Source organism: Triticum urartu, chromosome 6A, assembly GCF_056163025.1.
Source record: "Triticum urartu cultivar PI428250 chromosome 6A, HENAU_Tu73, whole genome shotgun sequence".
Taxonomy (NCBI): domain Eukaryota; kingdom Viridiplantae; phylum Streptophyta; class Magnoliopsida; order Poales; family Poaceae; genus Triticum; species Triticum urartu.
Window position 1 is genome coordinate 431,981,110 of NC_141878.1, and position 71,896 is coordinate 432,053,005.

The window sequence follows — 71,896 nt, forward strand, 5'->3', positions numbered from 1 at the left end:
CGCAGTCGACTGCTGGCAGTCGGTTGGGGTCTGAGTATGTCTTCTTTTTTTCTCTCTTCACTCAGTCTGGGCAAGCCATGTCGAGTGGAAACCAGTGGGGGCACGATAAGTGCACCCACTAGCTGTAGTCCCCGAGACTACTGTATAATGTTTGATTTTGCGGTAGTCTTAGAGTTCTATTCACTCGGAAGTGAATGATCTTTAATCTTGTCCATTGATGTATCTTTTGCCGACTGTAGAAATCCTGTGAGCTTATCTCCAAGTTCACCGAATACGAGGAAAAGCAGAGGAAACTCAACCTTGATTTGGAGCTGGCCAATCAAAACTTAAAAAAGGCTCGAGACGAAGTAGCTGGTACGGAAGGTAACGACCTTTCGACTGTATATCTTGACCATCTCTCGAATTATCTCTTTGTTCCTTTCCTTGACCCGAATGCACATTCTTCAGAGAAAATGAAGCAAGCCTTGGCACAAAAGGATCTTGACCTTGTAGCTGCGCAGAAGGAGACTAAGGAAAAGACCGCACTTGCCGACAAGAAGTTGGCTTCAGTCGGAGCACTGGAGGAAGACAATGCCAAACTAAAGGCATTTCTCACCGAGGCCAACAAATAAGCGACCCATCTGAAGAAGGACAAAGTTTCTTTGAACGAGAAGATTGAAGGCATTTCTCGTAAGAGAAATGACCTGGAGGCTTATTTGGGGGCACTTTCCAAAAAGTTGTTCCTTATGCTCGAAGGTATTTCCCTTTGCTCGACTGTTTAACTGTCGTCGATTCATCAGGCATTCGTCGACTCATTATTTCTTTGAGTTTGTAGAATTCTGTCAAAACTTTGAAGAAGATACTGGACGGGTCGAGACAGGTCTGGACCCCGTCCTTTCTCCCGTCGGTGATGATGCTTCTATGAACGTGCTTCGACTGGAATCCCGTGTTGCTAGTGTTACGAGCTACCTTGCTCGCCTGAAGGTGGCGGTGTCGTGCATCGATACAGCACTCTGGTCAAGGGCGACGCTTCAAAATGACCTCGAGTCTCTGATGACTCGACTCAATGAGGTCCCTGGTCGAGTGCAAGAATGGAATAAGTCTTCTGCTCGATGCGGTGCTGACGTGGCTCTGTCGCTGGTTCGCGTCCACTGCAATGAAGACCGAGAAGTGAAGCTGGCAGAGATCAAGGTTGCCAATACCAAAAGGCATGACTTCCGATCATTCATGGAAACCTTCATTGCTGCTGCCACTCGGATAGCTGATGGGATTGATCTGGACGAGTTCGTCGAGCCTGCAAGCCCTCCTCCTGCGGAGTGAACAAACTTTATGCCTCACCTTAAATTTGCCTCGGAATGCCGAGTGATTTTGTAACCATTAAACTCCTTCGGGCCTGATGCCCGAGTACTTTAATCCGTGTTCTGGAACCTTAGGATTTTATCTGAACTTTGGTTGCTTTTGAATCTTTTGACTCTTTGCGCAGGACTTGTTTCTTGCAATTTGAGTTGCTATTGACTTTGTGATGCAGCTCAATCGAGTGAATCATGAGCAGATTGTGGTCGACCTGCACCCCGCCACCCTTACGGATAAGGATGGAGCAGACATTGTATTTGTGGCGAAGCTCCAAGGGCAGATCGTGGCCGACCTGCACCTCGCCGCCCTTACGGGTCAGGATGGAGCAGACGTTGTATTTGTGGCAAAGCTCCGAGGGCAGATCATGGTCGACCTGCACCTCGCCGTCCTTACGGGTAAGGATGGAGCGAGCCTTAAGACTTAGGCGAGTACTGGACTGCAGCTAAGCCCCCGAGTGGGAGGGTTGTTCACCACTCGGTGGAATTGTTTTAAACTTAGGCGAGTATAGAACTGCAGCTAAGCCTCCGAGTGGGAGGGTTTATCATCACTCGGTAGGATTTTTTAAACTTAGGTGAGTACTAGACTGCAGCTAAGACTCCGAGTGGGAGGGTTGCTCACCACTCGGTAGGATTTTTTAAACTTTGGCGAGTACTAAACTGCAGCTAAGCCTCCGAGTGGGAGGGTTGCTCACCACTCGGTAGGATTTTTGAACTTAGGCGAGTACTGGACTGCAGCTAAGCCTCCGAGTGGAAGGGTTTCTCACCACTCAGTAGGATTTTTAAACTTAGGCGAGTACTAGACTGCAGCTAAGCCTCCGAGTGGGAGGGTTGCTCACCACTCGGTAGGATTTTTAAACTTAGGCGAGTACTAGACTGCAGCTAAGCCTCCGAGTGGGAGGGTTGCTCACCACTCGGTAGGATTTTTTAAACTTAGGCGAGTACTGGACTGCAGCTAAGCCTCCGAGTGGGAGGGCTGCTCACCACTCGGTAGGATTTTTTAACTTAGGCGAGTATTGAACTGCAGCTAAGCCCCCGAGTGAGAGACTTGCTCATCACTCTGTAGGATTTTTTAAACTTAGGTGAAACGGATTCGCAGCTAAGCCCCCGAGTGAGAGACTTGCTCATCACTCGGTAGGATTTTTTAAACTTAGGTGAAACGAATTCGCAGCTAAGCCCCCGAGTGAGAGACTTTCTCACCACTCGGTAGGATTTTTTAAACTTAGGCGAGTATTGAACTGCAGCTAAGCCCCCGAGTGAGAGACTTGCTCATCACTCGGTAGGATTTTTTGAACTTAGGCGAAACGGATTCACAGCTAAGCCCCTATGTGAGAGACTTGCTCATCACTCGGTAGGATTTTTTAAACTTAGGCAAAACGGATTCACAGCTAAGTCCCCGAGTGAGAGACTTGCTCATCACTCGGTAGGATTTTTAAACTTAGGCAAAATGGATTCACAGCTAAGCCCTCGAGTGAGAGACTTTCTCATCACTCGGTAGGATTTTTTTTAAACTTAGGCGAAGCAGGTTCGCAGATAAGGCACCCACTGGGGGATTTAGAACACTTAAAAAAGGAACAGCAATCATCTGAGAAACTGTGTCTTTGATAATCGAACTAGAATGTATTTCTTTTTACATCACAACAATCTAAATGCTTAAGTATAAAAGGGGCGGAGCAGCTCCGCATTCCAAGCGTGTGGCTTGTCTTTATTGTGCTCCACATTGTAGAGGTGATAAGCCCCGTTGTTAAGTACTTTGGTGATGATGAAGGGACCTTCGCAGGCAGGAGCGAGCTTGTGCGGTTTCTGCTGATCTACTCGAAGAACCAGGTCCCCCTCTTGAAATGTTCAACCTCTCATGTTTCTGGCGTGGAATCGACGCAGGTCTTGCTGATAGATGGTCAACCGGGTCAGCGTCATCTCTCATTCTTCTTCCAGAAGGTCAACAGCATCCTGACAGGCTTGTGAAGTAAGTCACTCGGAAGCACAGCTTCAGCCCCATAGACTAAGAAGAATGGAGTTCGGCCAGTCGACCGATTAGGAGTTGTCCTCAATCCCCAAAGTACTGATGGAAGTTCATCGACCCAAGCACCCATGACATGCTTGAGATCACGCATCAACCGGGGTTTCAGTCCTTTGAGAATCAATCTGCTCGCTCTTTCAGCTTGTCCATTCGACTGGGGATGGGCAACTGAAGCATAGTCCACCCGAGTGCCTTGGGAAGTGCAAAAGGCTCAGAACTCATCAGAATCGAAATTCGACGCATTATCCATGATGAAGCTGACAGTAGTACTTGCTTCAAGGTTTTTAATAGGCTTGGCTTCAATCCATTTGGTGAACTTGTCGACTGCTACGAGCACATGGGTGAAGCCACTTCTGCTAGTCCTCAGAGGTCCAACCATATCTAATCCCCAGACAGCAAAGGGCCAGACGAGTGGAATGGTCTCCAGGGCTGATGCAGGCTTGTGAGACATGTTGGAGTAGAACTGGCAACCTTCACATCTGTCAACTATGTCTTTCGCCATTTCATTCGCTCGTGGCCAATAAAATCCCGCTCGGTATGCTTTGGCTACAATGGTCCGAGAGGACGCATGGTGACCACAGGTCCCCGAGTGGATGTCGTTGAGGATCACTCGACCTTCTTCTGGTGTTATGCACTTCTGAGCAACTCCGGTAGCACTTTCTATGTAAAGCTGTCCACCCACTACTGTGAAAGCTTTAGAGTGACGGACAATCTGATGAGCCTCTTCTTCACCCTCTGGAAGCTCTTTCCTGAGAATATACGCGATGTACGACACAGTCCAATCGGGTATGACGACCAAAACTTCCATGACCAAGTCGACCACGGCTGGGACTTCAACTTCAGTCGGATCAGTAGGGCTCTTAGGTTGTGGGGGCTCTTCCGTGAAGGGATCCTCTTGGACAGACAGCGTGTGGAGATGTTCCAAGAATACATTACTAGGAATGGGCTCACGCTTGGAGCCTATCTTTGCCAAATCATCAGCTGCTTGATTTTTCAGTCGAGGGATATGTTAGAGCTCTAACCCCTCAAACTTCTACTCTGACTTTCTCACTACATTACAATAACCAGTCATAGCCGGGATTCTGATGTCCCACTCCTTCATTACTTGATTAACCACCAAATCTGAGTCGCCGTAGACCATTAGCCGACGGACGCCGAGTGAAATGGCCATATGCAACCCATACAGAAGTGCTTCATATTCGGCTTCGTTGTTGGAGGAATCAAAAATGGATTTGAAGAACATCGCTGAGTCTATCTCCTCGAGGGGATACCAATACCACCCCAGCACCAGAACCGTTCAGCATCTTGGATCCATCGAAGAACATGGTCCAATGCTCCGAGTGAATTTGAGTCGGTTGTTGCTGCTCGACCCACTCAGCGAGGAAATCTGCTATTGCCTGGGACTTGATAGCTTTCTTTGCCTCGAACTTGATATCCAAGGGAAGGAGTTCAATTTCCCACTTTGCCACTCGACCAGTTGCATCTCTGCTATTCAGAATTTCTGACAAAGGTGCGTCGCTGACGACTGTAACGAAGTGATTAGAGAAATAATGTGCAACCTTCTTCGTGGTCATGTAAATCCCATAGATAAGCTTCTGATAGTGAGGATATCTTTGCTTGGATGGAGTCAAGACTTCAGAAATATAATACACTGGGCGCTGAACTTTATAGGTTTTTCCTTCTTCTTCCTGCTCGACCGTAAGTACTATACTGACGACTTGTCTAGTGGCTGCAATATAAAGCAGTAAAGGATCTTTGTTGATTGGGGCAGCGAGCACCGGCTGGATGGAAAGCAGGGTTTTGAGTTCTACAAACACTGCATTAGCTTCAGGAGTCCACTCGAACTTATCAGATTTCTTCATCAGTCGGTAAAGAGGCAAGGCCTTTTCACCGAGGCGAGAGATGAATCAACTCAAGGCGGCCAAACAACTAGTAAGCTTCTGAACGTCATGCACACGCACAGGGCGTTTCATCCGGAGTATGGCTCCAATTTTCTCTGGGTTGGCATCGATCCCTCGTTCAGAAACAAGGAAACCGAGTAACTTTCCTCTTGGAACTCTGAATGTGCATTTTGACGGATTAAGCTTGATATCTTACCTTCTTAGGTTGGCAAAGGTCTCAGCGAAGTCAGTCAGCAGGTCAGAACCTTTGCGCGACTTGACCACAATGTCGTCCATATATGCTTCCACATTCCGACTGATTTGAGTGAGCAGGCACTTCTGAATCATCCTCATAAATGTGGAACCAGCGTTCTTGAGACCGAATGGCATGGTGACATAACAAAAGCACCCGAATGGAGTGATGAAAGTTGTTTTTATCTCATCGGGTCCATACAGTCGGATCTGATGATACCAGGAATAGGCGTCTAGAAAAGACAAATGCTCACACCCCACAGTTGAGTCGACGATTTGGTCGATACGGGGGAGAGGAAAATGATCTTTCGGGTAGGCCCGATTGATATGCTTGAAGTTAATGCACATACGAAGTCAATCGTCCTTCTTGGGGACCATGACAACATTGGCAAGCCACTCGGAGTGGTCAATTTCTTGGATGAACTCAGCTGCTAGGAGCCAAGCCACTTCCTCGCCAATTGCTTTTCTCTTCTGTACGGCAGACCGTCTAAGATTTTCCTTGACTGGCTTCACTTTCGGGTCGACTCGCAAACGATGCTCAGCCAGTCCCCTGGGTACACCCGGCATGTCAGAAGGTTTCCATGCAAAGATGTCCTAGTTCTCACGGAGGAACTGGATGAGCGCTTCTTCCTATTTGCTGTCGAGTGAAGTTGAGATATGAGGGAGCAGCATTAGGATCGATCGGGTGAATATGAATCGGTTTCATTTCTCCGGACGACTGAAATGCAGAATCTGTGGCAGGCTTCTTTGCTCGCAGCAAATCACTCGGATCTGCATTTTTCTGATACTCTTGCATTTCAACTGCTGCCATTTGTGCATCGGCAATTTTGGAACCCTTCTGGAAGCATTCCTCTGCCTTCTGCCGATTGCCGGTGACCATGATCACTCCTCTGGGACCAGGCATTTTCAACTTGAGATACACGTAACATGGTCGAGCCATAAAACGTGTGTATGCATGCCTTCCCAGAATAGCATGATAAGCACTCTGGAAATCCACAACTTCAAATGTCAACTTTTCCTTACGGTAATTCTTTGAATCACCGAAAACCACATCAAGGGTTATCTGGTCGAGTGATTCAGCCTTCTTGCCAGGGATGACGCCGTGAAAGCTCATGTTGCTCTCACTAAGCTTGGACATCGGAATGCCCATCCCCTTCAAGGTTTCAGCATAAAGGATATTCAGGCCACTACCACCATCCATTAACACTTTGGTTAGTCTAGTGCCTCCAACAACTGGGTCGACCACCAACGCTTGCCTCCCAGGGGTGGCTATGCGAGCAGGATGATCAAACTGGTCGAATGTTATGGCCATTTGTGACCACTTCAGGTATGTTGTCGTTGCCGGAGCAACCATATTCACCTCTATGTTGATTACTTTCAGCCGACTTTTGCTCTCAACGTCAACAAAAATCATTAGAGTGGAATTGACATTGGGAAAACCATCATCTTCCTCTTTGTCCTCATCCTTGTCAGATTCTTTTCCCTTCTCATTAGGCTGTTTCTCTCGGAATTGCTCGATCAGAACTCGACACTGTCGAGTGGTATGCTTGGGATAAATTAGATTGCCTTCTTCGTCTTTCTTGGTGTGAATGTGACACGGCAAATCCATCACATCGTTACCAGCTGCATCTTTTACTTTCTTAGGGGTCCAGGCCCCTTAGGTTTCCCTTTAAACTTTCCTTGAATCACTATTATAGTTTCACCAGGTCCTGCAGGTTCAGCCTTACGCTTCTGTTTCCGATTGGAATTGCCTCCACTGGTGCCCTGACCGACTGGTTTGCTCTTTCCACTGCGGAGCCGATCCTCCTCTTCTCCATTAGCATATCGAGTGGCTATTTCCATCATCCGAGTCAGAGACATATCTCCTGTCCGACCGAATTTCAGGACCAGCTCACGATTTTTGACGCCTTCCTTGAAAGCGCAAACTGCTTGATGGTGGGACACATTTTCCACTGTGTGGTGTAGAGTGGTCCACCTCTGAATGTAATCTCTCAGAGTCTCGCTCAGTTTTTGCACGCAATGCTGCAATTCTGTTAATCCCGCCGGCCGCTTGCAAGTACCCTCAAAAGTTTTGACAAACACTCGAGCAAGTTCTTCCCAGCTGAATATACTACCTGGTGCTAACTGATTCAACCATGCTCTAACTGATCCTTCCAACATCAGAGGAAGATGCTTCATGGCCACTTCATCATTGCCGCCACCAATTTCTACAGCCGCTCGGTAATCCTCAAGCCAAGTGTCGACTCGCCAGTGAACTTACTGACCCCAGTCACCAATCTGAAGTTGGGAGGAATCACTGCGGCTCTGATGGCTCTGCTAAAACACTCTGGACCTGAAACATGAACTCTGCTGCCAGTCGGGTGATCTCTGTCAAGGCCCTCTCTGTGTGCTCTATTCCTGTCAACTATACCTTGGACGAGAATAGATCTCACATCAAAGCCTGGATCCCTTGGGTCAGCTGGTACTCTTCGCTCGCCACTGCGATGGCGTCTGTCATCATATTGTCGAGGCACATATGATCCACTCCTCGGAGAAGGTGTGCACACTTGACGATGGTCATCACGATCGAGTCAGTAATTGTACTGCTCGTGGTTTCTGTATTGCTCCTGTCGATGCCCACGTCCCTCACGCCGCAGGGGCGATCTTGGGCTGTGGGCCGACTGGACTGTATCTGCCATCACAGATCTGCTATGAATTCTATTCCATGACTGAGATACTGCCGTGTTCTTCTCTCCTGCTGCCCGGAGTAAGGCCTGGATCTGCATCAAACCTCTGCCAGCCTCCGACTGGGAAGGCTGAATTGACTCTGCTATACGGGCTGCGGCCGTGAGATTTTGAATCGGAGTGTGGTATACCTGAGGTTGAGGCGGAAAAAGCTGCCATCGACTGGACTCAGGGATCTGTTGTCGTGCACGCTCGTCGAGTGCACGCTGAAGGTTCTCCAGTCGAGTGCGCTCAGCCAAATTGGCCAGGCGCGCCTCCTCCAAGGCCCGGGCCTCGGAGGTTTCCCCAACGATGGGCGTGTGCAATGCATCCATGTTGCGGCGGCGAAGCTCTTCTCTCTGCTGTAAAGAAAGAGGCTCGGGGCGGTATTCCTCGTGAGCGCGCGATGGATCGCCGCCACCATCGCCGCCGTCATCGCAGCGTAAGCCAGGAGGACTATGTGGTCCGTCGACCATCAAGACTTCAGCCGCAGGATCGCTCCTGTCGCATTTGAATGCAGTCTCGACGGAGCCAGTCGAACAGGCCGAAGAGAGTTTCATCGGGCTCGATTGCCGCGACTTGTGGGGTGGACGACTGATGGGCCACCGCGTATTTCACCCATCACTGAATCCGTGACCGACCGGATTGCTTGCGCCGGCGAACAACGGGGAGCTAAGAGACCACAGGAGCCGACCGATACTGGGTCGATGGCTGCCGGAGAAGGACGTCGCGAGCGCACGCGCGAAAGTGCATCGCCCCGTGGACGGGGAGTGCCTCGACGTCAAGGGGAGCTTCTTGAAGCTAGGCGGAGTCGTCGGCAACGGAGACGAGCGCGCCGAGATGGATGTCGCGGCCCTCAGCCAATCCACCGCCGGAAACCATGATGATATGGATCGAAAAAATCACAACTTCACCAAAAAATCGCTAAGACACCTGCCCCACGGTGGGCGTCAACTGTCGTGGTTCTAAGACTGGCAGTAGAATGGGGGTAGGTATGAGGAGGCAAGATCCCAGCTATGGTGAAGTTGTACACACAAGATTTACGAGTTCAGGCGCTTCACGGTGGAAGTAAAAGCCCTACGTCTGGGTGCCCGGAGGCGGTCGACTGGATTATGTGAGTGTGGTATTATAGGGGTGCGAACCCTTGTCCCTGAGGAGGGGTGGCTTATATAGAGTTCGCCAGACCCCTCCCGCCCTCAATTACACAGGGTTTAAGGTACATAAAGACGAGGCGTTTCTGGTAACGGCAGCAATAAAGTGACATAAATGACCATTAAGTCTATAGAGTAAACGTTCGACCGTTGCTATACAGAGTGGCTTTAGGTCTTCTGATCATCGAGTGATCATTGTCATGGTCGAGTGACACTGAGTCTTCTGAGTGGAACGTTTCTGGTCGAGTGGATGATGGTATCCCTTGAATACTTCTGGATTTAGGGTGATGTCCTAGTGGAGGGTGTCTAGGTCAGGCCTATGACCCTACCCTAGGTACATAGCTTCATCAAGCACCCCATAGACACACAAGTTGATCATTGATCTTTAGCCATGTGCGGTGCCCCCCTCCACCATAATCCACCTCGGTAATATTGTAGCGCTGCTTAGGTGAAGCCCTGTTTCGATAGCAACATCATCACCGTCATCACGTCGTCGTGTTGACGAAGCTCTCCCTCGAAGCTCTACTGGATCGTCAGTTCACGGGACGTCACTAAGCCGAACGTGTGCAGATCGCCGAGGTGTCGTATCTTCGGTACTAGATCGGTCGATCATGAAGACGTACGACTACATCAACCGCGTTGTCATAATGCTTCCGCTTACGGTCTACGAGGGTACGTAGACGATACTCTCCCCTCTTGTTGTTATGCATCACCATGATCTTGCGTGTGCGTAGCAGTTTTTTTGAAATTACTGCGTTCCCCAACAGTGATATCAGAGCCAGGTTTATGAGTAGATGTTATATGCACGAGTAGAACACAAAGCAGTTGTGGGTGTGGGTATATACATATTGCTTGCCGTCACTAGTTGATTCTTGATTCAGCGGCATTGTTGGATGAAGCGGCCCAGACCGACATTACATGTACGCTTATGCGAGACTGGTTATACCGACGTGCTTCCCACACAGGTGGCCAGTGGGTGTCTGTTTCTCCAGCTTTAGTTGAATCGGATTCAATGAACAGGGTTCTTTCTGAAGATCAAAAAGCAATCACTATACCGCGTTGTGGTTTTTGATGCGTAGGTAAGAACGGTTCTTGCTCAGCCCGTAGCAGCCACGTAAAACTTGCAATGACAAAGTAGAGGATGTCTAACTTGTTTTTGCAGTGCATGTTGTGATGTGATATGGTCAAGACATGATGCTAAATTTTATTGTACGAGATGATCATGTTTTGTAACACAGTTATCGACAACTGGCAGGAGCCATATGGTTGTCACTTTATTGTATGAAATGCAATCGCCATGTAATTGCTTTACTTTATCACTAAGCGGTAGTGATAGTCATAGAAGGAATAGTTGGCGAGATGACAACGATGCTTCGATGGAGATCAAGGTGTCAAGCCGATGACGATGGTGATCATGACGGTGCTTTGGAGATGGAGATCAAAGGCACAAGATGATGATGGCCATATCATATCACTTATATTGATTGCATGTGATGTTTATCCTTTATGCATCTTATTTTGCTTAGTTCAGCGGTAGCATTATAAGATGATCTCTCACTAAATCTCAAGGTACAAGTGTTCTCCCTGAATATGTACCGTTGCTACAGTTCGTCGTGCCAAGACACCACGTGATGATCGGGTGTGATAAGCTCTACGTTCACATACAACGGGTGCAAGCTAGTTTTGCACACGCGGAATACTCGGGTTAAACTTGACGAGCCTAGCATATGCAGATATGGCCTCGGAACACTGGAGACCGAAAGGTCGAGCGTGAATCATATAGTAGATATGATCAACATAGTGATGTTCACCATTGAAAACTACTCCATCTCACATGATGATCGAACATGGTTTAGTTGATATGGATCACGTGATCGCTTAGATGACTAGAGAGATGTCTATCTAAGTGGGAGTTCTTAAGTAATTTGATTAATTGAACTTTAATTTATCATGAACTTAGTACCTAATAGTATTTTGCATGTCTATGTTGTTGTAGATAGATGGCCCGTCCTGTTCTTCCGTTGAATTTTAATGCATTCCTAGAGAAAGCTAAGTTGAAAGATGATGGTAGCAACTACACGGACTGGGTCCGTAACTTGAGGATTATCCTCATTTCTGCACAGAAGAATTACGTCCTGGAAGCACCGCTAGGTGACAAACCCACTGCAGGAGCAACGCCAGATGTTATGAACACCTGGCAAAGAAAAGATGATGACTACTCGATAGTTCAATGTGCCATGCTTTACGGCTTAGAACCGGGACTTCAATGAAGTTTTGAACGTCATGGAGCATATGAGATGTTCCAGGAGTTGAAGTTAATATTTAAAGCAAATGCCTGGATTGAGAGATATGAAGTCTCCAATAAATTCTAGAGCTGCAAGATGGAGGAGAATAGTTCTGTCAGTGAACATATACTCAGAATGTCTGGGTACCACAACCACTTGACTCAACTGGGAGTTAATCTTCGTGATGATAGTGTCATTGACAAAGTTCTTCAATCACTGCCACCAAGCTACAGAGCTTCGTGAGGAACTATAATATGCAAGGGATGGATAAGACGATTCCTGAGCTCTTCGTAATGCTAAAGGTTGCAGAGGTAGAAATCAAGAAGGAGCATCAAGTGTTGATGGTCAACAAGACCACCAGTTTCAAGAAAAACGGTAAAGGGAAGAAAGGGAATACCAAAAAGAACAGCAAGCCAGTTGCTGCTCAAGTGAAGAAACCCAAGTCTGGACCTAAGCCTGAGACTGAGTGCTTCTACTGCAAAGGAACTGGTCACTAGAAGCGGAACTGCCCCAAGTATTTGGTGGAGAAGAAGGATGGCAAAGTGAAAGGTATATTTTGTATACATGTTATTGATGTGTACCTTACTAATGCTCGCAGTAGTGCCTGGGTATTTGATACTGGTTCAGTTGCTAACATCTGCAACTCGGAACGGGGGCTAGGAATTAAGCGAAGATTGGCTAAGGACAAGGTGACGATGCGCGTGGGAAATGGTTCCAAAGTCGATGTGATCACCGTCGGCACACTACCTCTACATCTACCTTCGGGATTAGTTTTAGACCTGAATAATTGTTATTTGGTGCCACCGTTGAGCATGAACATTATATCTAGATCTTGTTTAATGCGAGACGGTTATTCATTTAAATCAGAGAATAATGGTTGTTCTATTTATATGAGTAATATCTTTTATGGTCATGCACCCTTGATGAGTGGTCTATTTTTACTAAATCTTGATAGTAGTGATACACATGTTCATAGTATTGAAGCCAAAAGATGCTGAGTTGATAATGATAGTGCAACTTATTTGTGGCACTGCCGTTTAGGTCATATTGGTGTAAAGCGCATGAAGAAACTCCATTCTGATGGAATTCTGGAATCACTTGATTATGAATCACTTGGTACTTGCGAAACATGCCTCATGGGTAAGATGACTAAAACTCGGTTCTCCGAAACAATGGAATGAGCAACAGAGTTATTGGAAATCATACATATTGATGTATGTGGTCCAATGAACATTGAAGCTCGCGGCGGATATCGTTATTTTCTCACCTTCACAGATGATTTGAGAAGATATGGGTATATCTACTTGATGAAACAAAAGTCTGAAACATTTGAAAAGTTCAAAGAATTTTAGAGTGAAGTGGAAAATCATCGTAACAAGAAAATCAAGTTTCTACGATGAGATCGTGGAGGTGAGTATTTGAGTTATGAGTTTGGACTTCATTTGAAACAACGCAGAATAGTTTCGCAACTGACGCCACCTAGAACACCACAGCGTAAAGGTGTGTTCGAATGTCATAATCGTACTTTACTAGATATGGTGCGATCTATGATGTCTCTCACTGATTTACCGCTATTGTTTTGGGGTTACGCTTTAGAGACAATTGCATTCACGTTAAATAGGGCACCATCTAAATCCATCGAGACGACTCCTTATGAACTGTGGTTTGGCAAGAAACCCAAGTTGTCGTGTCTTAAAGTTTGGGGCTGCGATGCTTATGTGAAAAAGCTTCAACCTGATAAGCTCGAACCCAAATCGGAGAAATGTGTCTTCATAGGATACCCAAAGGTGACTATTGGGTACACCTTCTATCACATATCCGAAGGCAAGACATTCGTTGCTAAGAACGGATCCTTTCTAGAGAAGGAGTTTCTCTCGAAAGAAGTGAGTGGGAGGAAAGTAGAACTTGATGAGGTAATTGTACTTGCTCCCTTATTGGAAAGTAGTTCATCACAGAAATCAGTTCCAGTGATTCCTACACCAATTAGTGAGGAAGCTAATGATGATGATCATGAAACTTCTGATCAAGTTACTACCGAACCTCGTAGGTCAACCACAGTAAGATCCGCACCAGAGTGGTACGGTAATCCTGTTCTGGAAGTCATGTTACTTGACCATGACGAACCAACGGACTATGAGAAAGCGATGATGAGCCCAGATTCCGCAAAATGGCTTGAGGCCATGAAATCTGAGATGGAATCCATGTATGAGAACTAAGTGTGGACTTTGGTTGACTTGCCCGATGATCGGCAAGCCATAGAGAATAAATGGATCTTCAAGAAGAAGACTGACGCTGACAGTAATATTACTGTCTATAAAGCTCGACTTGTTGCGAAAGGTTTTCGACAAGTTCAAGGAGTTGACTACGAAGAGACCTTCTCACCTGTAGCGATGCTTAAGTCCGTACGAATCATGTTAGCAATTGCCGCATTTTATGATTATGAAATTTCGCAAATGGATGTCAAAACTGCATTCCTTAATGGATATCTTAAAGAAGAGTTGTATATGATGCAACCTGAAGGTTTTGTCGATCCAAAAGGTGCTAACAAAGTGTGCAAGCTCCAGCGATCCATTTATGGACCGGTGCAAGCCTCTCGGAGTTGGAATATACGCTTTGATAGTGTGATCAAAGCATATGGTTTTATCCAGAGTTTTGGAGAAGCCTATATTTACAAGAAAGTGAGTGGGAGCTCCGTAGCATTTCTGATATTATATGTAGATGAAATATTGTTGATCAGAAATGATACTGAATTTTTGAATAGCATAAAAGCATACTTGAATAAGAATTTTTCAATGAAAGACCTCGGTGAAGCTGCTCATATATTGGGCATCAAGATCTATAGAGATAGAACAAGACGCTTAATTGGACTTTCACAAAGCACATACCTTGATAAAGTTTTGAAGAAGTTCAAAATGGATCAGGCAAAGAAAGGGTTCTTGCCTGTATTACAAGGTGTGAAGTTGAGTCAGACTCAATGCCCGCCCACTGCAGAAGATAGAGAGAAAATGAAAGGTGTTCCCTATGCTTCAACCATAGGCTCTATCATGTATGCAATGCTGCGTACCAGACCTGATGTGTGCCTTACTATAAGTTTACCAGGGAGGAACAAAGTAATCCAGGAGTGGATAACTAGATAGCGGTCAAGAACATCCTGAAATACCTGAAAAGGACTAAGGATCTGTTTTTCGTATATAGAGGTGACAAAGAGCTCATCGTAAATGGTTACGTCGATGCAAGATTTGACACTGATTCGGATGACTCTAAGTCACAAACCGGATACGTGTTTTTATTAAATGGTGGAGCTGTCAGTTGGTGCAGTTCCAAGCAGAGCGTCGTGGCGGGATCTACGTGTGAAGTGGAATACATAGCTGCTTCAGAAGCAGCAAATGAAGGAGTCTGGATGAAAGAGTTCATATCTGATCTAGGTGTCATACCTAGTGCATCGGGTCCAATGAAAATCTTTTGTCACAGTACTGGTGCAATTGCCTTGGCAAAGGAATCTAGATTTACAAAGAGAAGCAAGCACATCAAGAGATGCTTCAATTCCATCCGCGATCAAGTCAAGGAGGGAGACATAGAGATTTGCAAGATACATACGGATCTGAATGTTGCAGACCCGTTAACTAGGCCTCTCTCACGAGACAAACATGATCAGCACCAAGACTCCATGGGTGTTAGAATCATTACAATGTAATCTAGATTATTGACTCTAGTGCAAGTGGGAGACTGAAGGAAATATGCCCTAGAGGCAATAATAAAGTTGTTATTTATATTTCCTTATATCATGATAAATGTTTATTATTCATGCTAGAATTGTATTATCCGGAAACTTAGTACATGTGTGAATGCATAGACAAACAGAGTGTCACTAATTTGCCTCTACTTGACTAGCTCGTTGAATCGATGATGGTTATGTTTCCTAACCATAGACATGAGTTGTCATTTGACTAACGGTATCACATCATTAGAGAATGATGTGATTGACTTGACCCATCTGTTAGCTTATCATGATGATCGTTTTGTTTGTTGCTATTGCTTTTCCATAACTATACATGTTCCTATGACTATGAGATCATGCAACCCCCGAATACCGGGGGAACACTTTGTGTGCTACCAATAGACACAACGTAACTGGGTGATTATAAAGGTGCTCTACAGGTGTCTCCGATGGTGTTTGTTGAGTTGGCATGGATCAAGATTGGGATTTGTCACTTCGATTGTCGGAGAGGTATCTCTGGGCCCTCTCGGTAATGTACATCACTATAAGCCTTGCAAGCAATGTAGCTAATGAGTTAGTTACGGGATGTAGCATTACGGAACGAGTAAAGAGACTTGCCGGTAACGATATTGAACTAGATATTGAGATACCGATGATCAAATCTCGGGCAAGTAACATACCGATGACAAAGGGAACAACGTATATCGTTATGCGGTTTGACCGATAAAGATCTTCGTAGAATATGTAGGAACCAATATGAGCATCCAGGTTCTGCTATTGGTTATTGACCAGAAACATGTCTCGGTCATGTCTACATAGTTCTCGAACCCGTAGGGTCCGCACGCTTAACGTTCGGTGACGATTGGTATTATGAATTTATGTGTTTTGATGTACCGAAGGTAGTTCGGAGTCCCAGATTTGATCACGGACATGAAGAGGAGTCTCGAAATGGTCGAGACATAAAGATTGATATATTGCACGACTATGTTTGGACATCGGAAGGGTTCCGAGTGAAGTTCAGGCATATACCGGAGTACCGGGGGTTACCGTAGCCCCCCGGGGAGTTTAATGGGCCTTAGTGGAAAGAGAGGAGGGGCTGCCAGGGCAGGCCGCGCGCCCCCTCCCGCTCTGGTCCAAATTGGACTAGGAAGGGGGCGGCGCCCCCCTGTCCTTCTCCCTGTTTCCTCCTTCCTTCTCCTACTCCTACTACATGGAAAGGAAGGGAATTCTACTCCCAGTGGCAGTAGGACTCCCCATGGGGCGCGCCATAGGAGGGCCGGCCCTCACCCTCCTCCACTCCTTTATGTACGGGGTAGGGGGGCACCCCATAGACACGCAAGTTGATCATTGATCTTTAGCCGTGTGCGGTGTCCCCCTCCACCATAATCCACCTCGGTAATATCGTAGCGGTGCTTAGACGAAGCCCTGTTTCGGTAGAAACATCATCACCGTCATCACGCCGTCGTGTTGATGAAGCTCTCCCTCGAAACTCTACTAGATCGTGAGTTCGCGGGATGTCACCGAGCCGAACGTGTGCAGATCGCGGAGGTGTCGTATCTTCGGTACTAGATCGGTCGATCGTGAAGACGTACGACTACATCAACCGCGTTGTCATAACGCTTCCGCTTATGATCTACGAGGGTACGTAGACTATACTCTCCCCTCTCGTTGCTATGCATCACCATGATCTTGCGTGTGTGTACGAATTTTTTTGAAATTACTGTGTTCCCCAACACTACCACGGTTTTTTCCGTCATGGACGGCCCAAAGAATGTCATGCAGCTGCGTCTCCGGCCCGCCCGGGATGAAAAGCCCATTTTCTATCATGATTTTTTGTCATAGCAGTAGGAGCCCACCACATCTATGATGATACCGGGTTTTGTCACAATTATCGACATAGAAGTGTCTTAAGTATGTCAGGAAAAAAATTCTTTCGGCCCAAAATGTCACAGATGTGTCTTTTTTATAGTGAAGTGACATACCGATGACAAAGGGAACAATGTATGTTGTTATGCGGTTTGACTGATAAAGATCTTTGTAGAATATGTAGGAACCAATATGAGCATCCAGGTTCCGCTATTGGTTATTGACCGGAGATGAGTCTCGATCATGTCTACATAGTTCTCAAACCCGTAGGGTCTGCATGCTTAACGTTCGATGACGATCGGTATTATGAGTTTATGTGTTTTGAGGTACCGAAGGTTGTTCGGAGTCCCAGATGTTATCACAGACATGATGAGGAGTCTTGAAATGGTTGAGACATGAAGATTGATATATTGGAGGTTATGTTTGGACACTGGAATGGTTTCGGATGAGTTCGGGCATATACCGGAGTACCGGGGGGTTACCGGAACCCCCCAGGGGCTTAATGGGCCTACATGGGCTTTAGTGGAAGAGAGAGGAGGCGTCCAAGAGGTGGGGCGCGCCCCCCAAAGCCCAATCCGAATTGGGAGGGGGGCGGCCCCCCTTTCCTTCTTCTCCTCTTCCCCTTCCTTCCCCCTCCTATTAGGACTAGGAAAGGGGGGAAACCTACTCCTAGTAGGAATAGGAATCCCCCCTTGGGGGCGCACCATGAGGTCGGCCAGCCCCCTCCTCCCCTCCTTTATATATGGGGGAGGGGGCACCCCATAGACACACAAGTTGACAATTGTTTTAGCCGTGTGTGGCGCTCCCTCCACAGAAACACACCTCGGTCCTATTGTCATAGTGCTTAGGTGAAGCCCTGCGTCGGTAACTTCCTCATCACCGTCAACACACCGTCGTGCTGACAAAACTCTCCCTCGGCCTTAGCTGGATCTAGAGTTCGAGGGATGTCACCGAGCTGAACGTGTGCAGATCGCGGAGGTGCCGTGCATTCGGTACTTGATCGGTTGGATCGCGAAGACGTTCGACTACATCAACCGCGTTGCTCAACGCTTCTGCTTTCGGTCTACGAGGGTACGTAGACACACTCTCCCCTCTCGTTGCTATGCATCTCCTAGATAGATCTTTCGTGATCGTAGGAATTTTTTTGAAATATTGCGTTCCCCAACAGTGGCATCCGAGCCAAGTTTATGCGTAGATGTTATATGCACGAGTAGAACACAAAGGAGTTGTGGGTTTTGGTATATACATATTGCTTGCCGTCACTAGTTGTTTCTTGATTCGGCGGTATTGTTGGATGAAGCGGCCCGGACCGACATTACATGACCACGTTCATGAGACTGGTTCTACCGACCTACTTTCACACAGGTGGCTGGCGGGTGTCAGTTTCTCCAACTTTAGTTGAATCGGATTCAATGAACAGGGTTCTTTCTGAAGATCAAAAAGCAATCACTATACTATGTTGTGGTTTTTGATGCATAGGTAAGAACAGTTCTTGCTAAGCCCATAGCAGCCACGTAAAACTTGCAACAACAAAGTAGAGGGCGTCTAACTTGTTTTTACAGGGCATGTTGTGATGTGATATGGTCAAGACATCATTATATAAATTGTTGTATGAGATGATCATGTTTTGTAACATAGTTATCGGCAACTGGAAGGAGCCATATGGTTGTCGCTTTATTGTATGAAATGCAATTGCCATGTAATTGCTTTACTTTATCACTAAGCGGTAGCGATAGTCGTAGAAGCAATAGTTGGCGAGACGACAACGATGCTACGATGGAGATCAAGGTGTCAAACCGGTGATGATGGTGATCATGACGGTGCTTTGGAGATGGAGATAAAGGCACAATATGATGATGGCCATATCATATCACTTATATTGATTGCATGTGATGTTTATCCTTTATGCATCTTATTTTGCTTAGTACGGCGGTAGCATTATAAGATGATCTCTCGCTAAATTTCAAGGTATAAGTGTTCTCCCTGAGTATGCACCGTTGCTACAGTTCGTCGTGCCGAGACACCACGTGATGATCGGGTGTGATAAGCTCTACGTTCACATACAACGGGTGCAAGCCAGTTTTCCACAAGAAGAATACTTGGGTTAAACTTAACGAGCCTAGAATATGCAGATATGGCCTCGGAACACTGAGACCGAAAGGTCGAGCATGAATCATATAGTAGATATGATCAACATAGTGATGTTCACCATTGAAAACTACTCCATCTCACGTGATGATCAGACATGGTTTAGTTGATATGGATCACGTGATCATTTAGATGACTAGAGGGATGTCTATGTAAGTGGGAGTTCTTAAGTAATATGATTAATTGGACTTTAATTTATCATGAACTTAGTACCTGATAGTATTTTGCATGTCTATGTTATTGTAGATAAATGGCTTGTGTTGTTGTTCCGTTGAATTTTAATGCGTTCCTAGAGAAAGCTAAGTTGAAAGATGATGGTAGCAACTACACGGGCTGGGTCCGTAACTTGAGGATTATCCTCATTGTTGCACAGAAGAATTACATCATGAAAACACCGCTAGGTGACAAACCCGCTGCAGGAGCAACTCCAAATGTTATGAACACCTGGCAAAGCAAAGATGATGACTACTCGATAGTTCAGTGTGCCATGCTTTACGGATTAGAACCAGGACTTCAACGACGTTTTGAACGTCATGGAGCATATGAGATGTTCCAGGAGTTGAAGTTAATATTTCAAGCAAATGCCCGGACTGAGAGATATGAAGTCTCAAATAAGTTCTATAGCTGCAAAATGGAGGAGAATAGTTCTATCAGTGAACACATACTCAGAATGTCTGGGTACCACAATCACTTGACTCGGCTGGGAGTTAATCTTCAGGTTGATAGTGTTATTGACAGAGTTCTTCAATCACTGCCACCAAGCTACAAAAGCTTCATGATGAACTATAATATGCAAGGGATGTATAAGACAATTCCCGAGCTCTTCACAATGCTAAAGGCTGCGGAGGTAGAAATCAAGAAGGAGCCTCAAGTGTTGATGGTCAACAAGACCACCAGTTTCAAGAAAAAGGGCAAAGGGAAGAAGGGGAACTTCAAGAAGAACGGCAAGCAAGTTGCTGCTCAAGTGAAGAAACCCAAGTCTGGACCTAAGCCTGAGACTGAGTGCTTCTACTGCAAAGAGACTGGTCACTGGAAGCGGAACTACCCCAAGTATTCGACGGATAAGAAGGATGGCAAAGTGAAAGGTATATGTGATATACATGTTATTGATGTGTACCTTACTAATGCTCGCAGTAGTGCCTGGGTATTTGATACTGGTTCAGTTGCTAACATTTCTAACCTTCACAAATGATTTGAGCGGATATGGGTATATCTACTTGATGAAACATAAGTCTAAAACATTTGAAAAGTTCAAAGAATTTCAAAGTGAAGTGGAAAATCATCGTAACAAGAAAATTAGGTTTCTATGATCTGATCGTGGAGGTGAATATTTGATTCATGAGTTTGGTCTTCATTTGAAACAATGTGGAATAGTTTCGCAACTCACGCCACCTGGAACACCATAGCGTAATGGTGTGTCCGAACATCGTGACCGCACTTTTTTAGATATTGTGCGATCTATGATGTCTCTTACAGATTTACCGCTATCATTTTGGGGTTATGCTTTAGAGACGGCTGCATTCACGTTAAATAGGGCACCATCGAAATCTGTTGAGACGACACCATATGAACTTTCGTTTGGCAAGAAACCCAAGTTGCCGTTTCTTAAAGTTTGGGGCTGCGATGCTTATGTGAAAAAGCTTCAACCTGATAATCTCGAACCCAAATCGGAGAAATGTGTCTTCATAGGATACCCAAAGGAGACTGTTGGGTACACCTTCTATCACATATCCGAAGGTTTGCTAAGAATGGATCCTTTCTAGAGAAGGAGTTTCTCTCGAAAGAAGTGAGTGGGTAGAAAGTAGAACTTGATGAGGTAATCGTACTTGCTCCCTTATTGGAAAGTAGTTCATCACAGAAATCAGTTCCAGTGATTCCTACACCAATTAGTGAGGAAGCTAATGATGATGATCATGAAACTTCTGATCAAGTTACTACCGAACCTCATAGGTCAACCAGAGTAAGATCCGCACCAGAGTGGTACGGTAATCCTGTTCTGGAAGTCATGTTACTTGACCATGACGAACCTACGAACTATGAGAAAGCGATGATGAGCCCAGATTCCGCAAAATGGCTTGAGGCCATGAAATCTGAGATGGGATCCATGTATGAGAACTAAGTGTGGACTTTGGTTGACTTGCCCGATGATCGGCAAGCCATAGAGATTAAATGGATCTTCAAGAAGAAGACTGACGCTGACGGTAATATTACTGTCTATAAAGCTTGACTTGTTGCGAATGGTTTTCGACAAGTTCAAGGAGTTGACTACGATGAGACCTTCTCACCCGTAGCGATACTTATGTCCGTCCGAATCATGTTAGCAATTGCCACATTTTATGATTATGAAATTTGGCAAATGGATGTCAAAACTGCATTCCTTAATGGATATCTTAAAGAAGAGTTGGATATGATGCAACCAGAAGGTTTTGTCGATCCAAAAGGTGCTAACAAAGTGTGCAAGCTCCAGTGATCCATTTATGGACTGGTGCAAGCCTCTCAGAGTTGGAATATACGCTTTGATAGTGTGATCAAAGCATATGGTATTATACAGACTTTTGGAGAAGCCTGTATTTACAAGAAAGTGAGTGGGAGCTCTATAGCATTTCTGATATTATATGTGGATGACATATTATTGATTGGAAATGATACTGAATTTCTGAATAACATAAAAGGATACTTGAATAAGAATTTTTCAATGAAAGACCTCGGTGAAGCTGCTCATATATTGGGCATCAAGATCTATAGAGATAGATCAAGACGCTTAATTGGACTTTCACAAAGCACATACCTTGATAAAGTTTTTAAGAAGTTCAAAATGGATCAAGCAAAGAAAGGGTTCTTGCCTATGTTACAAGGTGTGAAGTTTAGTCAGACTCAATGCCCGACCACTATAGAAGATAGAGAGAAAATGAAAGTCATTCCCTATGCTTTAGCCATAGGTTCTATCATGTATGCAATGTTGTGTACCAGACCTGATGTGTGCCTTGCTATTAGTTTAGCGGGGAGGTACCAAAGTAATCCAGGAGTGGATCACTGGATAGCGGTCAAGAACATCCTTAAATACCTGAAAAGGACTAAGGATATGTTTCTCGTTTATGGAGGTGACAAAGAGCTCGTCATAAACGGTTACGTTGATGCAAGCTTTGACACTGATCTGGATGACTCTAAGTCAAAAACCGGATACATATTTTTATTGAATGGCGGAGCTGTCAGTTGGTGTAGTTCTAAGCAAAGCGTCGTGGCGGGATCTACGTGTGAAGCGGAATACATAGCTGCTTTGGAAGCAGCAAATGAAGGAGTCTGGATGAAGGAGTTCATATCCAATCTAGGTGTCATACCTAGTGCATCTAGTCCAATGAAAATCTTTTGTTGCAATACTGGTGCAATTGCCTTGGCAAAGGAATCCAGATTTCACAAGAGAACCAAGCACGTCAAGAGACGCTTCAATTCCAACCGCGATCAAGTCAAGGAGGGACACATAGAGATTTGCAAGATACATACGGATCTGAATGTTGCAGACCCGTTGACTAAGCCTCTCTCACGAGCAAAACATGATCAACACCAAGGCTCCATGGGTGTTAGAATCATTACAATGTAATCTAGATTATTGACTCTAGTGCAAGTGGGAGACTAAAGGAAATATGCCCTAGAGGCAATAATAAAGTTGTTATTTATATTTCCTTATACCATGATAAATGTTTATTATTCATGCTAGAGTCTTATTAACCGGAAACTTAGTACATTTGTGAATACATAGACAAACAAAGTGTCACTAGTATGCCTCTACTTGACTAGCTCGTTAATCAAAGATGGTTAAGTTTCCTAGCCATAGACATGAGTTGTCATTTGATGAACGGGATCACATCATTAGTGTGACGCCCCCGATTTGATCGTACACTAATCATACACGCAAATGTGTACGATCAAGATCAGGGACTCACGGGAAGATATCACAACACAACTCTACAAATAAAATAAGACATACAAGCATCATATTACAAGCCAGGGGCCTCGAGGGCTCAAATACAAGAGCTCGATCATAGACGAGTCAGCGGAAGCAACAATATCTGAGTACAGACATAAGTTAAACAAGTTCCTCCTAAACTACTCCTGGTCGTCGTTAGCGGGCTGCACGTAGTAGTAGGCACCTCCCGAGTAGTAGTAGTCGTCGTCGACGGTGGCGTCTGGCTCCTGGGCTCCAACGTCTGGTCGCAGCAATCGAGTAAAGAAAAGGGGAAAAGGGGGAGCAAAGCAACCGTGAGTACTCATACAAAGTACTCGCAAGCAAGGAGCTATACTACATATGTATGCATTGGTATCAAATGGATTAAGGGTATCATATGTGGACTGAACTACAGAATGCCGGAATAAGAGGGGGATAGCTAGTCCTTTCGAAGACTACGCTTCTGGTAACCTCCATCTTGCAGCAGGAGAAGAGAGTAGATGGTAAGTTCACCAAGTAACATCGCATAGCATAAACCTAACCGATGATCCTCCCCTCGTCGCCCTGTGAGAGAGCGATCACCGGTTGTATCTGGCACTTGGAAGGGTGTGTTTTATTAAGTATCCGGTTCTAGTTGTCATAAGCTCCGGGTCGTCCTTTTACCGAGGGACACGACTATTCAAATAGATCAACTTCCCTGCAGGGGTGCACCACATTTCCCAACACGCTCGATCCCCTTTGTCTGGACACACTTTTCTGGGTCATGCCCGACCTCGGAAGATCAACACGTCGCAGCCCTACCTAGACACAACAGAGAGGTCAGGACGCCGGTCTAAATCCTATGGCGCAGGGGTCTGGGCCCATCGCCCATTGCACACCTGCACGTTGCGTACGCGGCCGGTGAGCAGACCTAGCCTCCCTTATACAAGAGTAGGTGTTCCAGTCCAACCCGGCGCGCGCCGCTCAGTCGTTGACATCACGAAGGCTTCGGCTGACACCATGACGTCGAGTGCCCATAATTGTCCCCGCGTAGATGGTTAGTGCGTATAGGCCAGTGGCCAGACTCAGATCAAATACCAAGATCTCGTTTAACGTGTTAAGTATCCGCGAACGCCGACCAGGGCCAGGCCCACCTCTCTCCTAGGTGGTCTCAACTTGCCCTGTCGCTCTGCCTCAAAGTAACAGTCGGGGGCCGTCAGGAACCCAGGCCCACCTCTACGGGATGGAGCCACCTGCCCCTTCAGCCCCCATCTCCGAACAGTATCATAAGTAATGTAACAGTATAAGTATATATCATATGCCAGTGATCACCTCCCGAAGTGATCATGGCCCAGTAGTATAGCATGGCAAACGGACAAGAGTGTAGGGCCACCGATGGAACACTAGTATCCTATACTAAGCATTTAGGATTGCAGGTAAAGGTAACAACAGTAGTAGCAAGGACAGGCTATGCATCAGGATAGGATAACGGAAAGCAGTAACATGCTACACTACTCTAATGCAAGCAGTAGAGAGAAGAATAGGCGATATCTGGTGATCAAAGGGGGGGCTTGCCTGGTTGCTCTGGCAAGAGAGAGGAGTCGTTAACACCGTAGTCGAACTGGGGGTCACCGGCAGTCTCGGGGTCTACCGGAAAGAAGTAATGGAGGGGGAACACAATAAATAACAGAGCAATCAATGTAACATAAAGCAAGATGCGGCATTACGTTGTGCTAGGGGTGACCTAACGCGGTACTAAGTGATACATGCAAAAGAGGGAAAACATCTGGGAAAGTATCCCTGGTGTTTCGCGTTTTCGGACAGATGAACCGGAGGGGGAAAGTTGCATGTTCTCTATGCTAGGGATGCGTGGCGGACGAACGGGCTGCGTAACCGGATTCGTCTCGTCGTTCTGAGCAACTTTCATGTACAAAGTTTTTTCATCCGAGCTACGGTTTATTTTATATTAATTTTAAAAGATTTAAATCATTTTTAGTATTAACAGAATTAGTTAACTCAAAAGGAATTTATGACGTCATCCTGACATCAGCGTGATGCAAGCAGTCAAAGTTGACTGTTGACCAGTCAACTAATGGGTGAGTCCCACATGTCATAGGCTGTTATCTAATTGACAGTAGTTAGATTTATCAGCATGTTAATTAGGTTTAATTAACTAGATTAATTAAGTTAATTAATTAATTAATTGTTGTTGTTGTTATTATTATTTATTTCTTTTTTTTTGAAAACGTTCTTGGCGTGGGGCCCATCTATCATAGGCCCCAGGGTCCTATCGGGTTCGGCCGCTAACAGGCACAGGGCATAGCCCGAGCGGGCGTATGCCCAGGAGTGAGCGGACCTAGGAGGGCGCTGAAGCAGGGGGCGGTGGCCACGGCGAGGCACTGGGCGCGGCCAGCGACCAAAGGAGCGCGGCGACGACGAGCCTGGGCGAGGGTGGGAGGAGACCCGACGAGGCAGGGCGGAGTGCGGTGGCCGAGCGCGGCCACGGCAGGCGTGCGCAGTCGCAGGGGAGCAGGGGGTGCACCGCCCGTAGCGGCAGCAGTGCGCGGTGAGCGCGGACGGGACGAGGGAGCAGCGGGACGGCGCGGCGACGGGCGCGACCGAGCGGCCGAGCGCGCGCACTGGGCGGCCAGGACGCGTGGGAGGGGTGCGCGGTCGAGCGCGACGACGGCACGGGCACGACCCGCTGAGGCACGGCGAGCACGGGACAGAGGGGAGGGAAGGAGCGAGGCGAAGGCTCACTGGGGCGGTAGGGGTTCAGGCAGCAGGGGGTCGAGGAGGACGTCGGGGACGACGGTGACGAAGATGAGGCAGGCCGTTGAGGAGGAGGAGGCAGTCCGGCGAGGGAAGCTCCGGCGACGAGGAGTCGAGGGCGACGGGGCGGCTGGCAGAGGCGACGGGGCGCACGCATCCAGCGGTGCCCGCGGCGGGGCGACGCGGTTCACGCGCAAGGGCCTGCCAGGGAGTGGAGTGGGGGAGGGGGAGCGGTTGGGGGCGGTGGAGGACGCCGACGGGCGGGATCGGGCACGTGGGATGCCCCGATCCAGATTGGATTGGGGGGTATGCGAGTGTAGTGGGGGCGAGTGGGGGAGTGGGGGGTTACGGGTTAGGGTTTCCCCCTCGTGGGGATAAGGCAGGGGCAGGTCGGCCGGCTGGGCCAGGTCGGCCGGCCTGGCCGGTGAGCTAGGCCGTCTGGACCAGTTGGCCAGGGGGCCTTTTTTTAGTTTTGTTTTGTCTTTGGCTTTTGTATTTTCTTTTCTTTTATTTCTTTTCCTTTTCTGTTTTATTTAATTTAGGACATTTAGGTATTTTATAAAAATGTGTCTTCTACTCCATAACTACCTATGCCATATTTGGATTACTCCGAACATTTTAGTTTTAATATTTGAAAACTTTTATTGTTTGCTTAATTTTAAACTTGAAATTCAAATCGGTTTCGAACTAACGCAAGATTAGTATCAGTAACCGTGGTGACGTGGCATCATTAAGAGAGGTTTACTGTAGCTTAATTATCCGGGCGTCGCAATTCTCCTCCACTACAAGAAATCTCGTCCTGAGATTTAGGAGCGGGAGTAAGGGGGAAATATCTGGTTACGAAATTCTAACGAATCTTCTGAGTCTTGGTTGCTTTTCTCGAAGAGGTCGATCCATTACATTGATGCCTTCATTCCTATGCATCAATGCATCATGATGAAATTGTCGTCCCGCCTTCAGGATCTTCACCGAACTTACGAAAGGATAAGAGGGAAAAAAACTCTATAAGGACGGGTTCTAACCAGATTTAGCATCGGACGGATAACTTATGGGAAGAAGCATAAGTACCTCTCGAATTGAAACTTAAGAAGATATCGAGAGCAAAGTTAGAAGGTACCATGAGAAGTTTCAAACAGATAGGTAGTTGCTCGAAGTCTGAACCAGAGTGAGAAAGGGGTTTAGAGCAGCGAGAGTAAGTATTGCGTCTGATACCAGAATAGAGCACTAGGAAGGTGGCCCGTGAATTAAATACGAAGCCAAGCATGAGGAATAACCATTAGAAACAGGGTTGTACAGGAGAGTCGGGTTTCGATCCTGTGGAAATGTGGGTTATGGGCCCACCATGTGGGTTAAAAGTAGGAAGGGCGGAGACGTCTTGCGTGATCATGTAAGCAAGGCATGTCAGCGGATAGCCTGTCAGTTATGTCGGCAACCACATTGATACCAAGGGCGAGGGACGAAGAGAACCATTTTCCTGCTCGTTAAATGAGGCGGACCAATAGGCAAAGTTCTCGTCCATCGGTGGTTACTGGAAGTCATCAACAATAATATCAGGGTCTTACTAACAGAGTGGTACAACAAGGTGCTTACCTAAGCAGGGAATTATTACTGCTCAGTTAAGTCAGGTTACAAGAAAGGTTAATCAAAACGATGGGAAGGAAAATGTGTTTAAACACATATTTCAGGGGTATATCCTTCCCAAGGACAAACAGAGCATGATATCCATGACAGGATAGAAGTAGAAAGCCATTTAGGTAAGGGAAGAGAAATTTCATGACATTACCCATACAGCGGTGTTTGGATAATTGACCAGGAAACATTTAGCCTTGGGCTTCAAATGTTCTTGTTGAAAATCGGAGTACCATAGACATGCTTCGAGATAGCATTGACATGGCCATCAAGTAAGGGTCAGAATTTGGATGCACAAAGGATCCATCAGGAACAACTTATAGAATAAGTCTTACGATTTCCCCATGGAAGAATGGATAACCTTGCTGAAAAGGAAACTATAACAATAGTCCTCCAATCAGGTGTGCTAGGCATGACCTCACCTTACCGGGTCATATAAGACCAACGCTATAACTCTTGGATATATGTTCCAACCATCATATCTGACCAAGATTCAGATCTGATTGGTGTTAGGATAACTCGGATTCAGGATGCCTGAGAAGAAAGGTGCAACACAAATTGTCGAGATGACATTGTAAGGTTCTCAGGGAAATGAACTATGGAAACAAGTTCTAAAGCAAGAGTTCATCATTAAAACAGGGAGAGGGTGAGGAGATGGCTGATGGACTCGGTGACAATCCATCGAGATTCTCAAAAGATGGATCTCCCCAATTATGTGAACAAGGAGATAACATTTGTCAATTCAAAATGGTATAATGATGTATGCATCGAGGAAAACATACACAATTAAACATTGGTTCAAAGCAACAGGGTTGCTGGAAGTTTTGAATCCGCACATCATAGTTCATTTGTCGGTATTCCGGTTAGGAACAACACGAGGACCCAGAAGGAATGGTGATGGTGATAAGTGTTGGGGAACGTAGTAATTTCAAAAAAAAAATTCCTACGCACACGCAAGATCATGGTGATGCATAGCAACGAGAGGGGAGAGTGTTGTCTACGTACCCTCGTAGACCGAAAGCGGAAGCGTTATAACAACGCGGTTGATGTAGTCATACGTCTTCACGGCCCGACCGGTCAAGCACCGAAACTACGGCACCTCCGAGTTCTAGCACACGTTCATCTCGATGACGATCCCCGGACTCCGATCCAGCAAAGTGTCGGGGAAGAGTTCCGCCAGCACGACGGCGTGGTGACGATCTTGATGTTCTACCATCGCAGGGCTTCGCCTAAGCACCGCTACAATATTATCGAGGATTATGGTGGAGGGGGGCACCGCACACGGCTAAGAGAACGATCACGAAGATCAACTTGTGTGTCTATGGGGTGCCCCCTGCCCCGTATATAAAGGAGTGGAGGAGGGGAGGGCCGGCCCTCTCTATGGTGCGCCCTAGGGGAGTCCTACTCCCACCGGGAGTAGGATTCCCCCTTTCCTAGTCCAACTAGGAGTCCTTCCAAGTAGTAGGAGTAGGAGACAAGGAAGGGGAAGAGGGAAGAGAAGGAAGGAGGGGGCGTCGCCCCTCCCCCTAGTCTAATTCGGACTAGTCAATGGGGGGGCGCGCGGCCTGCCTCTCCCTTTCCCCTAAAGCCCAATAAGGCCCATATACTTCTTCCCCTGTATTTCCGTAACTCCCCGGTACTCCAAAAAATACCCGAACCACTCGGAACCTTTCCGATGTCCGAATATAGTCGTCCAATATATCGATCTTTATGTATCGACCATTTCGAGACTCCTCGTCATGTCGCCAATCTCATCCGGGACTCCGAACTCCTTCGGTACATCAAAACTCATAAACTCATAATATAACTGTCATCGAAACCTTAAGCGTGCGGACCCTACGGGTTCGAGAACAATGTAGACATGACCGAGACACGTCTCCGGTCAATAACCAATAGCGGAACCTGGATGCTCATATTGGCTCCTACATATTCTACGAAGATCTTTATCGGTCAGACTGCATACCAACATACGTTGTTCCCTTTGTCATCGGTATGTTACTTGCCCGAGATTCGATCGTCAGTATCTCAATACCTAGTTCAATCTCGTTACCGGCAAGTCTCTTTACTCGTTCCGTAATACATCATCTCGCAACTAACTCATTAGTTGCAATGCTTGCAAGGCTTATGTGATGTGCATTACCGAGAGGGCCTAGAGATACCTCTCCGACAATCGGAGTGACAAATCCTAATCTCGAAATACGCCAACCCAACATGTACCTTTGGAGACACCTGTAGAGCTCCTTTATAATCACCCAGTTACGTTGTCATGTTTGGTAGCACACAAAGTGTTCCTCTGGTAAACGGGAGTTGCATAATCTCATAGTCATAGGAACATGTATAAGTCATGATGAAAGCAATAGCAACATACTAAACGATCGAGTGCTAAGCTAACGGAATGGGTCAAGTCAACCACATCATTCTCCTAATGATGTGATCCCGTTAATCAAATAACAACTCTTTGTCTATGGTTAGGAAACATAACCATCTTTGATTAACGAGCTAGTCAAGTAGAGGCATACTAGTGACACTCTGTTTGTCTATGTATTCACACATGTATTATGTTTCTAGTTAATACAATTCTAGCATGAATAATAAACATTTATCATGATATAAGGAAATAAATAATAACTTTATCATTGCCTCTAGGGCATATTTCCTTCAGTCTCCCACTTGCACTAGAGTCAATAATCTAGTTCACATCGCCATGTGATTTAACATCAATAGTTCACATCACCATGTGATTAACACCCATAGTTCACATCGACATGTGACCAACACCCAAAGGGTTTACTATAGTCAATAATCTAGTTCACATCGCTATGTGATTAACACCCAAAGAGTACTGAGGTGTGATCATGTTTTGCTTGTGAGAGAAGTTTAGTCAACGGGTCTGCCACATTCAGATCCGTAAGTATTTTGCAAATTTCTATGTCAACAATGCTCTACATGGAGCTACTCTAGCTAATTGCTCCCACTTTCAATATGTATCCAGATTGAGACTTAGAGTCATCTGGATCAGTGTCAAAACTTGCATCGACGTAACCCTTTACGACGAACCTTTTGTCACCTCATAATCCAGAAACATATCCTTATTCCACTAAGGATAATTTTGACCAATGTCCAGTGATCTACTCCTAGATCACTATTGTACTCCCTTGCCAAACTCAGGGCAGGGTATACAATAGGTTTGGTACACAGCATGGCATACTTTATAGAACCTATGGCTGAGGCATAGGGAATGACTTTCATTCTCTCTCTATCTTCTGCCGTGGTCGGGTTTTGAGTCTTACTCAACTTCACACCTTTGTAACACAGGCAAGAACTCCTTCTTCGATTGTTCCATTTTGAACTACTTCAAAATCTTGTCAAGGTATGTACTCATTGAAAAACTTATCAAGCATTTTGATCTATCTCTATAGATCTTGATGCTCAATATGTAAGCGGCTTCACCGAGGTCTTTCTTTGAAAAACTCCTTTCAAACATTCCTTTATGCTTTGCAGAATAATTCTACATTATCTCCGAACAATATGTCTTTCACATATACTTATCAGAAATGTTGTAGTGCTCCCACTCACTTTCTTGTAAATACAGGCTTCACCGCAAGTCTGTATAAAACTATATGCTTTGATCAACTTATCAAAGCGTATATTCCAACTCCGAGATGCTTCAGGGTCTTCACGTGCAACAGACGATCATCAGTAATAAGGGGCTCTCCGGGAAAAAGTGATAACGAGATCCTAATGTTAGATTTAGCAAAATTCATTTAACCTGAATAGAAGAGAGATCAGAGTCCCAGAGTATAAACAAGGAGTAAAAGATCCTAATACCACCCAATGGCGACGTGGGCCCGTAAGCCACACAGCCATGTTAGTAAAGTTTTTCAATGACTAGACTCGACTTCGGCCAAGGAGTTGGAAAGGGGGATTCCTACAGGCAGTCGGCTCTGCTACCAACTTGTGACGCCCCCGGTTTGATTGTACACTAATCATACACGCAAACGTGTACGATCAAGATCAGGGAGTCACGGGAAGATATCACAACACAACTCTACAAATAAAATAAGTCATACAAGCATCATATTACAAGCCAGGGGCCTCGAGGGCTCGAATACAAGAGCTCGATCCTAGACAAGTCAGCGGAAGCAACAATATCTGAGTACAGACATAAGTTAAACAAGTCCGCCTTAAGAAGGCTAGCACAAACTGGGATACAAATCGAAAGAGGCGCAGGCCTCCTGCCTGGGATCCTCCTAAACTACTCCTGGTCGTCGTCAGCGGGCTGCACGTAGTAGTAGGCACATCCCGAGTAGTAGTAGTCGTCGTCGACGGTGGCGTCTGGCTCCTGGGCTCCAACGTCTGGTCGCAGCAATCGAGTAAAGAAAAGGGGAAAAGGGGGAGCAAAGCAACCGTGAGTACTCATCCAAAGTACTCGCACGCAAGGAGCTATACTACATATGTATGCATTGGTATCAAATGGATTAAGGGTATCATATGTGGACTGAACTGCATAATGCCGGAATAAGAGGGGGATAGCTAGTCCTTTCGAAGACTACGCTTCTGGTAACCTCCATCTTGCAGCAGGAGAAGAGAGTAGATGGTAAGTTCACCAAGTAACATCGCATGGCATAAACCTAACCGATGACCCTCCCCTCGTCGCCCTGTGAGAGAGCGATCACCGATTGTATCTGGCACTTGGAAGGGTGTGTTTTATTAAGTATCCGGTTCTAGTTGTCATAAGGTCAAGGTACAACTCCGGGTCGTCCTTTTACCGAGGGACACGGCTATTCGAATAGATCAACTTCCCTGCAGGGGTGCACCACATTTCCCAACACGCTCGATCCTCTTTGTCCGGACACACTTTTCTGGGTCATGCCCGGCCTCGGAAGATCAACACGTCGCAGCCCTACCTAGTCACAACAGAGAGGTCAGCACGCCGGTTTAAATCCTATGGTGCAGGGGTCTGGGCCCATCGCCCATTGCACACCTGCACGTTGCGTACGCGGCCGGTGAGCAGACCTAGCCTCCCTTATACAAGAGCAGGCGTTCCAGTCCAACCCGGCGCGCGCCGCTAAGTCGCTGACGTCACGAAGGCTTCGGCTGATACCACGACGTCGAGTGCCCATAACTGTCCCCGCGTAGATGGTTAGTGCGTATAGGCCAGTGGCCAGACTCAGATCAAATACCAAGATCTCGTTAAACATGTTAAGTATCCGCGAACGCCGACCAGGGCCAGGCCCACCTCTCTCCTAGGTGGTCTCAACCTGCCCTGTCGCTCCGCCTCAAAGTAACAGTCGGGGGCCGTCGGGAACCCAGGCCCACCTCTACCGGGATGGAGCCACCTGCCCCTTCAGCCCCCATCTTCGAACGGTATCATAAGTAATGTAACAGTATAAGTATATATCATATGCCCGTGATCACCTCCCGAAGTGATCACGGCCCAGTAGTATAGCATGGCAGACGGACAAGAGTGTAGGGCCACTGATGGAACACTAGCATCCTATACTAAGCATTTAGGATTGCAGGTAAAGGTAACTACAGTAGTAGCAAGGACAGGCTATGCATCAGGATAGGATAACGGAAAGCAGTAACATGCTACACTACTCTAATACAAGCAGTAGAGAGAAGAATAGGCGATATCTGGTGATCAAAGGGGGGGCTTGCCTGGTTGCTCTGGCAAGAGAGAGGAGTCGTCAACACCGTAGTCGAACTGGGGGTCACCGGCAGTCTCGGGGTCTACCGGAAAGAAGTAACAGAGGGGGAACACAATAAATAACAGAGCAATCAATGTAACATAAAGCAAGATGTGGCATTACCTTGTGCTAGGGGTGACCTGACGCGGTACTAAGTGATACATGCAAAACAGGGAAAACATCCAGGAAAGTATCCCCGGTGTTTCGCGTTTTCGGACAGATGAACCGGAGGAGGAAAGTTGCGTGTTCGCTATGCTAGGGATGTGTGGCGGACGAACGGGCTGCGTAACCGGATTCGTCTCGTCGTTCTGAGCAACTTTCATGTACAAAGTTTTTTCATCCGAGCTACGGTTTATTTTATATTAATTTTAAAAGATTTAAATATTTTTAGTATTAACAGAATTAATTAAATCAAAAGGCATTTATGACGTCATCATGACATCTGCGTGATGCAAGCGGTCAAAGTTGACCATTGACCAGTCAACTAATGGGTGGGTCCCACATGTCATAGGCTGTTATCTAATTGACAGTAGTTACATTTATCAGCAGGTTAATTAGGTTTAATTAACTAGATTAATTAAGTTAATTAATTAATTAATTGTTGTTATTATTATTATTTTTTATTTCTTTTTTTGAAAACGTTCTTGGCGTGGGGCCCATCTGTCATAGGCCCCAGGGGCCTATCGGGTTCGGTCGCTAACAGGCACAGGGCACAGCCTGAGTGGGCGTATGCCCAGGAGTGAGCGGACCCAGCAGGGCGCTGAAGAGGGGGCCGGTGGCCACGGCGAGGCACTAGGCGCGGCCAGCGACCACAGGAGCGCGGCGACGACGAGCCTGGGCGAGGGTGGGAGGAGACCCGGCGAGGCAGGGCGGAGTGCGGTGGCCGAGCGCGGCCACGGCGGGCGCGCGCAATCGCAGGGGAGCCGGGGGGTGCGCCGCCCGCAGCGGCAACAGTGCGCGGTGAGCACGGACGGGACGAGGGAGCAACGGGACGACGCGGCGACGGGCGCGATCGAGCAGCCGAGCGCGCGCACTGGGCGGCCAGGACGCGTGGGGGGGTGCGCGGTCGAGCGCGATGACGGCGCGGGCACGGCCCGCTGAGGCACGGCGAGCGCGGGACAGAGGGGAGGGGAGGAGCGAGGCGGAGGCTCACTGGGGCGGTAGGGGTTTAGACAGCGGGGGGGCGAGGAGGACGTCGGGGACGACGGTGACGAAGAGGAGGTAGGCCGTTGAGGAGGAGGAGGCAGTCCGGCGGGGGAAGCTCCAGCGACGAGGAGTCGAGGGCGATGGGGCGACTGGCAGAGGCGGCGGGGCGACGCGGTTCACGCGCGAGGGCCTGCCAGGGAGTGGAGTGGGGGAGGCGGAGCGGTTGGGGCGGTGGAGGACGGCAACGGGCGGGATCGGGCGCGTGGGATGCCCCGATCCAGATCGGATCGAGGGGGAATGCGAGTGTAGTGGGGGCGAGTGGGGGAGTGGGGGGTTACGGGTTAGGGTTTCCCCCTCGTGGGGATAAGGCAGGGGCGGGTCGGCCGACTGGGCCAGGTGGGCCGGCCTGGCCGGTGAGCTGGGCCGTCTGGCCCAGTTGGCCAGGGGGCCTTTTTTTAGTTTTGTTTTGTCTTTGGCTTTTGTATTTTCTTTTCTTTTATTTCTTTTCCTTTTCTGTTTTATTTAATTTAGGACATTTAGGTATTTTATAAAAATGTGTCTTCTACTCCATAACTACCTATGCCATATTTGGATTACTCCGAACATTTTAGTTTTAATATTTGAAATTTTTTATTGTTTGCTTAATTTTAAACTTGAATTTCAAATCGGTTTCGAACTAACGTGAGATTAGGAACAGTAACCGTGGTGATGTGGCATCATTAAGAGAGGTTTACTGTAGCTTAATTATCCGGGCGTCACAATTAGAGAATGATGTGATTGACTTGACCCATCCGTTAGCTTAGCACTATGATAGTTTAGTTTATTGCTATTGCTTTCTCCATAACTTATACATGTTCCTATGACTATGAGATTATGCAACTCCCGAATACCGGAGGAACACTTAGTATGCTATCAAACGTCACAACATAACTGGGTGATTATAAAGACGCTCTACAGGTATCTCCGATGGTGTTTGTTGAGTTGGCATAGATCGAGATTAGGATTTTTCACTCCGATTGACAGAGAGGTATCTTTGGGCCCTCTCGGTAATGCACATCACTATAAGCCTTGCAAGCAATGTGACTAATGAGTTAGTTGCGGGATGTTGCATTACAGAACGAGTAAAGAGACTTGCCGGTAACGAGATTGAACTAGGTATGATGATACCGACGATCGAATCTCGGGCAAGTAACATACCGATGACAAAGGGAACAATGTATGTTGTTATGCGGTTTGACCGATAAAGATCTTCGTAGAATATATAGGAACCGATATGAGCATCCAGGTTCTGCTATTGGTTATTGACCGGAGATGAGTCTCGGTCATGTCTACATAGTTCTCGAACCCGTAGGGTCCGCACGCTTAACGTTCGATGACGATCGGTATTATGAGTTTATGTGTTTTGATGTACCGAAGGTAGTTCGGAGTCCCGAATGTGATCACGGACATGACGAGGAGTCTTGAAATGGTCGAGACATGAAGATTGATATATTGGAAGGCTATGTTTGGACACCGGAATAATTTTGGATGAGTCCGGGCATATACCGGAGTACCGGGGGGTTACCGGACCCCCCCCGGGGGGGCCTTAATGGGCCTACATGAGCTTTAGTGGAAGAGAGAGGAGGCGGCCAAGAGGTGCCTCCCCCCTCCCAAGCCCAATCCGAATTGGGAGGGGGCCGGCCCCCTTTCCTTCTTCTCCTCTTCCCCTTCCTTCCCCCTCCTATTAGGACTAGGAAAGGGGGGAAACCTACTCCTAGTACGAGTAGGAATCCTCCATTGGGGGTGCCCCATGAGGCCGGCCGGCCCCCTCCTCCCCTCCTTTATATACGGGGGAAGGGGCACCCCATAGACATACAAGTTGACAATTGTTTTAGCCGTGTGCGGTGCCTCCCTTCATGGAAATACACCTCGATCATATTGTCGTAGTGCTTAGGCGAAGCCCTGCGTCGGTAACTTCATCATCACCGTCAACACACCGTCGTGCTGATGAAACTCTCCCTCGGCCTCAGTTGGATCTAGAGTTCGAGGGACGTCACCGAGCTGAACGTGTGCAGATCGTGGAGGTGTCGTGCGTTCGGTACTTGATCGGTTGGATCGCGAAGACGTTCGACTACATCAACTGCGTTGCTCAACGCTTCCGCTTTCGGTCTACGAGAGTACGTAGACACACTCACCCCTCTCGATGCTATGCATCTCCTAGATAGATCTTGCGTGATCGTAGGAAATTTTTTGAAATATTGCGTTCCCCAACAGTCCACCCACATATCAAATTATCAAAGTAGCGAACGCGAGTCAAACAAACATGATGAGAGCGACTAGATAAAATTCCCGTGTGTCCTTAAGAATGATTTGCTTATTATAAGAGATCGTTCCGGCCTATCCTTTGCTACAAAAAGGATTGTGCTACCTTGCTGGACCTTTGTTACAATTATTACTTGTTGCTTGCTACAAATTACCTTGCTAGCAAACTATCTGGTACCGATAATTTTAGTGCTTGCAGACATTATCTTGCTGAAAACCGCTTGTCATTTTCTTCCGCTTCTCATTGGGTTCGACAATCTTACTTATTGAAAGGACTACGATTAATCCCCTATACTTGTGGGTTATTAGTCACGTGCCGCAACCTTCCCGTACCACATCGTCCGCCGTCGCAGGCCCAACACCTCCTCCACCCCCTTTGATGGCATGGAGCAACGACCACTCGTCGCACTCAACTGAGGTTTTTTCCGTCATCCACGGTACACCGTCGATGCAACAGGTGTAAAACAAGGAGACGAGGGTTCGTCCGGTTTTAAGTTGTTTTCGTTTTCAATTTATATTTTGGTTTGTATTTTTTTTTCTTATGAATGTTTTATCTTGGTCTAGATGGTTCGTTCTTCTTTTCAGTTTTTGTTGATTGAGTTGTTTTATATTTTTATTCTTTTCTTCTTTTGGGGTTGCCTATTGCTCATATGATTTTTTTTCTTCCGGTTTTTGCATTTTTTATTTTTTATTTGTAATTTTTTTGTTGAATAAACATTTTTTAAAATACATTTAACATCTTTTAAATTGATATTGAAAAAAATATTACATATGTTGAACATGTGTTAATATACGCTGAACATTCTTTTAATGCATGGTGAATATTTCTGTGATATTTATTGAACATTTTAAATACACACTGAACATTTTATTATTATATGCTAAATATTTTTTAATGCATGGTGAACCTTTTTGTAATCAGTAGTCAACATTTTAAATACACACTGACGATTTCCCATATCATACGTAGAATTTTTAGTATAAGGTGAACTTTTTTGTGATATACAGTGAACATTTTTTAATACACTAAACATTTTTTAAACATGTGATAATTGTTTTAACACATGTATTTTTAGTAAGTTCTTAAATGTTTTAGATCCTAAGGAAAAGCTAACAACCATTTTTCCAGAAGTAAACCAGGAGAAAAAAACGAAAAAAGAATCAAATAAAGGAAAACTGCTGAACGAGCGCTCCAGGCAGCTAGCCACACATCGTTAGAGCTGGCCCATTTCCTCTTGAACCTATGCCACCTCAACTATTTGACGCCTGCACACGTCCAATAGGAAGGGGTGAACAGTGGCAGAAGGCACCACTATTGAGATTCGCTAAAATTCATGTGGACGCTGGTTATCGGTGCCATCCAGAGACAGCACAGTAGCGGCCGTCTGCCGAGACGATCAAGGAAATTATATAGGGAGTTCAGTCATGGTTATCCATGGTGTACACGACCCAACAACATTAGACACAATTGCGTGCAGGAAGGCACCGTCGCTGGTGGAAGACCTACTTTTACATAATTTTATGGTGGCTTCAGACCCCAAGTAACTCGCTGGAGACATCCACAATGGCTATCAAGGGCAACATAGCACTCATATGTGAGATTCATCAGAGATGTTCAGTTGTGTTTTTTCGTTCGAAGGTTGAGTCTGATAGAGAAGCTCATTTTTTAGCCAAGCTAGCTTTCGTATTCTTTAGGTCAGAGACGTCATGTGTGGCTAGGCCAACCCCATGATTCAAGATGTATTTTAATATCTATGGCTTTTGATCAATAAAACTTGGTTTACCCCTACAAACACGTCCAATAGGAGGCGCTAGAGCTACATATCAGTTGTACCAATTACGCGAAACAACCAGACTTCGGTTTCCTTATTTTTTCCAAATATATGTTTTAATGTCTTTTTTCCTTTGTCCAAAAAATAAACATTTTTCTTATCCATGTTTAATGTTTTTCAAATACACGACTAACATTATTTTCCAAATATATATTTTAATTTCTATAACTTTTATATGTATTATACATTTTCACGTACACGTGAAACATTTTCTAAATTCTAATACATGGTTAACATTTTCTCATGTGTGTTAATATACTTTTTTCATACACATTTTAAGTGTTTCGTATACATTTGAAACATTTGTTTATGCAGTTAATACATTTTCGAAATACATGATTAACATTTTTTCAAACACATGTTTTTGTATATGCGTTCAAAAAACTACAAATAAAAGTTGAAATATTGGTTTTGAATGGTATGCTCATTTTTTAGACTACGCTAATGATTTTTTACAGTATGTTTAGATTTTCTGAATAAATGATTAACATTTTTTTCAATGTTTTGATGTCTTCTTTTTTCATACACACTGTATATTTTTTGTGTACATCAAAACCTTTTTTCATACAAGTTTAGCAAATTTTAAATACATGATTAACATTTTTTTCAAATAGAATGATTAACTTTATATCCAATGCATGTTTTGATGTCTACTTTTTCATAGAGTGGTTTTTGGAACCCAGGTGTGTTGGAGGACTCTATTTTAAATACTTTAAAATCACATTCAAAGTTCCAAAGAAAATGAAAAGAATTCTACGTGATCATATGGGTGTATATTACATACATGTAAAGTTTGGTGATGATATAAGTAAACATATAAGCTATACAAAAATGACAAAATGCTGATTTCCAAATAGTGAGTAATACATGCACTATTCATCTTTCCAAAATCACAATTTTTTCATTTTTGTGTAACTCACATGGTTACTTATTTTAACATCAAAATTTGCACATGTGTAATATACATCCATGTAAATATGTTGATTTATTTTCAGAATTTTTTAAAACTTCAAAATAGCATTTTGGCACTATTTTAAATATAGGGCTCCAAGGCACCCGTCCTCTGAAGTGACTTTTTGCTAGTAACATGTGCTAGTTAAATTCAAGTTTGAAGTATTATAATTTGAATACTTTGTTGAAATATAATACTTAAATTAGAACTACAGCTGCATTTGAACATTTGATAGGTAAATTGGAACTAGATATGTGGTTATTTTGAGTGTGTGGATTGAACAAAAAATTAAGAGCAGATGTACGTTGTTAGCTTTGGTTGGTCGGCTTCCGCATCAATGTTCACAGACTGGTCCCGGTTCGTGGACGGATACGGTGTCCGATTTACGGGCAGACGATAGGAGATGCCTTACTCTCTTCATTGTTTTTTTTTTCAAGAAACGGAAAAGAACTCAAAGAAGCTCCCTTGACACGTACATTTCGATCTGTTTTTGTCCTCGGACGCAAGAAACATAAAAGATTTGCCATGACCGCACGAGTTGCCATCAGCCCGCGGGTGCCCGTGCCCGGTCGACGACGCACGCTCATTGGCTCATCGCTGGGTGCCACCGGGCACCGGCCGGGAGCTTCCCTGCGGCCGAGGACAAAGGCAGCCAGCACGAGCGCTGCGAGGTGACGTCCCGGAGCCGACAGCCTTTTCCCGGTTGCCTCCAACGACGGGGCGGGCGGCGGCTCGGTCCGACGGGAAGCCGGATTTGGACAGGCGTGAAGGACGACGGGGCCGCCACGTGGGCCGACGGGGCCGCTCCGGCGGTGCCTCTATATTGCGCGCGTCGACCTCCCCACCCCACCCTTCGCGTGCACGTAACTGGAATTTTCTGAACATTTCCGTCGTCGTGCCACGCCCGCTGTCACGAGACGAGACACACGAGCCTATCGAAGCCGTAGCCCGTAGGCATTGGTACGAATGCGATCTTCTAGATCACGGGAAGCAGCCGTGTCCGCGGACCTCTTCTTCAGTAGGTAGATAAACTGGGTGCTACGTGGTATTGCCATGCCGTGCCATGCCAATGGCTGCGAGATGTGGGTTAGGCGGGGACACATGATCGACCGTCTGCGTTTCTCTCCTTGGGTCCTCTTAAAAAAAAAAGGCGCACCCGGGTTTCTTTTACCGCGACACTGAGCACCTCACACAAGCAGACGTCACGGAAGAAATAAACAGAGAAGAGAATTTGCTGCCTACGGAAGTGCGGTAGAAAAACAGAGGGGGTAAGGAGCCAGGGTCAACGCAGAAGTCACCAGAGGTTCCTGACGCTAAAGTATCCAAATTCCAACGACTAACCATATTAGCCAACGGAGCCCATCAAAATCTACAATGCTGCTACCAGAGAACTGAAAAATAGAAAACGCAGGGAGAATTGAGCAACTCCGGCAGCCATCGGCCCATCACCTATCACCGCCCAAATCGCTTCAGTTCACAAGGGCAACAAGGGTACAGGTACTGGAAGTCTGCAGGTCAGATCCTCATGACATGATTTCATCAATCGCCGCCAGAACCCAGCAACAATAAACCAGCTAATATATACCTCAGCAAGACAAAACAAAACCTAGGTGTAACCCACCGTCTGAAGCTTGACTCAGAAGCAGCACCGTAGAAGAAACGAGGAGACACCAGCCACATATCTTCGCGCCATGATTCAGTTACCTCCCACACCCTCCAGCCGTGCACTGCTATGAAAACATCATTTGCTATCAGTTCCAACATTATTATGCCCCACCTTAGCGTTTCTTGACTTTCAAGATTTGTCTGCAAATAGTTCTAGACATTAAGCCACCTAATAATGATCATATTAACTGGTTAAAGAAACTTGTTTTTCTCTCTTTGTTTTTTTTTCATCTAATAACAATCCAACCGGTAGATTTTCTTGAGAGTGCAGATACGATGAAAGCGAGAGAAAGAAAGAGAAAATCCAACCGGATCACCTGCTTCCATCGTGCATGATGGTTTACGACCCCCGGGAAGCTCGGCTTCCTTTCTTTCTTGTTCCTCCGAGTCAAATAAAGATCGCTTTGGCGAGAGAACGTGATCTGTGCCTGCTCCGCCCTCACCCTTGTACTATTATCTGTTGGTTACCATGGCACTAATGCTTAATCTAGCTAGCCCACTCAGCCCGCAATAATACTCCTCAACAGAAAATAGCTAGCCACTAGGAGAAGAAGCAGATAGACAGAGACACGCCAACAAATATGATGTAAACATGGAAAATAAATGGGAGAAATCATAAAGTAACCACTGCTTCACCCTTTTTTTGTTCTCTTTTCAAAAAGAGGTCTCTTTCAGAAAAACTGTCAACATTTCCTTAACATCGACAAAAAAAACTGAATATTAGTGGGCTGCCACTTCCTAAACACTGGACGACATGTATCAGCGACTCCTGCCTAGTAGGCAAGAGGTGGCGGCCAACTCATTCTGGCGTGCCAGTGCCTAGCCAGTTGCCCCCACACATCACCAAGCGCGTAGCACGTTGCCTTTAAGTATACACGTCACCATTCTAGATTTTACAACTCGTTTCCCTCCTCCCCTCCCCAGACTTTAGACTTGTTCCTTCAGCCCATCACCTCCAACTCCAAGACCAGGAGGACCTCCGTTCGTTCTCCTCCAGTTCTACTTCCCCAAATCAAATCAAATCAAATCCCAATACACGAGAGCTAGCTCTTTCTAGAAGCGTAGCTCTACGTATCTTTGCTGCAAGACAAGAAGCAGCACATGCGACAAGATTAAGGTACTCAATTTTCAGCTCCATGGCTTTTTATTTCCATCCCAAGTTCAGTAAACCCTTCCATTGCTTCAAGACGAAACTAGCGGGGCACAAACATCAAGTGGTCAGCTCCGTGCACCATGAGACCTACTAGCACTGCTTTTCGAGTACTAGGCACATGCCACTTCTTAATTTCCAGCTCAGCTAACCCCAACTTGACACCATTTCTGTCATATGCTTTGTCTCTCTTTCCCACAAAGGAACTGCCAACTCCCCTCCTTCCATTCGCTCAAGTTGCACTCTCATTTCTGATTCAAATTATTAGTGCAGGAACAAGCGAGGCTAATTAAAGGTGCACGTTCTGGTTCAGATTATCAGTGCGGCCGCTGAGCGAAGCCCAAAAGGCTCACCGTAAAGCAAGGAGCAAAGGTGAGGATCTTTCCGTCGCTTTTGCACTTCTTGTGCTATCAATCAGAATCAGGGTGCGTGTTTCCCTTCGATCTCCATGCTTGCTTCCTGGCCACTTCGTGTCCTGGTCGTCAGTGTCTTACAACAGTTGATTGATTGCTGAGCTTTGGTTTCACTCCACAGGTTCCTTGGGATAAACTTCTTTCCTTGATCTTTAGTCTCCAGTCTCCACAACCAGCTGACCGGCTCTCCTCCAAATTCGTTATCGCAGATAGGGTAGCGTCCATGGGCTGTGGGGCGTCGAAATGGAAGGACCCCGGTGTTGTGCGCCGGGGGAGGCCAAGAAGCGTCGGTGAGGTGGTCGTCTTCCTCCCAGGGCTGAGGGTACCAAGAACCGTAGACTTCTCGCAGTCTCTCGCGGATCACCTGGACAAGAGCACGGTGGAGAGGCTGTCGGCTCTAAGAGCAACGGTCGTGGCAATGGCAATGCAGGAATCGGCCATGGCCCTCAAGCCGAGGCGAAGGACGACGCGGCACGGTGTGTAGAGGGGATCCTGCTTTGCTGCTAGCCTGCTACATATGTGAAATATATATGAGGGGTTTTGTTTTGATTTGTAGCCTTTGTTTGGTTTCAGGAGGGTCTGGCACTGCTAATCTTCTCCAGGCTTTGGAAGAGTACCTACCAGTTCTGCTAGGACTGGTGAAAGAAAGTGAGTGTATCCTGTCATACAGTATTTTTGCTTTGTTTTTATGATGGTGTTTTCTGACTGATTCATCATGAGTGATGTTGCAGGCAGTGGTCTGAGAAACAAAGTGCAGTTTGTTTGGGCTAACCAAGAGGACGATGCTGAGGTAAATAAAATAAGGATGGGGTCCATCCATGTTCAGAGATGATCCCTTGGTAAAAGATGCTCAAAGTTACTTCATGGTTTGGTTGCAGGAGACATCCATGGCGGATGCTTGGTATGAGGTGCTGTCTGTGCTGCACCTTATGGCCATGGTGTGCTTCCTGCAGGCCAACTCTCTGCTTCTTCCGAGGTCATACGGCGACGGCCATGGGCCGAGGGTGTCTGAAGGTTAGTCATTCGGTACTAACATCTTGGATTCTTATTGGATTAAGAACATTGTTAGTTTTCATGATTTAGTACACTGCTAAGTGCTAACAACACAAAAAAAACACGTGTCCGGCAGAGAGCAGGCGAGCCACTGTTGATGTTTTCTTGAAAGCCGGTGGGTACTTGGATTGTGCAATTAATCAAGTACTTCCGCAGATACCGCCCGAAAAAAGGTTTAATTCTTGGTTATATCAGTTTATGAAGCTCAAAGAGCCCGAGTTTAGGATGACGTCTACTGAATTCTTTGGTCCTAATTTCAGAAGGGCACTCCCGGTAGATCTAGTTGAAGGAAATCTAAAAGCTCTTAGCTTGCAAGGACTTGGCCAGGTACTCTTCAGTAATTTGATGATTTTTGTTTTGCAAAGTGTAAGGACAAATCAAAAAGTAAATGATTCTTAATCTCATCCAAAACTGAACTACTCAACTCTGTCACATTGGTTGCAAGTAGATCTGATATATAGGGGTTTATTATTGTACTCTTGTTCTTGGGATGTTTGAGTGACTTACCATCTTCAAATGCTACAGGGAGTTGATATGCAACTTGGATTGGCAATTGATAATCCAAAGGCCACTTTAGCAGTCAAACGACGTTTAGCTTGCGAGATGGTCAAATATTGGCAGCAGGTGTTTCTTCTTTCTCTCAGACCTATTTTAAAGGGCTTATGAAGTTATGAGCATATGGGTCTGTTCTTTCCCATCATACTTCATCATTTTGTTTTTGCATTCAACAGCTATTGTGTAATCCTTTTGTACTTGAATCTATAAATTATTGTTCTACAGATTAAGGATAGCATACCGGAGCTTCCTTTGTCAGATGGATGGGCAAAAAAGCACACACTATTTGTAAAGTGGAAGTATGCTGAAGCAAAGGTGTGCATACCAGCTTACCACTATTTTCTCATAATTCCAGAACATGTTAATTATTTTGATTTCCAAATTGCAAATGTGTTCCATGTCTTGAACTGAAAAAAAAATATTGCTTGTGACCAATGGTGGAGCTACGTGAGGGCAAAACTCGGCCGTGTACCGCCCAGCTCATGTGCAGAACTGGGGCGTGAGGGAACAATTTTGTGCTCACCTTAGCCTGGCCCACCCAGCTATTTCTTTGTGCCTCTGCCACTAGACGCAACCTTACATATCCCATTTAAATTGAAGTCTTCACCAGATCACACACAGACTCTTCGACATGGCGAAGATATATAATATGTAGGTCTCTTTACCTTGCTAACTAGAGACATTTAAATCGGTACTGTTGCTCTTTATATTTTTGTCAGGCTGCTGCATACTACTTCCATGGGTTGATTCTTGATGAGGGAAACACCGAGAAATCACAGGAGATGGCAACATCATCCCTACAAGCGTCAGAGGAGTTTCTGAAAGAGAGCAAAAGAGCCTCTGAGGTCTTCCATTCGACTCCTCCGACATCAAGGTCAGTTGACAATTTTTAGTCTTCTTTAGGATTTGATTAACCTGTCCCAAATCTACTACTGTGCCATTTGGCGATTTCTAGGCCTAGTATGAACAAGTTGGCGCAAGGAGGAAATAATTCCGAGGAGCCTGCTATTTGAAAGCTATTGTTGCATAGTAGCCACAAGATGCACACAGCCATTATTGCTGCATTGTATAATACTCCCTCCGTTCCTAAATATAAGCCTTTTTATAGATTCCAATACGGACTACATACGGAGCAAAATGAGTGAATCTACACTCTAAAATACATCTATAGACATCTGTATGTAGTCCGTATTGAAATCTCTAAAAAGGCTTATATTTAGAAACGGAGGGAGTAGTTGAATATTTGAACTTGCAGAGTTTTGCTTGAAGCAATCAAAATGGAGACTGAATTTTGAACATGTAATGTTGCAGGATCTCAACTCCTTTCGGAACAACCAAACATCTCTTGGACATGATCCCACAAGAGACATTAAGCAAGCTCCAGAATAACCAGGACCTTAACACCCAAGAAAGGTAATACTAATATTTTCTAGAAGGGGTGACAATTATTTACCTTTAATGAACAGATGTTAATCATAAATATTTTCTAAATTCAGAACATCAAATACCGGAGTCAGCCGGATCATCACACCGCCGCCTCCATTGCCAGATTTCCCTTTGGCCCTAAATCCTGAGGAATATGAGCTTCCCCAATTAGACCCACTGTTGAAGAAGGAAGCTAACCACTAATGAAGTTTCGTTACCAAGCTCAGACAAGAAAGAAGGCCTTCTTCTAAAAGGGATCACTCCTCCGCAGCTGAAAAAGAACATAAATTCTGCAACACTTTAGAGGACAATAGTGAGAAACGAAGTCTATTACGCCGAATGTTAGAAAGAAAAACAATTTTATTAATGTCGACCAGTTAAAATGAATTACCCAACAAGGTCCAAGGATCTGAAGAGCATTGTACAGACGGATCTTTTCTTGTGAATTAATGCTTTTGTTGACAGATTTCTAGCCACCAACTTTGCTAGAAAAGTATAAAGTAAGCATCCAGTATATCCTCTCATCCGGTGCTGCTCACTAAAATCACAGGACGGATTTCAGTCCATTCTGTGAACTTTTGTGATCCTTTTTTTTGTGCCAAAAAGTGCCAAAAGGGGACCCACAACTTGTTTAACTTCAAGAGATTTTTTTTGCAGAGAACTTCAAGAGAAACATTATGTAGTACATAATGTACATATTACATGACGCATAGTTGGATAAAAACAACATTATGGGAATACATATTTTGAAACATGGTGCTTCCACAATTGAACTTTAACAGATACCAAGAGTGGTTACTAGCCGAGGATACACCTTGAAGCGCACGCAAATAACATGTTTCGTTATTTCCAAAATAGAATTCTTCACGAAGGACCATACAATGGGTCCTCAATCTATATGATGTATAACCCATCCATTAAGAAGAAATAATTTTGTTTACATTTTTAGAACATTCAATTTTACATAATTCATCCCAATCAAGAAGCTCAATATTAGAACAATATTGCACAATGCACCGAACATGCATACACCATTATAATCACTAACAGATCAATTTTTAACAAGTTAGATTACACGAATAATTCTTGAGGTCGGACATATGAGGAATTCCAAGGGAATATCAGTATGATTTGTAATCTCCTCAACAACTATAACACCATAACTCTAAGGTGAGACACCAATAGAGAATCACACTAGAGCTTCAATATGTTGGTGTCATGAAAACTCGAGCCAGGAGCAGATCAAGTGAAAAATTACTGATGAGAAAACCACCAAAATTGTACAGGTATGATGGCACTGATGTATAAATCAATCCTGTCACTTTGGCATGTGAATCACGCATCGCAAACACCTGTTTTGTAGCATCAGTTCAAGCGCTTTGTTGATGTCACTGAATGGCATATCATGTGTGACAAGGCCATCAACTTGGATTTCCTGAGAAGTTACATGACAGAATGATCAATGCATATTTGAGGTCTACGCGTTCCAAATAATTTGTCTCGGCTGAAAACTATATTACACATGCCACATTTATTGAATCTATTGTTGTGTGGCAATCGTTGATTCTGCAATGTCTGGTCCATTATACTAGTGTCATTTCTACTTGCCTCCACAATCTCACACCACACTAAAGAGGGACAAACTAATTACACCAAGACGAATAATGAAGTTCAGTTGCTTAATTTAGCATTGTTAACTGAAAGTTGGGAAAAGCATTACAAAACATTTGGTTCTGCAACAATTTTCCAAATTACCTTGTTTGCGTACTTCTCCACTAACAAAGGTATATCAGTTTTGGGTCTCCATCCTCCAAACAAAGACCCCTTCAGTGTTCTTCCAGAGAGAAGCAATCCATAATGAGCAGAAACTTCTGGTTTTGCTTTTGGTACACCAAGAGTTACAGTCAGTCCCCATCCCTGACAAGACCAAACATGAGAGGAGAAAATGCATCTGAACATAATAGTAAACTTTTGTGGCACACGGTTACTAGAAATGAAAAAGACGAACAGAAAATTACATCAGAACATGATTGCAATGCAGTCAAGACTACTCCGGTATCACCCACACATTCAAAAGAGTAATCAGCCCCTCCATCAGTAAGCCGTTTTACTACCTGAAAGGATGAACAAAATGTCATTCCTATGTTGTTTATCAGGTTGGGATCAATCGGTTAAAACATATGAAGTGAAAACCAGCACCACATCAGTTTTTGACATCTCTCTCTTATGAATGGAGTTGTTATAAGAGCACATTGGCAAAGCGTGTAACCCAAAGCTTGCTTACTGTGCATAATCTTGTTGGACAAGTACTGCCTAGGCAAATAACTTTTGTGTTCTTGCTTTATCTTATGATTTTGTCAAAATTTAATGGTTAGTCCAGTCCATGATTGAGCGCATCAGTTTCTTTGTGTAAACAGAATGCCATTTGTACACCAAAGATGCAGTTAAGATAATCATATAAACTGTAATAGATCAGTGGTTCAAGTTTATCAGCCAATTTGATCTAATTTAATTTTTTCCATATTCCTCCCCTAACCGAGGGAGCCGGGTTCCACAATCATCAGATAACGAAGCAAACCAAAAGCTTCAGGAAAAGTACCTGCTGAACAGGTTCATTCAATTCGGCAGGATTAATAAAATCTGTAACACCAAAAGCCTTCCCTGTGACACAGACACACCAAGTAAGTTTGCAGAAAAAATATTGCCATAGAAGTATACAGTTATTATTTTGCACTGCAAAAATACCCTTTTCTTGCTTAGCAGGATTGGTATCTACTCCAATAATCTTGGAAGCTCCCCGTAGCTTAGCACCTTGAGCTACCTAAATCAGCAGATATGGGCCTCAGAACTGCATTTCTTGATATGTGTTTTCTTAACTTACATACAATAGCAGCTTATGTAGATACTCACCGAAAGTCCTACAGTTCCCAGACCAAATATAACTACACTTGACCCCTTGGATACATCAGCAACATTCCAAGCCGCACCAAGGCCTAAAGAAGAGATTAACAGGGCAATGAACAGTGGATGATCAGACACCTTCAAAACAAGATGAATGAATAATTTGGACACCAAAACAATTCTTTGCAAGCTTCAGAGGAGCATGGGGCAAAGTGAAGGGTGTACCTGCGGACGCGCCGCAGCTGAGCAGGCATATCCTGTCCATGGGCATGGTGGGGCTGACCTTGACCGCGCAGCCCGAGTGGACAACCGCGTACTCGCTGAAGCTCGACACGGCGCAGTAATGGTACACGGGCTTCCCGCCGATGGAGAAGCGGGTGGTCTGGTCGCTGTGCATGACGCCCTTCCTCTCCAGACCGAGCGTCTGGCACATGTTGCTTTTCCCCGACACGCAGTGCTTGCAGCTCATGCACTCCCCGATGAAGACGATGAGCGCGTGGTCTCCCACTTGGAACTCGGTCACTCCTTCCCCGACGCTCTCGACCACCCTGCGGACTTCAGGTGTTAGGCTGTCAGCATTGTGAATTGTGTGAGCGGTGAAAGCAAAAGGAGAGAGAGATTGTGATACGGACCCGGATGCTTCGTGCCCGAAAATTCTGGGGAACAGATCGGGCTGCGCCTGCGATTCGGATCAAAGTTGAGAGTAGACTCGGAATGGGATGCAAATGCTCGGGGGGAAGAAGCTGTTGGTGGTGCCGGTGCGTACCGTGGACTGCCACTGGGTGACGTCGCTGCGGCAGATGGAGGTGGAGACGACCTTGACGCGGATCTCCAGTGGCCCCGGCGGGGCGACCTCCACGTCCTCCATCACCAGCGCCTGCCCCGGCCCCCATGCCACCGCCGCTGCACGCAATCAAACACTCACCGGGTCAGGAGCACGCATTCACGCGACGAAACCAGAAGCTCGGGCGGGACGGAGTGGTCACCTCGGCAGGTGATGACCGCCGGAGGGGAGGGCGACGATGCAGCGGCAGCCATTGCTGGAGAGTTGCCTACTGGTTTGCTGCCTGTGCAGATTCTGGTGGGGAGAAGTCAAACAATCGTCGCTCCTTGGTTCCGCTTTAGAAGGGGGGAGGGTTAGGTAGGAGTGCCGCTGCCGCCTACCTACCACCGTTGCTCAATGCTGCTACCGCAACACTGTAACAAGAAACTTGAACATCATATTGCTGTCAGGAAAGAGCGCGCACCAGCAACGGCTCAGAACTTGTCCAGTCCACTTGAACAGTGCCTGCACCTGAAGATTGCCAATTCGATGGCAGCAATTCTCCCTTTCTATGTGACCAATCTTGCATAGCCGCAAAAGAACATGATCTATGCAGCCTTCATAGACACGTCAGGAACAACAAAAGAGGGAAGAAACAAACAACGCGACTGTCCAATAATTCAACGCAACTGTTGTACAGACATATTTGTAGCTTTTTATGCATCCATAACAATGACAGATGTACAATGATTACATTGTTAATCAGGAGACATCATTAGCATTTAGCACTACAAATGTACTCCCTCCGTCCCAAAATAAGTGTCTCAACTTTATACTAACTTTAGTATAAAATTATACTAAGCTTGAGACATTTATTTTGGGACGGAGGGAGTATAATGTAAGATGTTTTTTGACACTAGGACGGAGGGAGTAGAAACGATTCTCAGGGTAATCAAGGGTGATAATCTGTACATGTTAGCTGGCTAGGAGATTGGGGAAAATTGTGAGCTCCTAGTTGCAATGGACACAGAGCTCATAGTCACATCTTCTTCTTGTCTTCGTTAGGTCTGATCATCTGTACAGGAGCAGCTGGAATACGGGCCCACCACTCTTTAATTCGTCTTCGGAACTTCTCTGTGTGTTGCTTCCTTAGTGGCATCTCCCTCGTGTAAACCTCCAGGACTGCCATCAGGAGCAGATGCTTAGGAGGCATCAACACAACAACCGCAGCTGCAACAAGAAGTGCCACTGCGACTATTTCAGTTGCCTGCATAGGGAAAATATGGAGATTAGCATTTTGGCAGATCGACCTCTTTGTATAGGTACAAAGATAACTTATTTTGGAATGACGTGCAATGCTGGATGTAAACTATCACACATGTATAGACAAATATTGGGCTAGAAATGGCTCAATATCTGATGAGTCAAATAAATGTTATCACTAAGTTGTGTCAAATTGTAAAACAAAATACATCAAAGCGGTAAGCACATCAAGAGATTATCGATGCACTGCGAGCTTTCTAGACATATCCCTCAATAAACAAGACTTATATTCAAAAGCAACAGCAAGGACAAACCTTTGGAACAGCTGCAAACAAGAGAGCTCTGAACTTGAGAAGAACAATATTTACAGCCTGTAGGGTATCTTCCAACTTGGATATAGCTTCCTGCAAGATCAAGATTTGCTCGACAGGATTTTTAGTTGGAGGAGGTCTTACTTCAAGCACTTCCAACAGTTTTCCTTCTTCACTGTACTTATGCCAAAGCATAACGACAGCAAAGACTATGAAAACAGAGGGCACAGTGTAACTGACAAGCCCGCTACATAACAAAGAAAAGACATATTAAGCAAAGCGATATACGTAAGCATACTTGATAAGATCCAGCAACCACAACGAAATTACCTTTGGATAACATAGAGGATAAAAGCTAAGAACAAAAATGATTTTAGAGGATCTTCCCACTTGGTTAAAGAGTAAATAAGTTTGCCTGCATGAATGAACGAAAAAAGTATCTCCTGCAAAATAAGGGCCAACCATCAGAAATCAAATGGCAATAATGTACTTGTACAATACACCACTTGGGTGTGACCATTGGAAAAGAACAATTTAAGTTGATCTTATCAGCACACCTGCATGAGGGCTACATTTGCATCAAGACCTTCCACCTTCACTTGATCAACCGTAGCACGTGCTGCCTCTATTCTTTCAGAATAAAGAAATGACTCTTGCAAAGCAACCTCCAGAGATTTTGTCACACCAACACAAACAGCACAAAAGCTTATCTCCTTTTCAGTTTCATTTTTTCTCTTCAGCAAGTTAAATCCCATTCTAGAGAGAGCATATAATGAAAATGGTACAGAATGAGTCTGCGGTGCTTTGTCAACTGATGGCTCAGTTGCCAAATGGCTCAACGAAGTGTCCAACAGTTGGAAGTAGTTGTTGTATAGGGCCTCTAATACCATATCTCCTTTTGGGAGCTTTTCAGCTAAGCTAAAAGTGAGTGTTGTCTTAAAGTGAGATGGAGCAATATGAAAAGCTTCTTTCACAGCAGAGTATCTCAAGATGCCCAGGATAGCCTTTGAGAGTGCTTCTGCTCTCTGAATATCTTCAAGGTTGAATTTTCTGATAAATCTATTCACCTGCATTACTTCACGAGTGATTGCTAACCAATAGTTTCTTCGTGAGGGGCTCCCTAACTCAGGAAAGTCGAAATAAATTGGTTCTGTTCTGCAAATATGGTGCTGTTAGTTTTGAAGGAAACCTATGAAAGTACACCTACAGGCTACAGTGCTCAGTAACATAAGTACTAGAGAACTCTTCCCATTTCAATACTTACAAAGTGCTTGATTTGTACATCACAGCTTTATCAAACAGACGAACACCCAATGGTCCAGTAAAATCTCGCTTGATCACTTGATTTGAATCTGTTGCTAAATCATATTTAACAATCTTATCACCATAACCAACTCTGATACTTTGAAAATAAAGAGCATGTGTTGTAAGGATCAATGTTCCTGCCAAAAATAAGGAGATGATTAGTGGATTCCCTAAATGAAGCATGCCTGCAAAATGAAAATCAAATGCCAGTCAGTCAGTTCACCTGGCCAAGCTGATATCCCAATATGCTGCAATACAGGATGAATAGGCTTGTCACCATCAATAGCTAAGATACATTCCCCAGCATCAAGATTAAAACTTGAAGCAAGTGATGACTGCATAACTCCTTTGATAGATCTGAATACCCTACACAATAACATGGATATTTCTCTTAATGTTTTTTACTGAATCAACCATAGATTCATAGCATAACCTTTTCCTGGTCAAAAGGTTTGTTTGGGAAAGTTTCTAAATCTAGGGTTCAATATCCCTGAAAAAAGACCTGGGGCAATAGAAAGCACTACCAATACAGTATCAATTCCACAATAAAAACACCTAATGATGCAACTACAGTTGTAGAGAATACGAACTTGGTCTATTTTAATTTGAAGCACTAACAGTGATCAAAGGATATTCATACATTGATTCCTCAGACATTAACAAAGGGTGGGGAAAATAAATAATGAGAGCTTGATCATCCATCAACTGTATTTCTTACCGGTCTAAACTTTTGAGATACTTGTCATATACGAAATAATGTAACCGGCCACCAGATGAACACGTAAGTGCATCAAATAGATTGTGGACGGTAACCAAGTCAGCTATTATTGGGCATGAAGGCGCTATTCGTGTAAAAGCACTTAAGCCAACTGTCTTCATGTCGTTAACCTACAAATGAACAGCACAAAATCATCATGTGCAGACACATGAAGAAATGTGGTCGTAACAAAAAAAATCGATGTTTTGTAAACAGAACTAACTTGAACAGCTAAACTTGTGGAATTCGTATAGAAAATTGATCCCTCATCTTCATCTTCAATCTCCACGGGATTACACAAGGTAGAATTCTGACAATCACAATAAATAGAAAGAATGATGGATATCATAAAGTTAGAATTGTAAATTTCTCTTCAGAAAATACAGGTGTCATTTATTTATTTATGCTTCAAACACGACTATTTGATAAAGGAAAAAAGGGAAGACGAATGGTATATGGTGACCAACTGCAGCAATGAAGATTTCTCACATTTTTTAGCAATCCTTCCTCAGAACCTGGGTTTTCCCAAGCAAGCATCATATCAAACATTAAACGACGAAGATTCATATCAGCCAAATAGTCTGGACGTGTAGTTACTTCATGGAGAGCTTTGTGGCAGCAGTACTCTAATAGTTCTCTGGCATATGTATTGGGTTCCTTACAATTATCTGGGAAATCAGCCTCATAACTTTGCTGCAAGTTCTCAGTTGCAACAGCAAGAATCCTGAAATTGTAAAACTGAGGAAACTAAGCACTTGACTTTAGAACTAATCATTTTGAGAGGAACTGAAGTAGAAGCTTGTCAGACATCACAGCACCGATATGAATGGAAGGGTATGATAGTGGAAATTTTAGGAGCGAATAGGGTGATATCATGTTTTTAAGGCTAATTACGAAGTTCTTCAAAGTATAGAACTTGACTTGATCAAAATGGTGTGTCGGATTTAGCTGATTCGACTGTGGCTAACTTATACTGCTTTACTTTCTCTCTCACAACAAGACCAGATACAGTAAGAACCACTGGATATCTAGCAATTACTAGCAAGAAACCTGGTGCGTTGCTATGGGCCACAACTTTTTACTACATGTTAGACTAATTACTTTATGGGATTGAGGTGTTGCTAGGCATATCCACAAATTCGTGATAGATCAGGGTGTCTTTGCAAAACATATTTAAGTTGGGTGATGAGCAATCTGGCAATCCCATCTGTCTCAAACATTGGTAGCAAAGCGTATGGCACAATCAATTATTACCTTTAATGTAAGAATTCATTCAGAGAAAACCAGCAGCCCCATAATTCAATTTTCATGGTTAGTACAGGTAGAAGCAAACGGGCCATTACCACCAATTGCTCTTTTTTTATATGAGTAATGACATGTGGGCATTAGCGAAATATTGAAGTGTGTCATACAAATGTCCAAAAATAACTAGCTATTACCAACGTTCAGGAAAACGTTAACTAGTAATTGCTCGGCCAGCTGGCGAGTAGGGCATTAATTGGCCAGTTAACTGATTTATTGGACGATATTTTGAACACAGGCTATTACTATAGTCTCTACTTCCAGAATGTAACAGTTTATGCAGAGAAAATTAGCAGTCGCATTTCCTCTCTATATGAGCTAATTTCAGATGGAAGTTAAATTACGATTAACCTGGTGGTGGTGTAACTATGCTGATTGGTCCGTTCTTTTTAGTCAGTGAATCTTGCAGATGCAGAATATATCAATTGAATGTGCAGTCTAGCAAAATGGTGAAGTCGACATTACAGATATTATGCCCTATGCATGAAGAAAGTCAATGTCAACAGTCATACACGAAAACCATGTGAATCCCTGAAACTCACAGGGAGATCCATTGAAGCACTATAAATTCATGCCCAACTAAAAGAGAGTATTCTATATACATCAACTCCTGTACTCTATCCACCCTGAGGACAATAACTACTGTCTACTGCCGACGGTGAGAATGAAAGGGCGCTGCTATTTTTTGTTTAACAAAAGTGGAGAAAATAAGTAATACAGAAAAGCACGCATGCGCTTCCTATCGAATTAAGCAAATTAAATTAACAGTCAGCGAGCAATCATATCATAGGTACTGAACAGTCTAAGATGATTTCAGATGAGCATTTAAGCACACGCCTCAGATGAACCGATCGAACGAATTTGGGGCAAGCAATCAGCATCAGTTGGGTGAGTGAGAAGAGGAGCAAAGAGTACACGGCTTGAATCGAACTTCAACCCTCGACCCCTACTACTAGTCTACTACCAAAGCGAGCTTGAGGTTGGGAAGGCCCCTGCGTACCGTGAGCAGCGGGAGACAACCGAGTTGGCGACGGACGAGAGCTGCGGGATGCCTCCGTCGGCGCCGCCGCCCTCGCCCTCGCCATCGGCCGCCGCGGGGGAGCGGGAGGTGGTGGAGGCGACGAAGGCGGCGGCCGACTGGCGGGAGAGGCGGGCGAGGAAGGTGCGGATGGGCTTCTCGCGCACCCACGTCTCCACGATCCCCATGCCGACCTCGCTCTCCTCCGAGGCCTCGACTCCTTGTATCCTTGACCCTTCGGGGGCTTGATTGGACTGGAAGCCTTCTTCCCCTTGCTTTGGGGCTCTGCTGCCGGTTGCTGTTCCTTCCGTCTTCGTTTCCTCGCCTCCGTGTCGTCACGTCTCGTGCGTTTCCACCGCGGTGTATCTTACCGGCCAACTGTGGCGCCAGCTGTGTGAGGCGCGCGGAATGCGGCCAGGTAGGATGACGGCGCTGACGGGGCCGGCTGAGTTGGCAAGGTAGTCCACGGTCGCGCCAGCCGCCAGCACAGTGGAAGGCTGTGTTTTCTTTTTTCTTTTTTTACATGAGTGGAAGACCTTGCTGACTGGGTGATAAATGGCTAGACACTTCATTTTTATTCTCTGGGACACATACATTGTTTCTACTATGTACATATATATTCTTTTTAGTTACCGAATTTCATATGACAGCCCAATGGCTTGTCTACTACTTCCTTCATCTTATAATGTAAGACGATAACGAGATAAAACCTTCAAGGCTAAGAAATATTGAACAAAAGCTGAAAGCTTTATTGCATTGTACATTCAACGTTATCTCAGTAGAAAATTATGTGAACTTATTATATAGCTTGAAAAACTTGATAAAATTTAATACTATATGCATCACTTTTTTCCATTAGTCAATACGTGCATTTACAGTTTTACACGTACACGATTACTAGTCAACAGTAGAAGGAGCAAATGTATCTCAATCTAGACATTCTTATATGTTGTTGTCATTCATTCCTAAATTGATTAGTCGAAATTTCGTTTTCTTACATGAATTGAAATTTCGTTGGCAGGGAGAACCGTTTTGTTAACTTGGGACGTCGTTCATTCCAAGCCTGAACTTTTTTTTTAATCTTGCCAGTGTTGTTTGGTGGATCTGGAATGAAGGATAGTACGGTAGAGATGGGTAGGTTGCAATACTGAATCGTGCTCCCATCCATAGCCACGACCCCGCCGCCAGCCTTTGCCTCCCTCCGCTCGCTGTCCGATCTCGTCTACACCCTATTACCCTCTTCCTCCCTCGCCAAGCCCAACCCCTACCTCCCGCCCCTAGCCTCCTTCTCCCTTGGCCCAGGACTGTCCCAACCATTATGAAGGCCCTAGTGCGAATGAGGTACACCGGACCTAACAAATATAATAGAGTGGAAAAATACTTTCACAGTTATATGTCGCGGATCATGAAAATTATTATATTATAGAGTCATAAACATCAAAATTGTAATTAAATTAGAAAATTAAGTCTTAATACATCATTTATATGTGATTATATGATGCAAAAAATAATTATAAAATACATCTACTCAACCATAAATAACTATTGAATAAATGGAACGTGGTGAAGTGCGCCGAGGGGAGGCAAATGCTTAAATTCTTTATAATGTATTTAGGTATGTAGATTATTGGGCCCTGTTTGACATGGGCCCTAGGCTGCCGCACCTTTTGCCACGCCATGAGGTCGTTTCTCGCACCGCTATTTGAAGAGGGTCGTTCTAAGATGTTGTCAAACTCCTTAAAGCGACCAGATGCATATGCAAACTTTATGAAGGATTTGCAGAGTGGAAACTATACAATCTCCATGCTTGTAAAGAAAGATGAGAAGTATGAAGCACAACAGCGAGTGTTGGGTAACGTAGTAATTTCAAAAAAAATCCTACACACACGCAAGATCATGGTGATGCATAGCAACAAGAGGGGAGAGTGTTGTCTACGTAACCTCGTAGACCGAAAGCGGAAGCGTTAGCACAACGCGGTTGATGTAGTCGTACGTCTTCACGATCCGACCGATCAAGTACCGAACGTACGGCACCTCCGAGTTCAGCACACGTTCAGCCTGATGACGTCCCTCGAACTCCGATCCAGCCGAGTGTTGAGGGAGAGTTTCGTCAGCACGACGGCGTGGTGACGATAATGATGTTTTACCAACGCAGGGCTTCGTCTAAGCACCGCTACAGTATTATCGAGGTGGACTATGATGGATGGGGGCACCGCACACGGCTAAAAGATCAAATCAATTGTTGTGTCTCTAGGGTGCCCCCTGCCCCTGTATATAAAGGAGCAAGGGGGGAGGTGCTGCCGGCAAGGAGGAGGCGCGCCAGGAGGAGTCCTACTCCCACCGGGAGTAGGACTCCCTCCCTTCCTTGTTGGATTAGGAGAAGGAGGGAAAGAGGAGGGAGAGATGAAGGAAAGGGGGGCGCCGCCCCCCTCTCCTTGTCCTATTCGGACTAGAGGGGGAGGGGCGTGCGGCCCTTCCCTAGCTGCCTCTCCTCTTCTCCAATAAGGCCCACTATGGCCCAATAAGCCCCGGGGGGTTCCGGTAACCCCTCGGTACTTCGGTAAAATCCCGATTTCACCTTGAACACTTTCGACATCCAAATATAGGCTTCCAATATATCAATCTTCATGTCTCAGCCATTTCGAGACTCCTCGTCATGTCTGTGATCACATCCAGGATTCCGAACAACCTTCGGTACATCAAAACTCATAAACTCATAATATAACCGTCATCGAAACTTTAAGCGTGCGGACCCTACGGGTTCGAGAACTATGTAGACATGACCGAGACACGTCTTCGGTCAATAACCAATAGCGGAACATGGATGCTCATATTGGCTCCCACATATTCTACAAAGATCTTTATCGGTCAGACCGCATAACAACATACGTTGTTCCCTTTGTCATCGGTATGTTACTTGCCCGAGATCCGATCGTCGGTATCTCAATACCTAGTTCAATCTCGTTATCAGCAAGTCTCTTTACTCGTTCTGTAATACATCATCCCGCAACTAACTCATTAGTTGCAATGCTTGCAAGGCTTAAGTGATGTGCATTACCGAGTGGGCCCAGAGATACCTCTTTGACGATCGGAGTGACAAATCCTAATCTTGAAACACGCCAACCCAACAAGTACCTTCTGAGACACCTGTAGAGCACCTTTATAATCACCCAGTTACGTTGTGACGTTTGGTAGCACACAAAGTGTTCCTCTGGTAAACGGGAGTTGCATAATCTCATAGTCATAGGAACATGTATAAGTCATGAAGAAAGCAATGGCAATATACTAAACGATCGAGTGCTAAGCTAACGGAATGGGTCAAGTCAATCACATCATTCTCCTAATGATGTGATCCCGTTAATAAAATGACAACTCATGTCAATGGCTAGGAAACATAACCATCTTTGATCAACGAGCTAGTCAAGTAGAGGCATACTAGTGACACTCTGTTTGTCTATGTATTCACACAAGTATTATGTTTCCGGTTAATACAATTCTAGCATGAATAATAAACATTTATCATGATATAAGGAAATAAATAATAACTTTATTATTGCCTCTAGGGCATATTTCCTCCAGTCTCCCACTTGCACTAGAGTCAATAATCTAGATTACACAGTAATGATTCTAACACCCATGGAGTCTTGGTGCTGATCATGTTTTGCTCGTGGAAGAGGCTTAGTCAACGGGTCTGCAACATTCAGATCCGTATGTATCTTGCAAATTTCTATGTCTCCCACATGGACTAGATCCCGGATGGAATTGAAGCGTCTCTTGATGTGCTTGGTTCTCTTGTGAAATCTGGATTCCTTCGCCAAGGCAATTGCACCAATATTGTCACAAAAGATTTTCATTAGACCCGATGCACTAGGTATGACACCTAGATCGGATATGAACTCCTTCATCCAGACTCCTTCATTTGCTGCTTCCGAAGCAGCTATGTACTCCGCTTCACACGTAGATCCCGCCATGACGCTTTGTTTAGAACTTCACCAACTGACAGCTCCACCGTTCAATGTAAACACGTATCCGGTTTGCGATTTAGAATCATCCGGATCAGTGTCAAAGCTTGCATCAACGTAACCTTTTACAATGAGCTCTTTGTCACCTCCATAAACGAGAAACATATCCTTAGTCCTTTTTAGGTATTTCAGGATGTTCTTGACCGCTGTCCAGTGATCCACTCCTAGATTACTTTGGTACCTCCCTGCTAGACTTATAGCAAGGCACACATCAGGTCTGGTACACAGCATTGCATACATGATAGAGCCTATGGCTGAAGCATAGGGAACATCTTTCATTTTCTCTATCTTCTGCAGTGGTCGAGCATTGAGTCTTACTCAACTTCACACCTTGTAACATAGGCAAGAACCCTTTCTTTGCCTGATCCATTTTGAACTTCTTCAAAACTTTGTCAAGGTATGTGCTTTGTGAAAGTCCAATTAAGCGTCTTGATCTATCTCTATAGATCTTGATGCCCAATATGTAAGCAGCTTCACCGAGGTCTTTCATTGAAAAACTCTTATTCAAATATCATTTTATGCTATACAAAAATTCTATATCATTTCCAATCAACAATATGTCATCCACATATAATATTAGAAATGCTACAAAGCTCCCACTCACTTTCTTGTAAATACAGGCTTCTCCAAAAGTCTGTATAAAACCATATGCTTTGATCACACTTTCAAAACGTTTATTCCAACTCTGGGAGGCTTGCACCAGTCCATAAATGGATCGCTGGAGCTTGCAAACTTTGTTAGCACCCTTTGGATCGATAAAACCTTCAGGTTGCATCATATACAACTCTTCTTACAGAAATACATTCAGGAATGCAGTCTTTACATCCATTTGCCAAATTTCATAATCATAAAATGCGGCAATAGCTAACATGATTCAGACGGACTTAAGCATCGCTACGGGTGAGAAGGTCTCATCGTAGTCAACTCCTTGAACTTGTCAAAAACCTTTCGCAACAAGTCGAGCTTTGTAGACAGTAACATTACCATCAGCGTCTGTCTTCTTCTTGAAGATCCATTTATTCTCGATGGCTTGTCGATCATCGAGCAAGTCAACCAAAGTCCACACTTTGTTCTCATACATGGATCCCATCTCAGATTTCATGGCCTCAAGCCATTTTGCGGAATCTGGGCTCATCATCACTTCCTCATAGTTCGTAGGTTCCTCATGGTCTAGTAACATGACCTCCAGAACAGGATTACCGTACCACTCTGGTGCGGATCTTACTCTTGTTGACCTACGAGGTTCAGTAACAACTTGATCTGAAGTTTCATGATCATCATCATTAACTTCCTCACTAATTGGTATAGACGTCACAGGAATCGATTTCTGTGATGAACTACTTTCCAATAAGGGAGCAGGTACAGTTACCTCATCAAGTTCTACTTTCCTCCCACTCACTTCTTTCGAGAGAAACTCCTTCTCTAGAAAGGATCAATTCTTAGCAACGAATGTCTTGCCTTCGGATCTATGATAGAAGGTGTACCCAACAGTCTCCTTTGGGTATCCTATGAAGACACATTTCTCCGATTTGGGTTCGAGCTTATCAGGTTGAAGCTTTTTCACATAAGCATCGCAACCCCAAACTTTAAGAAATGACAACTTTGGTTTCTTGCCAAACCACAGTTCATAAGGGGTCGTCTCAACGGATTTTGATGGTGTCCTATTTAATGTGAATGCGGCCGTCTCTAAAGCATAACCCCAAAACGATAGCGGTAAATCGGTAAGAGACATCATAGATCGCACCATATCTAGTAAAGTATGATTGTGACGTTCGGACACACCATTATGCTGTGGTGTTCCGGGTGGCGTGAGTTGCGAAACTATTCCGCATTGTTTCAAATGTAGACCAAACTCGTAACTCAAATATTCTCCTCCACGATCAGATTGTAGAAACTTTATTTTCTTGTTACGATGATTTTCAACTTCACTCTGAAATTCTTTGAACTTTTCAAATGTTTCAGACTTATGTTTCATTAAGTAGATATACCCATATCTGCTTAAATCATCTGTGAAGGTGAGAAAATAACGATATCCGCCGCGAGCCTCAACATTCATCGGACCACATACATCTGTATGTATGATTTCCAACAAATCTGTTGCTCGCTCCATAGTTCCGGAGAATGACGTTTTAGTCATCTTGCCCATGAGGCATGGTTCGCAAGTACCAAGTGATTCATAATCAAGTGATTACAAAAGTCCATCAGTATGGAGTTTCTTCATGCGATTTACACCAATATGACCCAAACGGCGGTGCCACAAATAAGTTGCACTATCATTATCAACTCTGCATTTTTTGGCTTCAACATTATGAATATGTGTATTACTACTATCGAGATTCATCAAAAAAGACCACTCTTTAAGGGTGCATGACCATAAAATATATTACTCATATAAATAGAACAACCATTATTCTCTGATTTAAATAAATAACCATCTCGCATCAAACAAGATCCAGATATAATGTTCATGCTCAACGCTGGCACCAAATAACAATTATTTAGGTCTAATACTAATCTCGAAGGTAGATGTAGAGGTAGCGTGCCGACGACGATCACATCGACTTTGGAACCATTTCCCACGCGCATCGTCACCTCGTCCTTGGCCAGTGTTTGCTTAATCCATAGTCCCTATTTTGAGTTGCAAATATTAGCAACAGAACCAGTATCAAATACCCACGTGTTACTGCGAGCTCTGGTAAGGTACACATCAATAACATGTATATCACATAGACCTTTGTTCACCTTGCCATCCTTCTTATCTGCCAAATACTTGGGGCAGTTCCGCTTCCAGTGACTAGTCTGCTTGCAGTAGAAGCACTCAGTCTCAGGCTTAGATCCAGACTTGGGTTTCTTCTCTTGAGCAGCAACTTGCTTGTTGTTCTTCTTGAAGTTCCCCTTCTTCTTACCTTTGCCCTTTTTCTTGAAACTGGTGGTCTTATTAACCATCAACACTTGATGCTCCTTCTTGATTTCTACCTCCGCAGCTTTTAGCATTGCGAAGAGCTCGGGAATTGTCTTATCCATCCCTTGCATGTTATAGTTCATCACAAAGCTCTTGTAGCTTGGTGGTAGTGATTGAAGAATTCTGTCAATGACGCTATCATCCGGAAGATTAACTCCCAGTTGAATCAAGTGATTATTATACTCAGACATTTTGAGTATATGCTCACTGACAGAACTATTCTCCTCCATCTTACAACTGTAAAACTTATTGGAGACTTCATATCTCTCAATCCGGGCATTTGCTTGAAATATTAACTTCAACTCCTGGAACATCTCATATGCTCCATGACATTCAAAACATCGTTGAAGTCCCGGTTCTAAGCCGTAAAGCATGGCACACTGAACTATCGAGTACTCATCAGCTTTGCTCTGCCAGACGTTCATAACATCTGGTGTTGCTCCTGTAGCAGGTTTCGCACCTAGCGGTGCTTCCAGGACGTAATTCTTCTGTGCAGCAATGAGGATAATCCTCAAGCTACGGACCCAGTCCGTGTAATTGCTACCATCATCTTTCAACTTTGCTTCCTCAAGGAACGCATTAAAATTCAACGGAACAACAGCACGGGCCATCTATCTAATCAACATAGACAAGCAAGATACTATCAGGTACTAAGTTCATGATAAATTTAAGTTCAATTAATCATATTACTTAAGAACTCCCACTTAGATAGACATCCCTCTAATCCTCTAAGTGATAACGTGATCCATATCAACTAAACCATAACCGATCATCACATGAAACGGAGTAGCTTTCAATGGTGAACATCATTATGTTGATCATATCTACTATATGATTCATGCTCGACCTTTCGGTCTCAGTGTTCCGAGGCCATATCTGCATATGCTAGGCTCGTCAAGTTTAACCTGAGTATTCTGCGTGTGCAAAACTGGCTTGCACCCGTTGTAGATGGGCGTAGAGCTTATCACACCCGATCATCACGTGGTGTCTGGGCACGACGAACTTTGGCAACGGTGCATACTGATACGTCCATTTTGCATCATGCTTTTATATTGATATTTATTGCATTATGGGCTGTTACTACACATTGTGTCACAATACTTATGGCTATTCTCTCTTATTTTACAAGGTTTTACATAAGGAGGGAGAATGCCGGCAACTGGAATTCTGGGCTGGAAAAGGAGCAAATAGTAGAGACCTATTCTGAGCAACTCCAAAAGTCCTGAAACTCCACGGAAGTGATATTCAGAATATATAAAAAATATTGAGCGGAAGAAGTTCACCAGAGGGGGCCCCACCTGGCCACGAGGGTGGGGGCGCGCCCTAACCCCCTGGGCGAGCCCCCTGCCTCGTGGGCCCCCTGTTGGCCCTCCGATGCCCATCTTCTGCTATATGAGGTCTTTCGTCGAGGAAAAATTGATAAGCAACCTTTCGGGACGAGACTCCACCGCCATGAGGCGGAACCTTGGCGGAACCAATATAGGGCTCCGGCAGAGCTGTTCTACCGGGGACACTTCCCTCCGGGAGGGGGAAATCATCGCCATCGTCATCACCAACGCTCCTCTCATCGGGAGAGGGCAATCTCCATCAACATCTTCACCAGCACCATCTCCTCTCAAAACCCTAGTTCATCTCTTGTATCCAATTCGTGTCTCCAAGTCTGGGATTGGTACTAGTAGGTTGCTAGTAGTGTTGATTACTCCTTGTAGTTGATGCTAGTTGGTTTATTTGGTGGAAGATCATATGTTCAGATCCTATATGAATATTAATACCCCTCTGATTATGAACATGAATATGCTTTGTGAGTAGTTACGTTTGTTCCTGAGGACATGGGAGAAGTCTTGCTATTAGTAGTCATGTGAATTTGGTATTCGTTCGATATTTTGATGAGATGTATGTTGTCTAGCCTCTAGTGGTGTTATGTGAACGTCGACTACATAACACTTCACCATTATTTGGGCCTAGAGGAAGGCATTGGGAAGTAATAAGTAGATGATGGGTTGCTAGAGTGACAGAAGCTTAAACCCTAGTTTATGTGTTGCTTCGTAAGGGGCTAATTTGGATCCATATGTTTCATGCTATGGTTAGGTTTACCTTAATACTTTTGTTGTAGTTGCGGATGCTTGCAATAGAGGTTAATCATAAGTGGGATGTTTGTTCAAGTAAGAATAGCACCCAAGCACCGGTCCACCCACATATCAAATTATGAAAGTACCGAACGCGAATCATATGAATGTGATGAAAACTAGCTTGACGATATTCCCATGTGTCCTCGGGAGCACTTTTCCTTATATAAGAGTTTGTCCAGGCTTGTCCTCTGCTACAAAAAGGATTGGGCCATCTTGCTGCACTTTATTTAATTTTGTTACTTGTGGCTCGTTACAATTTATCTTATCACAAAACTACCTGTTACCACTTATTTCAGTACTTGCAGAGAATACCTTGCTGAAAACCACATATCATTTCCTTCTGCTCCTCGTTGGGTTCGACACTCTTACTTATTGAAAGGACTACGATAGATCCCCTATACTTGTGGGTCATCAAGACTCTTTTCTGGTGCCGTTGCCGGGGAGTAAAGCGCCTTTGGTAGGTGGAATTTAGTAAGGAAAATTTATATAGTGTGCTGAAATTTACTGTCACTTGTTACTATGGAAAGTAATCTTCTGAGGGGCTTGTTCGGGGTATCTTCACCCCGACCAGTAGAGCAAAGAGTTGCTCCTAAACCTACTGAACCTACTGAAAATGAAATTGTTCCCTTTGAAGTTCCTTCCGGTATGTTAGAAAAACTGCTAGATAATCCTTTTACAAGAGATGGAACAAAGCATCCTGATGAACACCTAATATATGTGGATGAAGTTTGTGGATTATTTAAGCTTGCAGGTATACCCGATGATGTTGTTAAGAAGAAGGTCTTACCTTTATCTTTGGAGGGAGATGCATTGACATGGTATAGGCTATGTGATGATACGAGGTCGTGGAACTACAAACGATTGAAATTGGAATTTCATCAGAAGTATTATCCTATGCATCTTGTTCATCATGATCACAATTATATATATAATTTTTGGCCTCGCGAAGGAGAAAGCATCGCTCAAGCTTGGGGGAGGCTTAAATCAATGTTATATTCATGCCCCAATCACGAGCTCTCAAGACAAATAATTATTCAAAGTTTTTATGCTCGGCTTTCGGATAACAATCGCACCATGCTCGATACTTCTTGTGCTGGCTCTTTTATGATGAAGACTATTGAATTCAAATGGAATTTAATGGATAGAATTAAACGCAACTCCGAAGATTGGGATCTCGACGAAGGTAAGGAATCAGGTATGACATCTAAGTTTGATTGTGTTAAATCTTTTATGGATACCGATATTTTCCGTAAGTTTAGCACTAAATATGGACTTGACTCTGAGATAGTAGCTTCTTTCTGTGAATCTTTTGCTACTTATGTTGATCTCCCCAAGGAGAAGTGGTTTAAATATCATCCTCCCATAGAAGTAAAAGTAGCTGCCTATTAAAGTTGAAGAAAAGACTGTCACTTATAATGATCCTATTGTTCCTACTTCTTATGTTGAGAAACCACCTTTCCCTGTTAGAATAAAGGATCATGCTAAAGCTTCAATTGTGGTTCGTAAAAGTAATATTAGAACTTATACACCTCCTGAGCAAGTTAAAGTTGAACCTAATATTTCTATTGTTAAAGGTCTCTTGTCTGATAATATTGATGGGCATGTTATTCAATTCTGCGGTGAAACTGCTAGAATTGCTAAACCTTGTGCAAATGATAAACATAGACCTATGGTAGGCATGCCTATTATTTCTGTTAAAATAGGAGATCATTGTTATCATGGCTTATGTGATATGGGTGCTAGTGCTAGTGTTATACCTCATGACTTATACAAAGAAATTATGCATGACATTGCACCCACTGAGTTAGAAGGTATTGATGTTACAATTAAACTTGCCAATAGAGATACTATATTAGCAGTGGGAATTGTTAGAGATGTCGAAGTCTTGTGTGGAAAAACTAAATATCCCGCTGATTTTCTTGTTCTTAGTTCCCCACAAGATAGCTTTGGTCCCATTATATTTGGTAGACCCTTCTAGAACACCGTTAATGCTAGGATAGACTACGAAAAGAATGTTGTTACTATTGGCTTGGGTGATATGTCTCATCAGTTTAATTTCTCTAAATTTAGTAGACAACGCCGTGAAGAAGAATTACCTAGTAAGGATGAAATTATTGGTCTTGCTTCTATTGTCGTACCTCCTAGTGAGCCTTTAGAACAATATTTGCTAGACCATGAAAATGATATGTTTATGAATGAAAGAAGGGAAATAGATGAAGTATTCTTTAAGCAGGAACCTATTCTGAAACACAATTTGCCTGTTGAAATCCTAGGGGATCCTCCTCCACCCAAGGGTGATCCCGTGTTTGAACTTAAACCGTTGCCTGATAATCTTAAATATGCTTATCTTGATGAAAAGAAGATATATCATGTTATTATTAGTGCTAACCTTTCAGAGCATGAAGAAGAAAGATTATTGAAAACTCTGAAGAAGCATCGTGCTGCTATTGGATATACTCTTGATGATCTTAAGGGCATTAGTCCCACTCTATGTCAACATAAAATAAATTTGGAAGAAGATGCCAAACCAATCCATGATCCTTAACGAAGGCTTAATCCTAAGATGAAAGAAGTGGTAAGGAAAGAGATACTAAAGCTTTTGGAGGCAGGTATAATTTATCCCGTTGCTGATAGTCAGTGGGTAAGTCCTGTTCATTGTGTCCCTAAGAAGGGAGGAGTTACTGTTGTTCCCAATGATAAAGATGAATTGATTCCATAAAGAATTATTACAGGTTATAGGATGGTAATTGATTTCCGCAAATTAAATAAGGCTACTAAGAAAGATCATTACCCCTTACCTTTTTATTGGTCAAATGCTAGAAAGATTATGCAAACATACACATTATTGCTTTCTAGATGGTTATTCTGGTTTCTCTCAAATACCTGTGTCGGCTAAGGATCAATCAAAGACTACTTTTACATGCCCTTTTCGTACTTTTGCTTATAGATGTATGCCTTTTGGTTTATGTAATGCACCTGCTACCTTTCAAAGATGCATGATGGCTATATTCTCTAACTTTTGTGAAAAGATTTGTGAGGTTTTCATGGACGACTTTTCTGTCTATGGATCCTCTTTTGATGATTGCTTGAGCAATCTTGATCGAGTTTTGCAGAGATGTGAAGAAACTAATCTTGTCTTGAATTGGGAAAAGTGCCACTTTATGGTTAATGAAGGTATTGTCTTGGGGCATAAAGTTTCTGAAAGAGGTATTGAAGTTGATAAAGCCAAGGTTGATGCTATTAAGAAGATGCCATGTCCCAAGGACATCAAAGGTACAAGAAGTTTCCTTGGTCACGCCGGATTTTATAGGAGGTTCATTAAGGACTTCTCAAAAATTTCTCGGCCTTTGACTAATTTATTACAAAAAGATATACCATTTGTCTTTGATGATGATTGTGTAGAAGCATTTGAAATACTTAAGAAAGCATTGATCTCTGCACCTATTGTTCAGCTACCTAATTGGAATTTACCCTTTGAAATTATGTGTGATGCTAGTGATTATGCTATAGGTGTTGTTCTAGGGCAAAGAGTTGATAAGAAATTAAATGTTATCCATTATGCTAGTAAAACTTTAGACAATGCTCAAAGAAATTATGCTAGTACTGAAAAGGAATTCTTAGCAGTTGTATTTGCTTGTGATAAGTTCAGTCCTTATATTGTTGATTCTAAAGTAACTATTCACACTGATCATGCTGCTATCAAATACCTTATGGAAAAGAAAGATGCTAAACCTAGACTTATTAGATGGGTTCTCTTGCTACAAGAATTTGATTTGCATATTGTTGATAGAAAGGGAGCTGAGAACCCCGTTGCAGACAACTTGTCTAGGTTAGAAAATGTTCTTGATGACCCACTACCTATTGATGATAGCTTTCCTGATGAGCAGTTAAATGTCATAAATACTTCTCGTAGTACTCCATGGTATGCTGATTATGCTAATTATATTGTTGCAAAATTTATACCACCTAGTTTCACATACCAACAAAAGAAAAAGTTCTTCTATGATTTGAGACATTACTTTTGGGATGACCCACATCTTTATAAAGAAGGAGTAGATGGTGTTATTAGACGTTGTGTACCTGAGCATGAACAGGAACATACCCTATGCAAGTGTCACTCCGAAGCTTATGGAGGACACCACGCTGGGGATAGAACTGCGCATAAGGTATTGCAATCTGGTTTTTATTGGCCCACTCTCTTCAAGGATGCTCGTAAGTTTGTCTTATCTTGTGATGAATGTTAAAGAATTGGTAATATTAGTAGACGTCAAGAAATGCCTATGAACTATTCACTTGTTATTGAACCATTTGATGTTTGGGGCTTTGATTATATGGGACCTTTTCCTGCCTCTAATGGATATACACATATTCTAGTTGTTGTTGATTACGTTACTAAGTGGGTAGAAGCTATTCCAACTAGTAGTGCTGATCATAACACTTCTATTAAAATGCTTAAAGAAGTTATTTTTCCAAGGTTTGGAGTCCCTAGATATTTACGACTGATGGTGGTTCACATTTTATTCATGGTGCTTTCCGTAAAATGCTTGCTAAGTATGATGTTAATCATAGAATTGCATCTCCTTATCACCCGCAGTCTAGTGGTCAAGTAGAATTGAGTAATAGAGAGCTCAAATTAATTTTGCAAAAGACTGTTAATATGTCTAGAAAGAATTGGTCCAAGAAACTTGATGATGCATTATGGGCCTATAGAACTGCATATAAAAATCCTATGGGTATGTCTCCGTATAAAATGGTTTATGGAAAAGCATGTCACTTACCCCTCGAACTAGAACATAAGGCATACTGGGCTATTAAAGAGCTCAACTATGATTTCAAACTTGCTGGTGAGAAGAGGTTATTTGATATTAGCTCACTCGATGAATGGAGAACCCAAGCTTATTAAAATGCCAAGTTGTTTAAAGAAAAAGTTAAAAGATGGCATGACAAAAGGATACAAAAGCGTGAGTTTAACGTAGGTGATTATGTATTACTATACAACTCTCGTTTAAGATTTTTTGCAGGAAAACTTCTCTCTAAATGGGAAGGCCCTTACATTATCGAGGAGGTCTATCGTTCCGGTGCCATAAAAATCAACAACTTCGAAGGCACAAATCCGAAGGTGGTGAACGGTCAAAGAATTAAACATTATATCTCAGGTAATCCTATAAAATGTTGAAACCAATGTTATTGCAACCGTAACCCCGGAGGAGTACATAAGGGACACTTTCCAGAACGTTTTAGACTCCGAAAAGGAATAGGTATGTGGTACGGTAAGTAAACCGACTCCAAAACAATTTTTAAGGCAATATTTCTCCGTTTTGGAATATTTAGAAAAATAGAAAAATAAGTAGCAGTCCGGGAAGGACACGAGGGCCCCATGAGGGTGGAGGGCGCGCCCCCTACCTCGTGGGCACCTCGTGTGCCTTCCGGACTCTGTTTTCTTGCACGATACGTATTTTGGTCGGTAAAAATTCATTATATATTCTCCCGGAAGTTTTGACTCCTGTATCACGCAATTATCCTCTGTTTTCGTTTCGAGCTGTCTTACTGCAGATTAGATCAACATGTCTTCCCAGGATTCGGAAGGAGAAAGCTATGTGGATGATTACTTAGCAAACCCTAAGGTCTATGGAGATGTGGAACACGATGGCTGGACTACGGAGGAAGAAGAGGACTATGAACCCAGGGGGAAGGAGGAGTCGAGCTCAGATGAAGATGAAGCCCCATTACCTCTACTGGGGGACATGCATGTGGAGTTCAAAAAGTCAAGTCTCCCTGATAGGGTAAAGAAACCAAAGATCGAGTTTATCCCTTTTCGTCTCTTGTAGGAAAACAAGCAGGACCTATGCTAAAAGATATTAACCCTAGAGTGGGAGATTAATGATCTGAGGGACCAAAATTCCGTCCTCAAGCGCAAATTAAGGGAGAAGTTTGCGCCATCAACTAAGTCAACACCACCACCATCCTCTTCACCGACAAAGAAGGAGACATAATCACATGGGTATGGGCACTCCCCTTGGCAACTGCCAAGCTTGGGGGAGGTGCCCCGGTATCGTATCACCATCACACTCTTACCTTTACCGTTTTTCTTAGTTCGATCCTATTAGTAGTATCTTGATCTAGTAGAATAAAGTTTATGGTATTATCTAGTTTTGAGTTTTGCTTTATGATCTCTCTATGTAATCGAGTCCGTGAGCTATATATAATAAAGATTAGTGTTGAGTCAAGGGCTTGATTATTTTGCCATGATCTTGAGTGAACAAAAGAAAAGAAGAAAAAGAATAAATAGAAACAAAGAGTTCATATTGATCTTGTTGAGAGTAATGACTTCACATAAAAGAAGTATGATGATTAAAAGTTGTTGGGAGTTGGCAGACATAGCTTTGGTCATCGTTGCAATTAATAGGAAGTAATAAGGAAAGAAAGGTCTAACATATAAATATATTATCATTGACATCTCTTATGATTGGGAGCACTCATTAAAATATGACATGCTAAAGAGTTGATGTTGGACAAGGAATACAACGTAATGGGTTGTGTTTTCTTATATCTGAGATAAAGTATGTTGTCATGGATCATCCAACATGTTGAGCTTGCCTTTCCCCCTCATGCTAGCCAAATTCTCAGCACCAAGTAGAGATACTACTTGTGCTTCCAAAACCCTTAAACCAGTTTTGCCATGAGAGTCCACCATATCTACCTATGGATTGAGTAAGATCCTTCAAGTAAGTTGTCATCGGTGCAAAGCAATAAAAATTGCTCTAAATATGTATAATTGATTGGTGTGAAGGAAATAAGCTTTATACGATCTTGTGATGTGGAAGAAATAAAAGCGACGGACTGCATAATAAAGTTTCATATCACAAGTGGCAATATAAAGTGACGTTCTTTCGCATTAAGATTTTGTGCATCCAACCATAAAAGCGCATGGCAACCTCTGCTTCCCTCTGCGAAGAGCATATCTGTTACTATTATCTTCTACCTTATGCAAGAGTCATGGTGATCTTCACCTTTCCTTTTTACATTTTATCCTTTGGCAAGCACAGTATGTTGGAAAGATCCTGATAGATATATTTAATTGGATGTAGGGGAGCATGAGTTATTATTGTTGACATTACCCTTGAGGTAAAAGGTTGGGAGGCGAAACTATAAGCCCCTATCTTTCTCTGTGTCTGATTAAAACTCCGTAACCACAAGTATTGCGTGAGTGTTAGCGATTATGAAAGACTAAATGATAGTTGAGTATGTGGACTTGCTATTAAGCTCTGACATAGACTCTTTCTGAAGTTATGATAAATTGCAATTGC

General features: G+C 44.2%; 3 protein-coding genes across 6 annotated transcripts; 1 reads left to right on the forward strand and 2 right to left on the reverse strand.

Annotated features, from left to right (window-relative positions):
* Positions 1-42,169: 42,169 nt before the first annotated feature.
* LOC125513668 (uncharacterized) lies at positions 42,170-46,380 on the forward strand. 3 transcript variants are annotated; one of them, XM_048678835.2, is made up of 13 exons: positions 42,170-42,377; positions 42,684-42,944; positions 43,033-43,299; positions 43,397-43,471; positions 43,555-43,613; positions 43,702-43,837; positions 43,953-44,049; positions 44,137-44,203; positions 44,402-44,500; positions 44,657-44,746; positions 45,151-45,305; positions 45,743-45,844; positions 45,928-46,380. In XM_048678835.2, the coding sequence occupies exons 3-13, from the start codon at positions 43,047-43,049 to the stop codon at positions 46,058-46,060; spliced, it is 1,266 nt and encodes a 421-aa protein (XP_048534792.1). In that variant the 5' UTR covers positions 42,170-42,377; positions 42,684-42,944; positions 43,033-43,046; the 3' UTR covers positions 46,061-46,380. The 3 variants fall into 3 exon arrangements, with proteins under 3 accessions (XP_048534792.1, XP_048534790.1, XP_048534793.1); XM_048678833.2 differs by having other exon boundaries at positions 42,171-42,377; positions 42,684-42,782; XM_048678836.2 differs by having other exon boundaries at positions 42,186-42,377; positions 42,679-42,782.
* A 467-nt stretch (positions 46,381-46,847) lies between these two features.
* Positions 46,848-50,019, reverse strand: LOC125513669 (GroES-like zinc-binding dehydrogenase family protein). 2 transcript variants are annotated; one of them, XM_048678837.2, is made up of 10 exons: positions 49,744-50,019; positions 49,524-49,660; positions 49,390-49,436; positions 48,983-49,305; positions 48,767-48,849; positions 48,602-48,677; positions 48,456-48,517; positions 47,875-47,970; positions 47,612-47,773; positions 46,848-47,291 (listed from the first exon to the last, which is right to left on the reverse strand). In XM_048678837.2, the coding sequence occupies exons 1-10, from the start codon at positions 49,793-49,795 to the stop codon at positions 47,175-47,177; spliced, it is 1,155 nt and encodes a 384-aa protein (XP_048534794.1). In that variant the 5' UTR covers positions 49,796-50,019; the 3' UTR covers positions 46,848-47,174. The 2 variants fall into 2 exon arrangements, with proteins under 2 accessions (XP_048534794.1, XP_087384360.1); XM_087528234.1 differs by having other exon boundaries at positions 48,983-49,436.
* A 150-nt stretch (positions 50,020-50,169) lies between these two features.
* LOC125513667 (polygalacturonase inhibitor (DUF639)) lies at positions 50,170-55,721 on the reverse strand. The gene is made up of 10 exons (XM_048678832.2): positions 55,459-55,721; positions 53,646-53,880; positions 53,380-53,466; positions 53,118-53,287; positions 52,623-52,765; positions 52,359-52,536; positions 51,652-52,249; positions 51,425-51,537; positions 51,098-51,341; positions 50,170-50,787 (listed from the first exon to the last, which is right to left on the reverse strand). Exons 1-10 carry the CDS (start codon positions 55,662-55,664, stop codon positions 50,560-50,562), a joined length of 2,202 nt encoding a protein of 733 aa, XP_048534789.1. The 5' UTR covers positions 55,665-55,721; the 3' UTR covers positions 50,170-50,559.
* Between the last annotated feature and the right edge of the window lie 16,175 nt (positions 55,722-71,896).

Excerpts from the sequence above, each read along its gene's own strand:
- LOC125513669 (XM_087528234.1), bottom strand. The coding sequence starts at position 49,795 with ATGGCTGCCGCTGCATCGTCGCCCTCCCCTCCGGCGGTCATCACCTGC. Across the intron at positions 48,518-48,601 it reads TCCTGCTAAGCAAGAAAAGG|GGAAGGCTTTTGGTGTTACA; the intron begins GTATTTTTGCAG and ends TCTGTGTCACAG. Across the intron at positions 47,971-48,455 it reads TGAATGAACCTGTTCAGCAG|GTAGTAAAACGGCTTACTGA; the intron begins GTACTTTTCCTG and ends TCATCCTTTCAG.
- LOC125513668 (XM_048678835.2), top strand. The coding sequence starts at position 43,047 with ATGGGCTGTGGGGCGTCGAAATGGAAGGACCCCGGTGTTGTGCGCCGG. Across the intron at positions 43,472-43,554 it reads GCTAGGACTGGTGAAAGAAA|GCAGTGGTCTGAGAAACAAA; the intron begins GTGAGTGTATCC and ends GTGATGTTGCAG. Across the intron at positions 44,204-44,401 it reads GCTTGCAAGGACTTGGCCAG|GGAGTTGATATGCAACTTGG; the intron begins GTACTCTTCAGT and ends CAAATGCTACAG.
- LOC125513667 (XM_048678832.2), bottom strand. The coding sequence starts at position 55,664 with ATGGGGATCGTGGAGACGTGGGTGCGCGAGAAGCCCATCCGCACCTTC. Across the intron at positions 52,250-52,358 it reads ATGTACAAATCAAGCACTTT|AACAGAACCAATTTATTTCG; the intron begins GTAAGTATTGAA and ends CCATATTTGCAG. Across the intron at positions 50,788-51,097 it reads TGTTTGCAGCTGTTCCAAAG|GCAACTGAAATAGTCGCAGT; the intron begins GTTTGTCCTTGC and ends TTCCCTATGCAG.